At 36.3% G+C, this 72,089-nt stretch overlaps 2 long non-coding RNA genes across 5 annotated transcripts; both read right to left on the reverse strand.

Annotated features, from left to right (window-relative positions):
* Nucleotides 1-15,392: 15,392 nt before the first annotated feature.
* On the reverse strand, nt 15,393-16,573 carry LOC145135656 (uncharacterized). Its single transcript, XR_013719948.1, has 3 exons — nt 16,495-16,573; nt 15,725-15,763; nt 15,393-15,619 (listed from the first exon to the last, which is right to left on the reverse strand). It is a non-coding gene; the product is annotated as an uncharacterized LOC145135656 (long non-coding RNA).
* Nucleotides 16,574-36,541: 19,968 nt separating this feature from the next.
* LOC145136286 (uncharacterized) lies at nt 36,542-38,683 on the reverse strand. Of its 4 annotated transcripts, XR_013720362.1 has the most exons (6): nt 38,249-38,683; nt 38,040-38,085; nt 37,844-37,948; nt 37,677-37,757; nt 36,907-36,945; nt 36,542-36,801 (listed from the first exon to the last, which is right to left on the reverse strand). It is a non-coding gene; the product is annotated as an uncharacterized LOC145136286 (long non-coding RNA). The 4 variants fall into 4 exon arrangements; XR_013720364.1 differs by having other exon boundaries at nt 37,677-37,948; nt 38,259-38,683; XR_013720361.1 differs by having other exon boundaries at nt 37,677-37,948.
* Nucleotides 38,684-72,089: the final 33,406 nt, after the last annotated feature.

The raw sequence follows: 72,089 nt of genomic DNA on the forward strand, positions 1-72,089 counted from the left end.
GAGCCTTTCAGCAGCTGAGGGCAGGGTGAGGTCGGGAACCTAGGAAAGCCTAGGATATGCTTCAGTGGCTTTAGTTGCGTTGTTTAGCGATCAGTGGGTGCATCAGTTTGAGAGGGTGACTTAGAGGATTTAGGATGATTCCTGAGGAAAGTATGGATAGGTGTGGAAGGTAGTATTGGGCCCGTACTACTGAAAGAACAGAATCCATACTTGAATCGGGGAGAGTCTTGGAGAATCTAGGAAAGCTTGTGGGTTGAGGATTCTTGGGCATGTTCTGATCTTTTGCGTGGTGTTTTTCAATTTGGTGATGAGCACTCAGGGAGGATGTTCAGGTTCTGGTTCCGGCTCAGGTGTAGGTACTGAGCCGATTAGCAAGCAGATGCGGGAGTTCATCTCGTCGGAGATTACCCGCGATATTTTGGAGCAGACTCCGGTGATCTTTAGTATGGTCAAGGAAGGGATTATGGAGATTTTGGATGAGCGCTTGGGCGCGTTCTGTGCTGAGGTTTTGGCTATCGTTGGAGTTCGCACTCTTTCTTTTCGTGAGTATCGTGCTTGTGGAGCTCCTGCATTCTATAAAGAGAGGGACCCCATTGCCAGTAGGAGTTGGTTAGAGGATATGGCTAACGCGTTCAGGACGAGTTTCTACCCCGAGGAGGCGAAGGTTAGATTTTCTTCCTGACTTTTGAAGGACAGGGCACGGGATTGGTGGGAGGAGGTTGGTCGTGAGGTGGGTGATGATGTTGTCGATGTGATGGCATGGGATGATTTTTCAACCAGGTTCCGAGCTGAGTTTGCACCGGTGATTGAGGTGCAACAGTTGGTGCGAGAGTTTCAGGATCTTTGCCATACTACTGAGACTGTGGCAGAGATCACTGCCAAGTTCCAGGAGAGGGCCTTATTGGTTCCTCAATATCCAGCGGGCGAGGAGATGAAGAAGGTAAGGTATCATGATATGATGCGGGATAACATCAGGGAATTTGTGAGCATTTCAGGGCGCAAGACCCTAAATGATATGATTGCTAGAGCCCGAGAGCGAGAGATCGATTTGGAGCACCTGGGGAAGAGGGGGCAAGATCAAGTGGATGTAGTGGCGGGTCCTGAGAAGAGACCCAAGACTTCGAATCAATGTTTGAGAAGCCATCAGGGCCGGAGTCAGTGCAGCACGTGCGAGAAACTGCATGATGGGGTTTGTTATTCTAGGGGTTGGTGCTGCTACAAGTGTGGCAGGGTTGGTCATGTCAGCAGGGATTGCCCTCAGGAGGTAAGCCCGTTATGTTTTCAGTGGAACCAAGTGGGCCAAAAGAAGGCCGACTGTCCGATGTTGAGGGAAGGGGCAGTGAGTGCACCTACTCCGGTTACTTTGAGGATCACTGATGGTTGTGAGGGTAAGGATGGAGCCCCAGCAGAGAGGATTCGGGCTTTGCAGTGTCAGACAGGGGAGGCCAGGACTCCAACAAGTGATGTTGCAGGTATGTTATCTTTTGCTTTCTTTTCGGTTGTTATCAGTACTTATGTTGTTTGGAATCTTGCATCGATTTGGGTAAGCATTATCTTTGGTTTAATTCTCTATCATTGATTGAATTGTCTCGTTAAGAATTGTTATATGCCATTTGCATGCAATGAATCATTAGTGGGTCAGAAGGGGTCGCATCTTGTTGAGCAGGTTTCAATGTGTTCGGTTGTTATTTGGTTCTTTGTCGAGATCGGTTCAGGGGTATTGTGTGGAGGGTCTATGGTCAAGATTCGGCAGGTTAGTTCTCCAGTATCGTCCGAGTTCAGTGGTTTTAGCAATCGAGTTTGGTTGGCTTTTGGGGGTGCCAAGGGAAGTGGTCTATTGCTGAGGTTTTGGTCTGGGCATTATTTCAGAGGGCTTCAAGATTTGGGTGTTGTATAATTGAAAGCGTCTAGGTTATCAGTTTTGATGGGATTTCGGGGAGTGTTCATCTGGTCTTCTGCGTGGTGCAGTCTTTGGATTGGTTAGTAATGGAAAATTAGCATTAGTAAGTGCAGGTTATCAGCGGTGCAATCATAAGGGGGTAAGATGGATTGGGAATCTTTCAAACCTTGAGTACTGGGAGAGCTTAGTAGAATCAAAGTGGGGGAGAACTGTTAAGATTTCTGGGAGCGGAATCAGGTGTGAAACTAGGATGAGTTTCACATCACCGTAGGGGGGAAGGGCGGCTCAAGTGACCGTCTGGATTGAGGACTGTGTGAGTTGGGAGTTCATTTGATAGAAAGGTGCAAACTTTATGGGGGTTTTGGTCCCATGCATTTATTAAGTCAAGTATTAAGTCCCTTTGAGTTCTAGAGTCTCATTTAGCCATGTATGCACATAAAGTTGGCAACTTTATGTGGTTAACCACATTGGGGAAGTTAGATCTGAGTTTGGATCAAAGTCTTAATGGGTTAAGAGCTTATATTGGAATGTTGGCCACGACTGGTGAGTACGTTGGGCATACAAGTTTGTACGTTGCGCGTACAAGCCTTTCATGTTGTACGCTGAGCATACAGGCTGAGTACGCCCCACGTACTCAGCAGACTTGAACTTCTTCTTTTTGGGCTTCGGTTTTGGGCTTGGTTGTCTTGGGCCATGTTGGGCCATCTGGATTTTGTGGTTGGACTTGTGTGACCCTACTGGACTTTCTTGGGTGAAGGCCCATGAAAGGAGTTGGGCCCAATTTGGAAAATTGGGCCATAATTGGGCCTTAGATGCTTATTTTGAATTTTGGGCTTTTGGTCATGTGGTTTGGGCCTTGGCTTTGGGCCAATATGGAGGAAGTGTAAAAAGGTATTTTACCCTAATTTGGACTCATAGGGTGAGTCAGGAGCTAGTTATTAATGGGTTGTCATTTTGGCATTTGTTAGCGTGTGGATTTCAGCGGACCAGCCGTCTGAGATTTATTCGTAGGTTCAGTTATCGAGGTGAGTCTCCTCACTGTACTGTGGATCGAAGGCACCAATGCCGTCCCATTTGGTTTATGCATTATAGGAAGACCAGGGGGTCGCCCTTGGCATTTTGCATGAAAGACCAGGAGGTGGATCCTGGGAATCTGTATGCAAGACCAGAGTCTAAACTCTGGCATTTAGTTAGATAAGTAGTTGTAGAATGCATGCTTGTTTTCTTTGTGATGCTTGCATTGAATACCAGGAGGTGGCTCCTTCCACTTGTCTGTAAGACCCAGGGTTTTGGCCCCCCGACATGGAAAGGAAAGACCATTATATGGCTCGTGGCATAATGGCAAGACTATGTATGACAACCCGTTATTTCAAATCAATGTAATAATCTAGGTCAACTATTGTAAGTTATTTTGAAATAATAAAAAAATAGAAATTAATTGAGATGAAAAGCAGCGTCAAAAATAAAGTATTAAATAAACTTATTTGGGATGAATAAAGTGGTTGAGATCTTAACAAGGATTCCGAAACTATAAAGAACGCCCAAATCCGAGTTATAACGAAGAAGTTATGACCTATCGAAGATCCGCGACAAAACCGGCAAAACACTGTTCAACGTAAAAGGTGAGTTTTCAATAAAATGCATTTTAGCCTTAACTATCTAAACGAAAGTTGTAGTATACGTTAAACCGTGAATGCCCATAAAAAGAACGTCCAAATCTGACTTCGTATGAAGAAGTTATGATTTTTCTAAGATTCGGTATAGCAGTATACAACTAACAACTCGAAATAAAGATCGAGTGATTTTTAGCCGACACAATCTAAAGGAGAATCTAAGGTCTCATCAATATTAGCACCTGCGCATGTGAGACGCATGTTCTTCTCTGCTCCCTTCGGTCCGAACCGTCGCACCTATATAAAGGGTGCGAGATTTCCTGGTTCCTACATCATTTTTAACCCACTTTCTCATATTTTTCACACTTTTTACCTCCACAAACCTCCTTACAACCCCCCGAAGCCCCGGTATCATATCCAACACCCGAAGAACATCCCTAGGCACCAGAAGTCCGCAAGAAAAGACTCTTTCGGTTTCTAAACCCGACCCTCGCAAAGCCCGGTTTTCAACAGTAAAGCCTTTTTCTAGCAACGAAGTGCTACCCAATTCACTACTTATCAAGTGAGTTCATACCCCTACATTTTTATGATTTTTATATATTTTAGGGGAGGGGGGAATACAAGTAAAATACAAGGAAATCTTGTATAAATAACAAAATTATTCAAATAATTTACAATTGTTATTTTTATCAAAATAAACATACTATTTTTATTAGTTTGGGATTTATTACAAAAACAAGCATATAAATTATAATAGGTATAATTTATGATTCATGCACACTTATTAATACACTTTATGGAACTTATGTATTGCTTTATATATTCAGAATAACTTACGAAATTAAATATTTAAATTATATTAAATATAATTTATTAGAGATTTACGGTTTATCTATTACAAAGATATTATTCTTTATTCTACACGTAACCGTCAATATAGCATTTGTGAGACACGCTTCAAGTACTTATTTAAGTATAAAACAAAAGTCCTGAAAATTATAACCAGAGTCTCCTTGAGGGAGAGCGTGCCACTTGTGTATAGATTTATACGGGACTGACAATCCCGCACCAGAGCTGCTTGCAACAGCTAGGTCGGCAGACCTGTGGTGACAATTGTCGTACCATATTTCGACGCCTGAAGAACGTCGTGTTTCAGGCGAGGCTTAGGTCATCAAGCATGGTTATGATAACTCACAAATTGGTATTGAATAACGCGATTAGTGTATGAATAACAAAACAACTTCATATAGTTTATTAAATAACGAAACTATAACATAATATTTTACATATGGTAAACCTAGGCCTCTATAGAGAATTCATAATAGTATAAGATACAAAATACTATTTTATTACAGGGAAAAGATTCATCTTATAGTTTTATGTGAATTAAAACTATATAATACTAGTTCAGAACACAAATACATATACAACAGAAAATATAGGATTTTCTGGGTGACTATTCTTATTTTTTTAAGAAACAAATGACAGAGTTATTTTACAAAAATACTTATGAACTCACCAACTTAATTGTTGACACTCTTTTCAAAACTACTTGTATTTTTAGGAAATCGTTAAACAGGTACCCCACAAGTTTTGAGGAAGATAGAGTTCCATATAATTATGTCTTTTAATTATACTTTTTGGTGTCAAATATTCAATGATCTGAACACAAATGTAAAGTTATGTTTTATCAATGTAATGAATATTGTACTTTGATTACTATTGTACTTTGTTGTGATACTACATATGAAGTCATCCATCCCTGAATGTTTACGCCGTTCAGGTTTGGGGGTATGACACAATGGTTGGCACATAGCTCCTCCTATTGTATGTATGATATGTATGGCTCGTATGTTATGTATGCTATATGGTATTTGGGGAACTCACTAAGCTTTGTGCTTACATTTTATGGTTTATGGTTTCAGGTACTTCCGGTTCGAAAGGGAAGGGCTCGGCTTGATCGCAGCGCATACACCCGTGTTTTCTGCAATTCGTGATTTTGGGAATGAACTCTGATAACTGTTTTTATTTTGAAATACTTCTAAATGTTTGAATAAAGGATAAATGAGGATTTTGATTATATTAAAATGAAATTTTTACCCTAGTTTTTGGTATGTTACATCATCCTTGGTAAAATACTCAAGGATGAAAGTAATTTTTAATGGTGTTAGAAACTCATATATCTTATTCTAGACAAAACATTTGCGAGAACAAGTTTTAGTTTGATCCTATGAATAGTAGCATGAGCTCGAAATGCATTATCAAACTATCATTTCTGTGTTTCAATCTCATTCATCAGACATATTGGGCATGAATGCTTTCTAAGTCCTTTTTCTTATTTTGGGAATGATAGTTTTTCAGAACAAGTCTCAGAATAAGCCTTCCTATTGTCTTTGGCGTTTGGGGGCCAATTAGGTAATTCAACACTAATAACCTTTTACACGTGGGCAACGATTTTCCCTTTCTTTGCATTCTATTCATGATAGTGACTTTGGGAGTATTGGGATTTTGAGTTTCTATGATTGGCTATGTTAGTGCCAAAGGGTCTCTACATCCATTCAACCCCTTAATAGACATTTCTAAGTTGTTTATATCAAAATCAGAGTTAACTGATTATATGTACATTGTCAGCTAAGTTGATAACCATAGTCAACTTCTAACTAAATGAAATTCCATTTCACTTCAATATGTTCATTTGATAACTGTTCTTAGAAATTTTAGAATGTAGTGGTTAGAGAAACCCTAGGAAGAGCTTTAACTAAGACATGGTCTTTCTTTTCATAAGAACTATTCCAAAATATGAATTCGATCATCCTTCCAGCTAATCCTTTTGAGAGGTCTTTATCGCATTAGATTTTAGTGGACTATTTTGTAAACATCGTTCAATTAATTTCATTATTGTTTGTTTTATTAATCCTTTAAATAATTTTCTCAGCCCTAATTATTATTCACTAAGGCTAGGATCCATATTTGGCTTTTTCAGTTGGTAGAGGGATGCCATCAACACACCACCAAATTATTTAGGTAGGCAATGAACCCTGCCAATTTAAATCACTATGAAAGTCCTATATATTTTGAGATTCATTGAAACATTCAGTGGCATACTAATCTCGGATTTTCACATCCTCTATTTGAGTCAGGGATACCTTGGTATCACAAATAAGATGGTGATCCAAACATGCAAAAACGCATGAACCTTGATTATGTTATGGTCCTCAAACTGACATGTCGGTTAACAACACACGCTCGGCCAACAAACCATAACCACAAGTGCCACACCATCTTCTTCTTATGTCTTAAATTTATGTATCTATTAACCACACATGCTCCATAAAAGATAATAAGGAATAATATGCATTATTCATGTATTAGAAACTATTCACATTTTATGTGTCGATTAACCACACATGCTCCATAACTAAGAACGGGAATTTAGTTTTTAGTACTTTTATATGTTATACTTTTAACGAGACATTGTCCTATCAAACCTTTTCAGTTAACGAAAATCCACCACACAAAGAAGCAGTGGAAAATGAATCTCGTTCAACGGTCATTTTATAGGTCGTTTTTTATACCTATCTTATAGCATGACTTCATGAATGCGGCCTAGTCTTGATTTGACTAACGATCATTAATTAAACAGGTGAGGACACATGTTGTAATATTCTTTTAAATAGAGTAATCAATATTATATATAAATTATTTTTTCTTTTATATATTCTTTTATAAACTAATATAATTATATGAAGGGTACACTTTAAATAATCTAAAATTATATGATATAAACAAATTATCTATAATTAAATTTTAATCAATCAATTATAAATAGTTATCTAAAATTTCAAATTACTTAGGCATATTTATCCTTTTAGTTTAATTATCAAATTTTAACAGATTAAAATAATATTTAAAACTAAAGATAAACCCTACAATTCGAAATTATAGGCAAAAATCTGAACCCTAAAAACTGCACTAGGCACGCCACCCTTGCGATTAACACGTCTATTTTTAATTTTCATAGTTTTTCAATTTAGTGCTCATAACTAAAACCTAATGGCTCTGATACCACTAATGAAATTTCTATGCATCTTTACACTAGATTTAGGCAACGGAAGCATTCAAATATAATTTTAAGTGTACATGCACCCTAGGTCTAGGTTTTACTATTATAGAAACATACTTTCAAAACATGAATATAAACTAATCAAAAGGAATAACATTACTAACCTTTAAAGTAAAATTGTATTTACTTTATTCCTCTTGAATATCTCAAACTCTTGATTGCTTATTGGAATGACTAGCACCCAAAGTAGAATGTCTCTAATGGCTCACACCCGAAAGTCTAAAACCCGAGAATATTTAAGAGAGCAGAGAGAGGATAGTGAGATCCGAAATTTTCAACCATAGGAAAGTCTCAATCGATTTTTTTATAAAGGTCAGAGGGTTCCTAATATAGTTGATGTAGCTTGCAAACAACGTAGATTTGATTCAATTAAATAATCAGATTTAATCTAGATTCAAATCATTTCCTTATCTGTTACCAAGATTAATTATGGAAGGATCCAAGAGCTCCTAAAATCATGCACCCCCTTAAGGGTTTATAGAATGCTCCTCTTGCTCAACTATTGAACAATCAACATTTAGTCCCTACTTCTTTAATCAATTCTTGATTAATTTGAATTAACTCCAATTAATTCAAAATTAATTTTAATTAATTCCAAATTAATTTTAATTAATTCTTAATCATTTCTAATTAGTTTCTTATTAATTTATTAACATGTAATATATTAATAAACTATTTTCCTCATTCTCTTAAGTCCTTTCTTGCTATTTTAGCTCTTGAGGGCAACCCAGAAAAGGCCTTTGTTATTATTCGCAAAGTTATACCAATTTAGTTATGACATTGGACACCTATTTCCAACACATACAACCATTGTTCCTTCCCATTGAAAATAGAAAAAATATTTTGTGCCTCACCAATAACAAGATGCGCTTCAGTCATCTCTGTCCTCAACATTTCACAACAATCACAAGATCCTGTAACAAGCATATACGATCAAGACAAACTGACAACTATTTATGAGAAAATGTATATATAAAAAAAATTATACCACAAAAGGATGAACCAACAATATTCTAAATCACGAACAAGTTATTTGTTTTCAGTGGTCTCAAAGATTTGTCAACCAACTCATGCAATAACTCACCAGATTTTCCATGGAAGATGTGCGCTTGCGTTTACCAATAACACTACATGACAACTTGATGGAAGCTGGCACTACGCCTTGATTAGGTGAATGAACCAAACCATGTTCAATACTACCTTCAAGACCAGTTAATAGATGGGGAAACTGTCCTCCAGAGGAACATTGTCATCTGAAATAATTTGGTCCAAGGAAAACCCCCCTACCCGAGCCCAAAAAGTTTTAAAGGAAATCCGACCGGATCAATAGGAGTTAACGGTAAAGTGTTAGTGGATATGGTCCTTTCCACAACAATATCATGAGACATGACCTCACCATATACCTAAGCAGCAAGACTAAAGGTGCATTTATTTCCTCTTTAAGGATAAATGCAGCAGCATTAAAAGAAAGCATTTAATGATCATACAAGAGGATTAAAAATAAAATACCAAATCATGAAAGGAATACCACATTTAAAGTTATTTGCCTGGGAGAACTAACTGATAAGACATTCATCTCACCACGAGCTTTCCAAATAGGACTCATACCACAAATGGAAACAACAACCTCGGGGAAGTAGAAGGTCTTGATGCACTAACGACTAAAACGGTAACGAAACATTTTATAAACCATGAGCTAATGGAAGTTCATCATCCACGCTTGATGGAGACCCAAGAGCGGAGGGTAGACAAACACTAGCTAAATCTACCCTAAAAAAACTTCGTTATCCACCCACTATTCGTACCAGGAAGATGAAAAACTAGTGGAAAATGACAAGTACTAAAAGGGTACCAATCACCATATTTCTTCAGGTGCTACAAGTATCGAAACAAAGATACATCCAAAGGAATGCACGAAGAGACACAAAAAACTTCAAAAGCAATAATCTCCTATGCAACGTTAGGGCATAACTACATCAAATGAATGTCATAAGAAAAAAGCAATACAAGAAATAATGAGCTTGGAGGAAGCCTTACACCAAAGTCAAGTTGCCTTAAATAAAATCCTACCTTACCCACCGGAGGCTTGAGAATCAAAACAGAAGAAAGGGGAAATCAAAAAACATATACATCGGACAAACGATACTCAAAAAGATATCGGTCCAAGATAACTGTCAGCTTCGGAATGAACTAGTGACATGCCAAATACTCCAAGTATGACCCCAGTCAAACTGGTCAAAAGTCAACGGTCAACGGTTAGCAAAGTCAACGTCCACCACGACGTGGAGACCTCTTCGCCACGTGGTGGACATATCAGGACAAAATATAAGACATGCAGGGCATCGCCACATCGTGGACCCTCCTTAACTATGTCGCGGGAATGTACGAATGCAACAATCGCGAGTCTGGACTCCACCACGTCGGGGTCACTCCTTGGCCACGTCGTGGTCTCTAGCAGACACAACAATTCTATATTAAGAGCTTAATCCTTACATATCAAAGCTCATACTTCCAGATCTGATTCTTCTTAGTGACTTAATGGATAAAGTTTCCAACTTTATCCATTAGGACCTCACCACAAGACAAAATCTAAAACCCTAAGTCCATAAATCCCTTAATATTACCTCAACTTGTTCGTAGAGCAAAGGGGACCAAGACTTAACACTTTTTCCATCACCTAGGGCCAAAAGGTTGTCACCAAACATGCCTAAGGTTCTGGAGTTGCCCAAAACTCCAAGAATACTTCTTGAAGGGGACTTCATGGCATGAAAGAAAAAGAAGAGGATGATAAACATGGAAGTTTTATACCTTCCTAATCTCCACAAGATGTAGGAGATGCAAGATCTAATGTAGATACACTCTTCTAACTAGCAAGCACACCTTCTTCATCTTTCCACAGTGAAAACCAAGGATTTTAACCTCAAAAACACCAACAATACATAAAGAATCATCAAAAGGGGCTAGGTTTTCGTTTAGTAAGGTTAGGGGCTGAGAAGGATGCCCTAATCTTGAAGTTAAAGGCTTTAAATACGGAAGAAACCCTAAAAATCGTGGGCTTGGACTACAACAGCCACCACATCGTGGCAACCCTCTTTCCACATCGTGGTGTTCACCAAAAGTTTACTTTTAATGAAATCCTTTCCACATCATGGTCACACATGACGCACATCGTGGAACAAGGTTTTTCTCCAAAAATTCCATCTTTGATCCCATTAAATCTTTAGTTGATCCATTCTGGGAAACGGATGTTACAGTTCTAAATCAATAATATTTGACATATAATATGAGGGACTAGATAAGCATTAATTATTCAATATAATCAAACAATGGATGTGACCAAGTGGCAGTTATCAAAATTTAATGCAACTTTAACCCATCCATGCACGATGCTTCGATTACCACATAAACTTTAGTCCAAATGACAAAAATTGACGCATAATTATTATTTTTTACTGGTAGTTATCAACATTTAATGTAACTGTAACCCATACACGGGTCAGCTGCACCATAAATAATGGTCCGTGTAACCACTAGAGACAATCCATAGCTTCATTTTTTTGGCCATAATTTTATACTCGAGTACATTGCAACACACACCAAGTAATAACTCGAGCAAAACATATCCCTGAAAATATTCAAGGAACAAATATGCGTAATAAACAAATCAGCATGAGTACAAATAGACAACTTGGTTTAGGCAGATCTTGCAAGAGACCGGATAAAAGGCTCATCCCAACTCTTCTTTAATGGTATATAAAAGCAAGCATTCTCAATGAAATAGGGTAATCAATCTTTACATACAGAAACAACTAAGCAAAATTCACATCTGATGTCTAACTTAGGTATCAGAGAGTAATATCTAGGTCCCATCCTTGATAATGCTTCCTAACTAGTTTCTATCTATTTTGCAATGAAACTTCTGGTATTGGCCCTATCGGATGAGATCATTAGCGCACCAACAACTACCTAGGAAGCTACGTATCATCACTTGGTATTACATAAGTTTAGTTTTTGTGGAGAAAAAGATTTCATTAATGACTGGGAATAATTCATTCAATATTTTTATGACTGGTTTTCCTATCTAGTTATTACCTAAGAACTTTTGAAAACCTATGAGAAGTTTGGAACAATGATCAATTCTTACATTGCTTCTATACTAAATTAACTTGGCAAGTCATTTAGGTTTGTTATCTTTTTAAATGGTAATGATGTAAACATATTGGTATCAAACCGATTAATGATTTGGATTAGTAGGATGAGGTTGATCGCTAACGTGGCAAGATTTGATTATGGTATAAAATAGGTTAACAAGACCGGGACACAACGTTTTAATGTGTCACTTGTTTTTCATGAACCAGATCGAGGAAAGACCTATACTTCAATAGTAAATAGAGAACCAATGAGACCCCAGGTGCATACAGTTGACTCTTCACTTGTTGTTGTTATTGACGCTAGTCGTCTTAATCGCCAAGATTTTTCTATGTCACTTTTAGGTAATGTGAAGGAATTTTATTCCCTTATCAACTTGAATATAATTTTCCATAATGAAGGTTTCAATGATGTGGGAATTAGATATATGGGAGGATTTTGGGTTGCTTTAGATTTCCAATATGTATGTGCTCTTGATTGGTGTTTTTTCCACAAACGGATCAATTCATGTTTTATGGACATTGTACCATGGTGGCATGAATTTTACTCTATGGAACGTTGTAACAACCGAAAAAATTGTTACTTATTTAACAATAAATTAAGGGAAATTATTATTAATAGATACAATATTGGGGAACTAGAAAGTATGATGTTATCTGAGAAAAGTCAACAGACAAAAATCATGATGTGAAACATAGGAATGCAACATGTGGCCTATAGCACGATGTGAATATAGAATAAAAGTGACGCAAAGATAAGACCGAGTCACTGGTACATGTGTCTTATGGAGGAGACACATGGCACAATCGAAGGATGTGTGGCAAGGAATCGGCCTGTATGTGTAGGTCTTGACACAAACAAGGATATTGTCATGACACGAAAGCAGGTTCTGAACCCTTATAAATATAGTTTGAGGTCGTCTTTCGGTGAACGTTTTTCACGATGATAATTCCAAGCGCTTAGCAACAATGTGTAGTTTACGAAAGTATGTGTTATCGTCGACATGCAAGGATGAGATCATAGATTGTGATGAGGTAGTTTTCTCACCTGTTATTATGTGTTTATGCTATGTAATGTTATTTAAAACCCATGTCAGTTAGTAGAGGTCTGTGATATGGTGTTAATATCGACTTGAAGGATTAGTTTGACCGGTGATTTCCCTTGTGGAATTATTGCTTGGTTGATGAGATTTATAGATCCTGTGTTACGAGATAGTAAGAAGTGAGTGATTAAGCTAACGAATTGAGAGGTTAAGTTGTGTGGCATTTGTAACTGGAGACGCGATGAGCCTGGTAAAAAATGGTTACCAAGATTAGTTTGTGGTCAATCAAAGGATCACTGGAAAAATTATAAAGTGAGTTTTTTTTTAGTTCTAATGAACTTGGTATATTACCTGATAGGTCTACACAAGCGGTTTGCTAGAAAGTAGCACATGGCGTGAGGCCAAGCCAATAGTTAGTCTTCACTAACTAGCCAGGTGAATACATGTGGATTTTCTGGGTATATAGCTAAGTAGTTTATATTGTGTGAAAATGTGTGAATAAGTTACTAGGTGTACTTATTCTTGGTTATATAATAATGTTTTGATATTAAAGGGATTTCAAAATATAAATCCCTAATTTCCATGATTTACCAAAAGGGATACTTTGGAAAGAATAATCATGATGATTGTTTAAATGGTTTTAAAAAGAGCAATGCTAATAGTTAATAAATTTGATAAATAGTGTAATGTATGGTTGAATAGTGAGAGCTTTGGTTAAGCTATACAGCCATGTATTTTAATATTAGATATGTTTGGACAAATAGCCTTATTTGTGTGTGTGTATATATATATATATATATATATATATATATATATATATATATATATATATGTATATATAGATAGATATATATATTATCATTTTAAAGGAAATTTGCTTGACATAAATCTTATCTATGAAATTTTGTTAAAAGCTTACTGAAAGCCATCTGTAATAAATAGTGTAAAATGCCTAATTGTGTTAAAAGCTATAAGTATGTATGTGTTTGGAAAAAAAACTTATGAAAAGCTGTATATAAATGTATGATAACAGCTTTATGGAAAAGCTATATATAAAAAGGCGTAAGATGCCTTCTGTGTAATTCAGAATATATTGTACTCCAAGGATGAGTACTAAGAGTATAGTTAAGCTCTATAGTTATTATGAGTTTCCCAGGAAGTTATTGGAAAACTGATTTGTAGATGCATATGTGTCTGTATTGGAAGCTTGATGAAAACTATGTGTGAAAAAAGGCACCTAATGCCTTATATGTGGCTGAGAATATAGTGTACCCCGCATGCGAGGTACTAGGAAGCTGATGATGAATGTTTTTTGGGTCTGTGACAGGGAAATATGTCACAAATGCTACAACACATGATAATAAAATGTATCACCGGTGTTGGAGCCCATGACATGAAAATGTGTCACAAATGTTGGATCCCATAATTGGCAAATGTTTCATAAATGTTGGAGCCCATGATAGGAAAATATCTCACTCATAGGCAACTTTCGGGATGGATTTTGTGACATCCCCAATTTCACTGTTAGAATAGACCTTTTTATTTATGCTTATTTAAAAACAAAGTATTCTTTATATAGCAGAATGTTTCACGTAAAAAGTATTTCCGAAGAAATTTTTTTCATTGATTAACTTAGGATGTCATAACTGATACAAGAAACATAAGCATAAACGTAAATATTATTGGCCTTATAACATCTACTGGCCTTCATTTCCTTTAATCTCTGATCAAGTCCAAACATCATATACTTCATATCGTTACCTGTGAAACAAAGAAACTGAGTGGGTCAGGCTGGAAAACCTGGTAAGTACATAGGATTTTTGAACCCACAATATTATAACAATTTGTTAGAATTATATAATTCACATCGAACAATTAACCCGATTACCAATTCCCGTTATTCTCACTCCCTGATCCTAGACCGATGATCTCAAGGGATGTATCCTAAAGGATCTCTAAGTGAACAATACTGCCTCGGGTATTCTTTAGCAATATATGCTAAGAAGATGAACATGGGGTGAACAGAATACCCACATGAATAATTTATTCATACCTATAGGACGTAGTCCTGATCGTATGTGGCTGCTTAATATCTATAGGCCGGGGACATGCCCATATATAATTTAGTAACACCTACAGGTTGTGTACCTGTCCGATACAATTCATCAATGCCTACATGTCGTAGACCTGTCACTATAAATAAAATGACATTTAGTGGCACAAAAAAAGTGTCACTAAAAATCAAAAGAGTGTCACTAAAATATCCCCAAGCAATCATCGGCACAAAAAAAAGTGCCACTAAAAGCGCTGCCACTAAAGACCTTTAGTGGCACTTTTGGTTGTGTCGCTGCAGCCTAATTGGGTTTTAGTGGCACTTTTCAAGTATGCCACTAAATTACTTGTTGGTTTTAGTGGCACTATTTTTATGCCACTATTTAACTGAAAAAATAATTATTATTTTCATGTTTTAATGGCATTTTTTTAACACAAAAAATTTATATTAATAAATTAGATTCTATTTTTTAATTTAAATGGAATATAATATAATAATATGAATTAAGATAATAAACAAAAACAAACTATCATTACACCAATTCAAACTTGTCTAAAAACACTATTTTCAACACATTTAAATCACAACTATATTCAAAAACAATATGTCTAAATGTTGTCCAGGTACTTAAAACATAATACTATTGAACTAAAAACTTGTTGGAAAGAAACACGAAACTTGAATGACCTCGAACTTTGTATAGTTGCTTCTCTCATTCATCCAACTTACAAACAATTGCCTATCATACATAATACACCATATACAAACATGTAAAATATCACCAATAAGCATGACATATAAAAAAAAGCGTACACACCTAGTTAACCGAGTTAAAGGTAATTACCATTTTTATGGTTGCTTTTAGATGAGGCTCTTCGATTTCCTAAAGGAGAGTTATTAGAAAGCATAAAATTATCAAGAACCAAAACAAATTCATAATAGTAATAATGCCACTAATATAAAAAGAAGCGTCACACTTAGTTGTCGATTTTTATGAAATACACTACTATAAGGAATAAATACAAGCATATTCCATAAAGAATGTCCATAACGTCAAAATAACCGATTTTTATGAAGTACACTACTATAAATGAGCATAAATATAATCATATTCCATAAAGTATGTTCAAAATGTGAAAAGACCATTTTTTATGAAGTACAACACTATAAATGAGCATAAATACAAGCATATTGTAGAAAGTGTTCAAAATGTCAAAATAACCGATTTTTATGAAGTACAATACTATCAATGAGCATAAATACAAGCATATTCTAGAATGTATGTTCAAAATGTCAAAGGAACGGATTTTATGAAGTGCACTACTATAAATGAGCATAAATACAAGCATATTCTAAAATGTATGTTCAAAAAGTTTTAAAAAAAATATTTTTATAAAGTACATTGTTATAAATGAGTATAGATTCAAATGTTTTCCAAAAACCATCTTTAAATCTCATAAATTCTAATTTATATAAAGTGCATTGCTATAAATGAACATAATTTCAAACATTTTCCAAAAACAGTTGCTGGTTATACTTTACAAAAGGTATCAGAAAGGCATTTATAAAGTTAAAAGTACAATGCTATAGTAACATTATAAGTTAAGAAATTACATTCTTCTTTAGTAGGCTGTTGATCCGTAATCTATTGATATTGGTTGGGATCTTGGTTAGTGAAATAACTAACTTCATTTCCTAGTCATTATTGCATAGAGTTAAAAAACCAAAAAAACGGAGCAAATTTAGTATAACAATATGTTAACTAAAAAAACATAAGTTACCTCAACAAATTGTGGTCTTGTGGTCTATGGAAGTGTAAAAAAAAAAAAAAACCAACACAAGCAGCAACATGGTACCAAGGCACATGGGCAAATTCGATTTTACTGGCCAAAAGGGGGTAAATAGCATAAACATGAGAAATCAAGAAGTAATTCTGAAAATTAGAAATATGATTTAAGTGATCAAAGGAACTACCACAAAAAAATAAGAAATCAGGGCATTCCATTTCCAATGATTGTTGCTATGAAATAATGAAATCAGATGCAAAGTATTAGAACAAAATTTGTAAACCCTAAAATCTAATAATTTGAGAAGAAGTAGAGTATTAGAACTAAAATTGTAAACCCGAGAACACAAATTTCAATGAAAAAACTGAAAATCAGATAACAAATAATAATTGATACCATGTATTACTTTTCTCGGCGATGCTCGAACCTAGAAGGGGATGAAGGCATAGTTCCAGACACAAACTCTTCAGGAATTTCATCACGTAATTGATACCGTGTATAACTTTTTGAATCTGATTATCATTCACGTAAAACAGTTATGTAAACGTGATTAGGGAAAGTGGAAGGAGGATACCTTCAAACTCTTTAGCGAGGGGAAACTGAATCGACGATGGCTGGGTAGAACATGGAGGCAAGAAGTGGTGGCAAGTTGCAGAGGTTGACCGGCGACGGTTTGAAGGTTATACCGAGGATACATAGTGATGGCGACGGCGATGGCTATGGAGATTAGGGATTTAGGGCATGGGTGGGAGACGATGGAAATTGGGAGCGTAGGAGATAGTTAAGCGTGTAAAGTTAACATTTTAGTCGAGGGTTTTAGATAGGAGGGAAACAAATCGGGTTTCTGTAAATTTTGGGGAAAATAGTTTCCCGCTGGCAAAAAAAAGGAGGGCTTTTAATTCACATTTTCCAATTTTTTTCATATTTTATACAAATTTAAATTAAATATAACATATTATTCATAAAAAAATTATAATACTTTTATGCCACTAATAATTATGAAAACAGTATCACAAAATTAATAATGCCACTAAAAATAGGTTATTAGTGTCATAAGATATAAAGTGTCACTATATCTTTAAAACTTATAGTGTCACAAAACAAAAGTGCCACTAAAAGTAGGTTATAGTGGCACAAAAGCAAAATGCCACTAAAACTTTGAGCCACTAAATGTAATTTTATTTGTAGTGTGTCCGCAAACAATTTCATTAACATCTGCAGGTTGTAAACAAGTCCATGTATGATCGATTAACACCTACCGGTTGTAAACCTACCCATGTATGGCTTATAAACAGCTACAACTTATATACATGTGCATGTTTAACTTATAAACATCTACAGGTTGTGTACCAGCCCACGTTTGACCTGACTTGTCTAGAATAGTCTGTGGTCACCATCAATACCCTACTAGTTGACTACATTGCTAGTCCAGTAGTACTATAAAAGTCTCGGATTCTCATCATTATTTTCATCTCTCTTTACCCTTCACTACCCCATATATTATAAGTATAAAAATACATATATGGTTAAATAAAATCAGATCATATAATTTCATCTAACACAGAAGGTCTTAATCACAGATAATAGGCACACATAGCACTTAATTATCTAAATACTTCATATATATGTGTAAGATGAAAGTAACAATGCACTCACTTGATAAAATTCGATGCCTTGGAATTTGGGCAGAACTTCACCTTAATACTTTAGTTTTTCCTCTGATGTGACCTAAGTTCAATTATCACAAGGACCTAGTTTAATATTCACCCTGAATAATGATAGTCTAGATTCATCACTAATCCCAATGTCTACATCAAGATCTATCAAGTAACGAAAAACTAGGTAGGACCATATTGGAGGTAGTGTCCGTTTTGTATACAGAGTATACTTTTTGGAAATACCACTTTAAACACCTCACTAAATCCAGCCTAGTCATAATCCCTGCAAGTAGATCAATCAGTGACTTAGAATCACTGATAATTATTATTTATAGGTTCATAATAACGACTATGAACATAAATATAAGTTACACTTGAAATAAATTAAGTGTAGCTTAACTTACAGAGATTTCAGTGAAAACCGGGAAATTGCACGAACAGAACTCTGAAACCGAAAGCTCCTATTTCTCGGATTCGCAGATCCTCCAGAGCCTAGCCTAAGAACCTTACGATTCTAAGAAATTTTGTATTTTTAAGAGAGATTGTCCATAGAGAAATTCTAGTGAATGTTGTGAGGATTATGGCTGATCTGAGCTTCAATTTATAGGAAATCAGAGGGTGCGCTCTGCGCCCTTTGATGATGTGCCTCCATTCTTCTTTCGCCACGAGTCACCACCTGATTCTTCCACATCTCACCCTTCTAGAATGTAACACATCTCACATTCCCATGGAGCCACGTGTCTCGTCCGTATCTTGCCACATCGCCTGGGACCATGCCGCGTGGCACACTCCAGTGCTGCCACGTCCCCAACGCATGTATTTCCTCGCAGATCTTCAGACGACAAAACTTTCGCATACAAGCTCCTTTTTTGACATTCTTTATATCCCCAGAATCCTCTCGACGAGCTCTATAACTTTCATTAAAGTCTCAACCGCTAATTCATTCTCTAACAAAAATTCATATTTAGACTGTTTAAGTCTGTGTGAAATTCATATCTCCTTCACGAACTATGTTCTCTACTATCTTTATATTGAAGGGCTTATATTCATGATATCTTCAGTTCTCATTTAGATTGTTTCGGCTAAGAATCAACCGATTTGAATTTCGATTTCTGTGTCAATACTGCTACGCTGAAACTTCGAAAAATCATTACTTCCTCATACGAAGTCAAATTTGGACGTTATTTATATGCATGATCTTGGTTTTACGATTACTACGACTTTCGTTTAGATTGCTTAGGCTAATAAGCAAACTATCTAAAATTCACTTTTTATGACGCGCACAGTCGTGTCGGTTTAATCCCGAAACTTCGAAGAAGAATAACTTCAAAGAAGAAGTCAAATTTCAGAGTTATTTATATGTATGGAATCCTTGTCTTGTATATTATAACTTTGGTTAAGATTATTTATCCTAATTAACCTTCTATCAAAATGTCATTTTATCGCTTATTATATCTTAACTGTCTAGCCCGAATTTACGGACCTTACAGATTTCTGGCAAACAGTAGTAGCTAATAACCATAGGTTTTCCTCTGTAGGGTTAAAATGCAGTGATGTCATACTAAACTAGATTTATGCTAGTAATGTGTGAGCAAGTTTGTACTAGAATAATGATGTCATATTAAAGAAATGAGAGATTTGGAATTTATACTAAATGTGTTACTAAGTCAAAACCCATGTAACTCAAGAGTATTTGGACTTACATAGTTTGTGTTATGTACTCAGGTATGGAAGTGAAGATAGAGTACGCTACCAGAAGGATCACAATTAAACCAGATGAGGTCGTATAATCCTTTTCACTTTTACTATAGCTGATGATATTGTTTTCTAACACCCAATGTCGTAAGCTCTGATAATAATTTGAAAGTTTTTGTAAAAGCATAATTTTATTGATAATAAATGTTTTTTAAAAATTATGGTGTTACCAACGTATTATGTGGCTTGATATTGAAGGTGTGCCAGTTAAGGCTTGGTCATCTCTAAATTTCAAGAAGATTGTAAATAGATGGGTTGATTTATTATATGTTAAGGATGACACAAGTTTTAATATTTATAGCACTTGTGTATGTGTCAAAACGGTATATTTTCTCTTATTTCATAATCTTTGAATATTATAACTGAAAGCAAGGTGTTTATGGTACGTATGAAAGAGGTCACAGGGTGGATTCCAAGGTGATTTCAATTAAACAACTCATGAAAATAAAGACTATGGAGAAGTGAATTCGAAGGTGATTTCAATTCGGTACATGTGGAAATTTGGAAGGATGACAAGGAATCTAATGGGGTAGAAAAGACGGTTCTACAAAATGATAATGCTTGTCAAAAACATGATGATTATGTAGTTTTTCTCTGCATTAAGAGGAGTCTAAGTCAGCTTATCAATTTGGTTTGTATCTTCTTATTTATGCAAATAGAGAGGAAGATAGGAACAATAAGCAAGATTTAGGAGCACATTCCTTTCCATTGTGTTTTACACCACCTACAGAGGATTGGTTATGCCACCAAAAGGCTGCCACAAAAGTATTCCAAGCTACTCAGTAGAACCAAGGTTGTTGCTAGCAGCAGTTATCACTATATAAATACACATTGCAGCACCGCCTTCAGCAAAATCATATGGGGTTGCTGAGATTTTGAAGGTGATATCATCTAGTGTAAAAGGGGAGAACAAATTTAAGGTTGAAGAAATTAGTGAGGGGGTACAAGATACAATTGTCGAGAAGGATAAACAAGACGAATTAGCGAAATCTAGTCTACAACGTGTAGACTTGTGTAGAAAAACTAAAACACCTGATGGGTTTCAATGTTAAAAAAATTTGATGCATTCAATGATCTTGGAAAAGATTTAGGATATTTAATGAAAGCTTGTACTATGGTTTTAAAAGATATACTTTTTGGGTATAAGTGGGGGTAAAGATTGTCCATGAAATTTAATTCTTTGAATGTTCAAGGTCTTGGGAGAGATCCGAAGAAAAAAAATGCATGAGCTATGTACTAGAAGTTGTGTTGATTTTATTTATTTATAAGAATCTAATATGACACGTACATAGTTTTTTTACAGTTAGCAGTATATGGGATAATTTTTCTTTTGATTTCGCTTGCTCGTAAGCTAGAGGTTTATTTGGTGGCATTCTTTATGTGTGGGTGATTTTAATGAGGTTGAAACAACCCAAATACTAGTAAATTTTTCATTTTTTAGAACACTCAAAAGTGATAAAACCAATTGTTTTCAAAATCAATAATGTAAAAAGTATTCTCAAACAATCAGAGTGAATCAAAGAAATGTGCATAACAATCTTGAAGGGATGTTATGCGATCATATTGGGCCCTTCCATTTGAAACCAGAAGTACATGGAACATTTAAACCACTAATCGGGGAGTGTTCATCTGGTCTTCTGCGTGGTGCAGTCTTTGGATTGGTTAGTAATGGAAAACTAGCATTAGTAAGTGCAGGTTATCAGCGGTGCAATCATAAGGGGGTAAGATGGATTGGGAATCTTTCAAACCTTGAGTACTGGGAGAGCTTAGTAGAATCAAAGTGGGGGAGAACTGTTAAGATTTCTGGGAGCGGAATCAGGTGTGAAACTAGGATGAGTTTCACATCACCGTAGGGGGGAAGGGCGGCTCAAGTGACCGTCTGGATTGAGGACTGTGTGAGTTGGGAGTTCATTTGATAGAAAGGTGCAAACTTTATGGGGGTTTTGGTCCCATGCATTTATTAAGTCAAGTATTAAGTCCCTTTGAGTTCTAGAGTCTCATTTAGCCATGTATGCACATAAAGTTGGCAACTTTATGTGGTTAACCACCTTGGGGAAGTTAGATCTGAGTTTGGATCAAAGTCTTAATGGGTTAAGAGCTTATTTTGGAATGTTGGCCACGACTGGTGAGTACGTTGGGCATACAAGTTTGTACGTTGCACGTACAAGCATTTCATGTTGTACGCTGAGCATACAGGCTGAGTACGCCCCACGTACTCAGTAGACTTGAACTTCTTCTTTTTGGGCTTCGGTTTTGGGCTTGGTTGTCTTGGGCCATGTTGGGCCATCTAGATTTTGTGGTTGGACTTGTGTGACCCTACTGGACTTTCTTGGGTGAAGGCCCATGAAAGGAGTTGGGCCCAATTTGGAAAATTGGGCCATAATTGGGCCTTAGATGCTTATTTTGAATTTTGGGCTTTTGGTCATGTGGTTTGGGCCTTGGCTTTGGGCCAATATGGAGGAAGGGTAAAAAGGTATTTTACCCTAATTTGGACTCATAGGGTGAGTCAGGAGCTAGTTATTAATGGGTTGTTATTTTGGCATTTGTTAGCGTGTGGATTTCAGCGGACCAGCCGTCTGAGATTTATTCGTAGGTTCAGTTATCGAGGTGAGTCTCCTCACTGTACTGTGGATCGAAGGCACCAATGCCGGCCCATTTGGTTTATGCATTATAGGAAGACCAGGGGGTCGCCCTTGGTATTTTGCATGAAAGACCAGGAGGTGGATCCTGGGAAACTGTATGCAATACCAGAGTCTAAACTCTGGAATTTAGTTAGATAAGTAGTTGTAGAATGCATGCTAGTTTTCTTTGTGATGCTTGCATTGAATACCAGGAGGTGGCTCCTTCCACTTGTCTGTAAGACCCAGGGTTTTGGCCCCCCGACATGGAAAGGAAAGACCATGATATGGCTCGTGGCATAATGGCAAGACTATGTATGACAACCCGTTATTTCAAATCAATGTAATAATCTAGGTCAACTATTGTAAGTTATTTTGAAATAATAACAAAAATAGAAATTAATTGAGATGAAAAGCAGCGTCAAAAATAAAGTATTAAATAAACTTATTTGGGATGAATAAAGTGGTTGAGATCTTAACAAGGATTCTGAAACTATAAAGAACGCCCAAATCCGAGTTATAACAAAGAAGTTATGACCTATCGAAGATCCGCGACAAAACCGGCAAAACACTGTTCAACGTAAAAGGTGAGTTTTCAATAAAATGCATTTTAGCCTTAACTATCTAAATGAAAGTTGTAGTATACGTTAAACCGTGAATGCCCATAAAAAGAACGTCCAAATCTGACTTCGTATGAAGAAGTTATGATTTTTCTAAGATTCGGTATAGCAGTATACAACTAACAACTCGAAATAAAGATCGAGTGATTTTTAGCCTACACAACCTAAACGAGAATCTAAGGTCTCATCAATAGTAGTACAACGCTAAAAAAGACAGACGAAAACGGACGTCGGATGAAGAAGTTATGAATTTTTAATGGATTTTCCTGTCCCGGTCTGTTAAAAAAAATAATTTTAAAAATAAAATCAAAATTAGCCGACGGAGTCTAAACGAAAGTTGTAGAGTATATTCTCACATATGCGCACATATAAATAACGTCGAAAACGGAGCTCGTATGCGAAATTTATGAATTTTTGAAGTTCGGGGCACAAAAACTGAGAAAATTCGCATGTGCATGGTCCGGGTTCGGCCACGTAGCACCTGCGCATGCGAGACGCATGTTCTTCTCTGCTCCCTTCGGTCCGAACCGTCGCACCAGAAGTCCGCAAGAAAAGATTCTTTCGGTTTCTAAACCCGACCCTCGCAAAGCCCGGTTTTCAACAGTAAAGCCTTTTTCTAGCAACGAAGTGCTACCCAATTCACTACTTATCAAGTGAGTTCATACCCCTACATTTTTATGATTTTTATATATTTTAGGGGGGGGGGAATACAAGTAAAATACAAAGAAATCTTGTATAAATAACAAAATTATTCAAATAATTTACAATTGTTATTTTTATCAAAATAAACATACTATTTTTACTAGTTTGGGATTTATTACAAAAACAAGCATATAAATTATAATAGGTATAATTTATGATTCATGCACACTTATTAATACACTTTATGGAACTTATGTATTGCTTTATATATTCAGAATAACTTACGAAATTAAATATTTAAATTATATTAAATATAATTTATTAGAGATTTACGGTTTATCTATTACAAAGATATTATTCTTTATTCTACATGTAACCGTCAATATAACATTTGTGAGACACGCTTCAAGTACTTATTTAAGTATAAAACAAAAGTCCTGAAAATTATAACCAGAGTCTCCTTGAGGGAGAGCGTGACACTTGTGTATAGATCTATACGGGACTGACAATCCCGCAACAGAGCTGCTTGCAACAGCTAGGTCGGCAGACCTGTGGTGACAATTGTCGTACCATATTTCGACGCCTGAAGAACGTCGTGTTTCAGGCAAGGCTTAGGTCATCAGGCATGGTTATGATAACTCACAAATTGGTATTGAATAACGCGATTAGTGTATGAATAACAAAACAACTTCATATAGTTTATTAAATAACGAAACTATAACATAATATTTTACATATGGTAAACCTAGGCCTCTATAGAGAATTCATAATAGTATAAGATACAAAATACTATTTTATTACAGGGAAAAGATTCATCTTATAGTTTTATGTGAATTAAAACTATATAATACTAGTTCAGAACACAAATACATATACAACAGAAAATATAGGATTTTCTGGGTGACTATTCTTATTTTTTTAAGAAACAAATGACAGAGTTATTTTACAAAAATACTTATGAACTCACCAACTTAATTGTTGACACTCTTTTCAAAACTACTTGTATTTTCAGGAAATCGTTAAACAGGTACCCCACAAGTTTTGAGGAAGACAGAGTTCCATATAATTATGTCTTTTACTTATACTTTTTGGTGTTAAATATTCAATGATCTGAACACGAATGTAAAGTTATGTTTTATCAATGTAATGAATATTGTACTTTGATTACTATTGTACTTTGTTGTGATACTACATATGAAGTCATCCATCCCTGAATGTTTACGCCGTTCAGGTTTGGGGGTATGACACAATGGTTGGCACATAGCTCCTCCTATTGTATGTATGATATGTATGGCTCGTATGTTATGTATGCTATATGGTATTTGGGGAACTCACTAAGCTTTGTGCTTACATTTTATGGTTTATGGTTTCAGGTACTTCCGGTTCGAAAGGGAAGGGCTCGGCTTGATCGCAGCGCATACACCCGTGTTTTCTGCAATTCGTGATTTTGGGAATGAACTCTGATAACTGTTTTTATTTTGAAATACTTCTAAATGTTTGAATAAAGGATAAATGAGGATTTTGATTATATTAAAATGAAATTTTTACCCTAGTTTTTGGTATGTTACATCATCCTTGGTAAAATACTCAAGGATGAAAGTAATTTTTAATGGTGTTAGAAACGCATATATCTTATTCTAGACAAACATTTGCGAGAACAAGTTTTAGTTTGATCCTATGAATAGTAGCATGAGCTCGAAATGCATTTTCAAACTATCATTTCTGTGTTTCAATCTTATTCATCAGACATATTGGGCATGAATGCTTTCTAAGTCCTTTTTCTTATTTTGGGAATGATAGTTTATCAGAACAAGTCTCAGAATAAGCCTTCCTATTGTCTTTGGCGTTTGGGGGCCAATTAGGTAATTCAACACTAATGACCTTTTACACGTGGGCAACGATTTTCCCTTTCTTTACATTCTATTCATGATAGTGACTTTGGGAGTATTGGGATTTTGAGTTTCTATGATTGGCTATGTTAGTGCCAAAGGGTCTCTACATCCATTCAACCCCTTAATAGACATTTCTAAGTTGTTTATATCAAAATCAGAGTTAACTGATTATATGTACCTTGTCAGCTAAGTTGATAACCATAGTCAACTTCTAACTAAATGAAATTCCATTTCACTTTAATATGTTCATTTGATAACTGTTCTTAGAAATTTTAGAATGTAGTGGTTAGAGAAACCCTAGGAAGAGCTTTAACTAAGACATGGTCTTTCTTTTCATAAGAACTATTCCAAAATATGAATTCGATCATCCTTCCAGCTAATCCTTTTGAGAGGTCTTTATCGCATTAGAGTTTAGTGGACTATTTTGTAAACATCGTTCAATTAATTTCATTATTGTTTGTTTTATTAATCCTTTAAATAATTTTCTCAGCCCTAATTATTATTCACTAAGGCTAGGATCCATATTTGGCTTTTTAGTTGGTAGAGGGATGCCATCAACACACCACCAAATTATTTAGGTAGGCAATGAACCCTGCCAATTTAAATCACTATGAAAGTCCTATATATTTTGAGATTCATTGAAACATTCAGTGGCATATTAATCTCGGATTTTCACATCCTCTATTTGAGTCAGGGATACGTTGGTATCACAAATAAGATGGTGATCCAAACATGCAAAAACGCATGAACCTTGATTATGTTATGGTCCTCAAACTGACATGTCGGTTAACAACACACGCTCGGCCAACAAACCATAACCACAAGTGCCACACCATCTTCTTCTTATGTCTTAAATTTATGTATCTATTAACCACACATGCTCCATAAAAGACAATAAGGAATAATATGCATTATTCATGTATTAGAAACTATTCACATTTTATGTGTCGATTAACCACACATGCTCCATAACTAAGAACGAGAATTTTGTTTTTAGTACTTTTATATGTTATACTTTTAACGAGACATTGTCCTATCAAACCTTTTCAGTTAACGAAAATCCACCACACAAAGAAGCAGTGGAAAATGAATCTCGTTCAACGGTCATTTTATAGGTCGTTTTTTATACCTATCTTATAGCATGACTTCATGAATGCGGCCTAGTCTTGATTTGACTAACGATCATTAATTAAACATGTGAGGACACATGTTGTAATATTCTTTTAAATAGAGTAATCAATATTATATATAAATTATTTTTTCTTTTATATATTCTTTTATAAACTAATATAATTATATGAAGGGTACACTTTAAATAATCTAAAATTATATGATATAAACAAATTATCTATAATTAAATTTTAATCAATCAATTATAAATAGTTATCTAAAATTTCAAATTACTTAGGCATATTTATCCTTTTAGTTTAATTATCAAATTTTAACAGATTAAAATAATATTTAAAACTAAAGATAAACCCTACAATTCGAAATTATAGGCAAAAATCTGAACCCTAAAAACTGCACTAGGCACGCCACCCTTGCGATTAACACGTCTATTTTTAATTTTCATAGTTTTTCAATTTAGTGCTCATAACTAAAACCTAATGGCTCTGATACCACTAATGGAATTTCTATGCATCTTTACACTAGATTTAGGCAACGGAAGCATTCAAATATAATTTTAAGTGTACATGCACCCTAGGTCTAGGTTTTACTATTATAGAAACATACTTTCAAAACATGAATATAAACTAATCAAAAGGAATAACATTACTAACCTTTAAAGTAAAATTGTATTTACTTTATTCCTCTTGAATATCTCAAACTCTTGATTGCTTATTGGAATGACTAGCACCCAAAGTAGAATGTCTCTAATGGCTCACACCCGAAAGTCTAAAACCCGAGAATATTTAAGAGAGCAGAGAGAGGATAGTGAGATCCGAAATTTTCAACCATAGGAAAATCTCAATCGGTTTTTTTATAAAGGTCCGAGGGTTTCTAATATAGTTGATGTAGCTTGCAAACAACGTAGATTTGATTCAATTAAATAATCAGATTTAATCTAGATTCAAATCATTTCCTTATCTGTTACCAAGATTAATTATGGAAAGATCCAAGAGCTCCTAAAATCATGCACCCCCTTAAGGGTTTATAGAATGCTCCTCTTGCTCAACTATTGAACAATCAACATTTAGTCCCTACACCTTTAATCAAGTCTTGATTAATTTGAATTAACTCCAATTAATTCAAAATTAATTTTAATTAATTCCAAATTAATTTTAATTAATTCTTAATCATTTCTAGTTAGTTTCTTATTAATTTATTAACATGTAATATATTAATAAACTATTTTCCTCATTCTCTAAAGTCCTTTCTTGCTATTTTAGCTCTTGAGGGCAACCCAGAAAAGGCCTTTGTTATTATTCCCAAAGTTATACCAATTTAGTTATGACATTGGACACCTATTTCCAACACATACAACCATTGTTCCTTCCCATTGAAAATAGAAAAAATATTTTGTGCCTCACCAATAACAAGATGCGCTTCAGTCATCTCTCCCCTCAACATTTCACAACAATCACAAGATCCTGTAACAAGCATATACGATCAAGACAAACTGACAACTATTTATGAGAAAATGTATATATAAAAAAAATTATACCACAAAAGGATGAACCAACAATATTCTAAATCACGAACAAGTTATTTGTTTTCAGTGGTCTCAAAGATTTGTCAACCAACTCATGCAATAACTCACCAGATTTTCCATGGAAGATGTGCGCTTGCGTTTACCAATAACACTACATGACAACTTGATGGAAGCTGGCACTACGCCTTGATTAGGTGAATGAACCAAACCATGTTTAATACTACCTTCAAGACCAGTTAATAGATGGGGAAACTGCCCTCCAGAGGAACATTGTCATCTGAAATAATTTGGTCCAAGGAAAACCCCCCTACCCGAGCCCAAAAAGTTTTAAAGGAAATCCGACCGGATCAATAGGAGTTAACGGTAAAGTGTTAGTGGATATGGTCCTTTCCACAACAATATCATGAGACCTGACCTCACCATATACCTAAGCATCAAGACTAAAGGTGCATTTATTTCCTCTTTAAGGATAAATGCAGCAGCATTAAAAGAAAGCATTTAATGATCATACAAGAGGATTAAAAATAAAATGCCAAATCATGAAAGGAATACCACATTTAAAGTTATTTTCCTGGGAGAACTAACTGATAAGACATTCTTCTCACCACGAGCTTTCCAAATAGGACTCATACCACAAATGGAAACAACAACCTCAGGGAAGTAGAAGGTCTTGATGCACTAACGACTAAAACGGTAACGAAACATTTTATAAACCATGAGCTAATGGAAGTTCATCATCCACGCTTGATAGAGACCCAAGAGCGGAGAGTAGACAAACACTAGCTAAATCTACCCTAAAAAAACTTCGTTATCCACCCACTATTCGTACCAGGAAGATGAAAAACTAGTGGAAAATGACAAGTACTAAAAGGGTACCAATCACCATATTTCTTCAGGTGCTACAAGTATCGAAACAAAGATACATCCAAAGGAATGCACGAAGAGACACAAAAAACTTCAAAAGCAATAATCTCCTATGCAACGTTAGGGCATAACTACATCAAATGAATGTCATAAGAGAAAAGCAATACAAGAAATAATGAGCTTGGAGGAAGCCTTACACCAAAGTCAAGTTGCCTTAAATAAAATCCTACCTTACCCACCGGAGGCTTGAGAATCAAAACAGAAGAAAGGGGAAATCAAAAAACATATACATCGGACAAACGATACTCAAAAAGATATCGGTCCAAGATAACCTGTCAGTTTCGGAATGAACTAGTGACATGCCAATGGCGATGACGAAAAAAAGGAGCATTAAATGTACAAGAGGTATAGGGTGAAGAATGTTCTTGTAACGTCCCAAAAATTGCAAAGAGATTTTTCAATTTTAAAATAAAATAACAAGTTAAGCATTTTCTTCAAAAACCATTGAGTAACATTTGTTTGATTAAAACAATACATTCTCAGAGTTAATTTTACAATACCGCGGAAACAAACATCTTCGATGTGTATATACAGTCCCGTCGATCACTTCTCAAGAATGACCTGCAAAATCTTTAATCCACAAATATAAGCATAAAGCTTAGTGAGTTACCCAATATACCACATATTCCATCATGCATACAATGCATCCACACAAAGTGTTCGGCTCTAGCACCGACCAACCAAAATACCTATCCACAGAAACATACGTAACAATCATACATGCAATAACGGGTCTGATCCAACCCTGGGTGAATGCTATGGGCCAAATCATAGTCTTACAATCACATCTTTCCATGGGCCAAATCATGGTATTTCCTTTCAATACCGAGGTCCAAATCCCGGGCTTACATACAAATGTAAGGGGCCAGATCCTGGTCTTCCATACAACTGCTAGGGGCTAGATCCTTGTCTTTGATATAATTAATAGGGGACAGATCCTGGTCTTCCATATAATACATAAATTCATATGAAGTCAGGGATCAGATAGACAATCGAACAGATGACTCACACCAGAGCCAACAATCAGAAAAGAACATCACAATCAGGCATTAGACCAAGAGTTCTCAGGCTATCCAACTTAAACTACATAGAACCCAATATATCATTACCACTTAACCATGTAACATAAACACATAACAGATTCTAGCATATACATACCCTTTAACAACTAGCATTCCCTAGTTACCCTGTCATTGACCACTTCTCAGTTAAGTCCTTCATTGGTCAGTCATACATAATACTGAAAACTGGCCTACCTCAGTTATCCTAACGAAACATAACTCCTAACAGTATCATACGATCAACAGGGTAGACCCTACCAGTCTAGCATACCAAAACACCAAGTGCCCTAAACTGTACATGCATAACAAAGATTTATCCTATTCAACTAGCATACTGGTACTCTAACAGTACCTTTATCCTACCATGCAAATGATATACAATGGGATACATAGCATAGTGAGAAACTAACTTGACTGAAGAACCGGAGAAGTACAGCAACACCCTCACACCTTACGCTCATCGCTCTCATGAGTCGACTTACACCAAAAGAGATAAATCCTTAATTTACAAACCAAATACTCCAAGTTTGACTACTTGGACCCCAGTCAAACTGGTCAAAAGTCAACGGTCAACGGTTAGCAAAGTCAACGTCCACCACGACGTAGAGACCTCTTCGCCACGTGGTGGACATGTCAGGACAAAATATAAGACATGCAGGGCATCGCCACATCGTGGACCCTCCTTAACTATGTCGTGGGAATGTACAAATGAAACAATCGCGAGTCTGGACTCCACCACGTCGGGGTTACTCCTTGGCCACGTCGTGGTCTCTGGCAGACACAACAATTCTATATTAAGAGCTTAATCCTTACATATCAAAGCTCATACTTCCAGATCTGATTCTTCTTAGTGACTTAATGGATAAAGTTTCCAACTTTATCCATTAGGACCTCACCACAAGACAAAATCTAAAACCCTAAGTCCATAAATCCCTTAATATTACCTCAACTTGTTCATAGAGCAAAGGGGACCAAGACTTAACACTTTTTCCATCACCTAGGGCCAAAAGATTGTCACCAAACATGCCTAAGGTTCTGGAGTTGCCCAAAACTCCAAGAATACTTCTTGAAGGGGACTTCATGGCATGAAAGAAAAAGAAGAGGATGATAAACATGGAAGTTTTATACCTTCCTAATCTCCACAAGATGTAGGAGATGCAAGATCTAATGTAGATACACTCTTCTAACTAGCAAGCACACCTTCTTCATCTTTCCACAGTGAAAACCAAGGATTTTAACCTCAAAAACACCAACAATACATAAAGAATCATCAAAAGGGGCTAGGGTTTCGTTTAGTAAGGTTAGGGGCTGAGAAGGATGCCCTAATCTTGAAGTTAAAGGCTTTAAATACGGAAGAAACCCTAAAAATCGTGGGCTTGGACTACAATAGCCACCACATCGTGGCAACCCTCTTTCCACATTGTGGTGTTCACCAGAAGTTTACTTTTAATGAAATCCTTTCCACATCATGGTCACACATGACGCACATCGTGGAACAAGGTTTTTCTCCAAAAATTCCATCTTTGATCCCATTAAATCTTTAGTTGATCCATTCTGGGAAACTGATGTTACAGTTCTAAATCAATAATATTTGACATATAATATGAGGGACTAGATAAGCATTAATTATTCAATATAATCAAACAATGGATGTGACCAAGTGGCGGTTATCAAATTTTAATGCAACTTTAACCCATCCATGCACGATGCTTCGATTACCACATAAAATTTAGTCCAAACGACAAAAATTGACGCATAATTATTATTTTTTACTGGCAGTTATCAACATTTAATGTAACTGTAACCCATACACGGGTCAGCTGCACCATAAATAATGGTCCGTGTAACCACTAGAGACAATCCATAGCTTCATTTTTTTGGCCATAATTTTATACCCGAGTACATTGCAACACACACCAAGTAATAACTCGAGCAAAACATATCCCTGAAAATATTCAAGGAACAAATATGCGTAATAAACAAATCAGCATGAGTACAAATAGACAACTTGGTTTAGGCAGATCTTGCAAGAGACCGGATAAAAGGCTCATCCCAACTCTTCTTTAATGGTATATAAAAGCAAGACATTCTCAATGAAATAGGGTAATCAATCTTTACATACAGAAACAACTAAGCAAAATTCACATCTGATGTCTAACTTAGGTATCATAGAGTAATATCTAGGTCCCATCCTTTATAATGCTTCCTAACTAGTTTCTATCTATTTTGCAATGAAACTTCTGGTATTGGCCCTATCGGATGAGATCATTAGCGCACCAACAACTACCTAGGAAGCTACGTATCATCACTTGGTATTACATAAGTTTAGTTTTTGTGGAGAAAAAGATTTCATTAATGACTGGGAATAATTCATTCAATATTTTTATGACTGGTTTTCCTATCTAGTTATTACCTAAGAACTTTTGAAAACCTATGAGAAGTTTAGAACAATGATCAATTCTTACATTGCTTCTATACTAAATTAACTTGGCAAGTCATTTAGGTTTGTTATCTTTTTAAATGGTAATGATGTAAACATATTGGTATCAAACCTATTCATGATTTGGATTAGTAGGATGAGGTTGATCGCTAACGTGGCAAGATTTGATTATGGTACAAAATAGGTTAACAAGACCGGGACACAACGTTTTAATGTGTCACTTGTTTTTCATGAACCAGATCGAGGAAAGACCTATACTTCAATAGTAAATAGAGAACCAATGAGACCCCAGGTGCATACAGTTGACTCTTCACTTGTTGTTGTTATTGACGCTAGTCGTCTTAATCGCCAAGATTTTTCTATGTCACTTTTAGGTAATGTGAAGGAATTTTATTCCCTTATCAACTTGAATATAATTTTCCATAATGAAGGGTTCAATGATGTGGGAATTAGATATATGGGAGGATTTTGGGTTGCTTTAGATTTCCAATATGTATGTGCTCTTCATTGGTGTTTTTTCCACAAACGGATCAATTCATGTTTTATGGACATTGTACCATGGTGGCATGAATATTACTCTATGGAACGTTGTAACAACCGAAAAAATTGTTACTTATTTAACAATAAATTAAGGGAAATTATTATTAATAGATACAATATTGGGGAACTAGAAAGTATGATGTTATCTAAGAAAAGTCAACAGACAAAAATCACGGTGTGAAACATAGGAATGCAACATGTGGCCTATAGCACGACGTGAATATAGAATAAAAGTGACGCAAAGATAAGACCGAGTCACTGGTACATGTGTCTTATGGAGGAGACACATGGCACAATCGAAGGATGTGTGGCAAGGAATCGGCCTGTATGTGTAGGTCTTGACACAAACAAGGATATTGTCATGACACGAAAGCAGGTTCTGAACCCTTATAAATATAGTTTGAGGTCGTCTTTCGGTGAACGTTTTTCACGATGATAATTCCAAGCGCTTAGCAACAATGTGTAGTTTACGAAAGTATGTGTTATCGTCGACATGCAAGGATGAGATCATAGATTGTGATGAGGTAGTTTTCTCACCTGTTATTATGTGTTTATGCTATGTAATGTTATTTAAAACCCATGTCAGTTAGTAGAGGTCTGTGATATGGTGTTAATATCGACTTGAAGGATTAGTTTGACCGGTGATTTCCCTTGTGGAATTATTGCTTGGTTGATGAGATTTATAGATCCTGTGTTACGAGATAGTAAGAAGTGAGTGATTAAGCTAACGAATTGAGAGGTTAAGTTGTGTGGCATTTGTAACTGGAGACGCGATGAGCCTGGTAAAAAATGGTTACCAAGATTAGTTTGTGGTCAATCAAAGGATCACTGGAAAAATTATAAAGTGAGTTTTTTTTAGTTCTAATGAACTTGGTATATTACCTGATAGGTCTACACAAGCGGTTTGCTAGAAAGTAGCACATGGCGTGAGGCCAAGCCAATAGTTAGTCTTCACTAACTAGCCAGGTGAATACATGTGGATTTTCTGGGTATATAGCTAAGTAGTTTATATTGTGTGAAAATGTGTGAATAAGTTACTAGGTGTACTTATTCTTGGTTATATAATAATGTTTTGATATTAAAGGGATTTCAAAATATAAATCCCTAATTTCCATGATTTACCAAAAGGGATACTTTGGAAAGAATAATCATGATGATTGTTTAAATGGTTTTAAAAAGAGCAATGCTAATAGTTAATAAATTTGATAAATAGTGTAATGTATGGTTGAATAGTGAGAGCTTTGGTTAAGCTATACAGCCATGTATTTTAATATTAGATATGTTTGGACAAATAGCCTTATCTGTGTGTGTGTATATATATATATATATATATATATATATATATATATATATATATATATATATATATATGTATATATAGATAGATATATATATTATCATTTTAAAGGAAATTTGCTTGACATAAATCTTATCTATGAAATTTTGTTAAAAGCTTACTGAAAGCCATCTGTAATAAATAGTGTAAAATGCCTAATTGTGTTAAAAGCTATAAGTATGTATGTGTTTGGAAAAAAAACTTATGAAAAGCTGTATATAAATGTATGATAACAGCTTTATGGAAAAGCTATATATAAAAAGGCGTAAGATGCCTTCTGTGTAATTCAGAATATATTGTACTCCAAGGATGAGTACTAAGAGTATAGTTAAGCTCTATAGTTATTATGAGTTTCCCAGGAAGTTATTGGAAAACTGATTTGTAGATGCATATGTGTCTGTATTGGAAGCTTGATGAAAACTATGTGTGAAAAAAGGCACCTAATGCCTTATATGTGGCTGAGAATATAGTGTACCCCGCATGCGAGGTACTAGGAAGCTGATGATGAATGTTTTTTGGGTCTGTGACAGGGAAATATGTCACAAATGCTACAACACATGATAATAAAATGTATCACCGGTGTTGGAGCCCATGACATGAAAATGTGTCACAAATGTTGGATCCCATAATTGGCAAATGTTTCATAAATGTTGGAGCCCATGATAGGAAAATATCTCACTCATAGGCAACTTTCGGGATGGATTTTGTGACATCCCCAATTTCACTGTTAGAATAGACCTTTTTATTTATGCTTATTTAAAAACAAAGTATTCTTTATATAGCAGAATGTTTCACGTAAAAAGTATTTCCGAAGAAATTTTTTTCATTGATTAACTTAGGATGTCATAACTGATACAAGAAACATAAGCATAAACGTAAATATTATTGGCCTTATAACATCTACTGGCCTTCATTTCCTTTAATCTCTGATCAAGTCCAAACATCATATACTTCATATCGTTACCTGTGATACAAAGAAACTGAGTGGGTCAGGCTGGAAAACCTGGTGAGTACATAGGATTTTTGAACCCACAATATTATAATAATTTGTTAGAATTATATAATTCACATCAAACAATTAACCCGATTACCAATTCCCGTTATTCTCACTCCCTGATCCTAGACCGATGATCTCAAGGGATCTATCCTAAACGATCTCTAAGTGAACAATACTGCCTCGGGTATTCTTTAGCAATATATGCTAATAAGATGAACATGTGGTGAACAGAATACCCACATGAATAATTTATTCATACCTATAGGACGTAGTCCTGATCGTATGTGGCTCCTTAATATCTATAGGTCGGGGACATGCCCATATATAATTTAGTAACACCTACAGGTTGTGTACCTGTCCGATACAGTTCATCAATGCCTACATGTCGTAGACCTATCACTATAAATAAAATGACATTTAGTGGCACAAAAAAAGTGTCAGTAAAAATAGAAAGAGTGTCACTAAAAGATCCCCAAGCAATCATCGGCACAAAAAAAAGTGCCACTAAAAGCGCTGCCACTAAAGACCTTTAGTTGCACTTTTGGTTGTGTCGTTGTAGCCTAATTGGGTTTTAATGGCACTTTTCAATTATGCCACTAAATTACTTGTTGGTTTTAGTGGCACTATTTTTATGCTACTATTTAACTGAAAAAATAATTATTATTTTCATGTTTTAATGGCATTTTTTTAACACAAAAAATTTATATTAATAAAGTAGATTCTATTTTTTAATTTAAATGGAATATAATATAATAATATGAATTAAGATAATAAACAAAAACAAACTATCATTACACCAATTCAAACTTGTCTAAAAACACTATTTTCAACACATTTAAATCACAACTATATTCAAAAACAATATGTCTAAATGTTGTCCAGGTACTTAAAACATAATACTATTGAACTAAAAACTTGTTGGAAAGAAACACGAAACTTGAATGACCTCGAACTTTGTATAGTTGCTTCTCTCATTCATCCAACTTACAAACAATTGCCTATCATACATAATACACCATATAAAAACATGTAAAATATCACCAATAAGCATGACATATAAAAAAAAGCGTACACACCTAGTTAACCGAGTTAAAGGAAATTACCATTTTTATGGTTGCTTTTAGATGAGGCTCTTCGATTTCCTAAAGGAGAGTTATTAGAAAGCATAAAATTATCAAGAACCAAAACAAATTCATAATAATAATAATGTCACTAATATAAAAAGAAGCGTCACACTTAGTTGTCGATTTTTATGAAATACACTACTATAAGGAATAAATACAAGCATATTCCATAAAGAATGTCCATAACGTCAAAATAACCGATTTTTATGAAGTACACTACTATAAATGAGCATAAATATAATCATATTCCATAAAGTATGTTCAAAATGTCAAAAGACCATTTTTTATGAAGTACAACACTATAAATGAGCATAAATACAAGCATATTGTAGAAAGTGTTCAAAATGTCAAAATAACCGATTTTTATGAAGTACAATACTATCAATGAGCATAAATACAAGCATATTCTAGAATGTATGTTCAAAATGTCAAAGGAACGGATTTTATGAAGTGCACTACTATAAATGAGCATAAATACAAGCATATTCTAAAATGTATGTTCAAAAAGTTTTAAAAAAAATATTTTTATAAAGTACATTGTTATAAATGAGTATAGATTCAAATGTTTTCCAAAAACCATCTTTAAATCGCATAAATTCTAATTTATATAAAGTGCATTGCTATCAATGAACATAATTTCAAACATTTTCCAAAAACAGTTGTTGGTTATACCATACAAAAGGTATCAGAAAGGCATTTATAAAGTTAAAAGTACAATGCTATAGTAACATTATAAGTTAAGAAATTACATTCTTCTTTAGTAGGCTGTTGATCCGTAATCTATTGATATTGGTTGGGATCTTGGTTAGTGAAATAACTAACTTCATTGCCTAGTCATTATTGCATAGAGTTAAAAAACCAAAAAAAAGGAGCAAATTTAGTATAACAATATGTTAACTAAAAAAACATAAGTTACCTCAACAAATTGTGGTCTTGTGGTCTATGGAAGTGTAAAAAAAAAAAAAAAACAACCAACACAAGCAGCAACATGGTACCAAGGCACATGGGCAATTCGATTTTACTGGCCAAAAGGGGGTAAATAGCATAAACATGAGAAATCAAGAAGTAATTCTAAAAATTAGAAATATGATTTAAGTGATCAAAGGAACTACCTCAAAAAAATAAGAAATCAGGGCATTCCATTTCTAATGATTGTTGCTATGAAATAATGAAATCAGATGCAAAGTATTAGAACAAAATTTGTAAACCCTAAAATCTAATAATTTGAGAAGCAGTAGAGTATTAGAACTAAAATTGTAAACCCGAGAACACAAATTTCAATGAAAAAACTGAAAATCAGATAACAAATAATAATTGATACCATGTATTACTTTTCTCGGCGATGCTCGAACCTGGAAGGGGATGAAGGCATAGTTCCAGACACAAACTCTTCAGGAATTTCATCACATAATTGATACCGTGTATAACTTTTTGAATCTGATTATCATTGACGTAAAACAGTTATGTAAACGTGATTAGGGAAAGTGGAAGGAGGATACCTTCAGACTCTTTAGCGAGGGGAAATTGAATCGACGATGGCTGGGTAGAACATGAAGGCAAGAAGCGGTGGCAAGTTGCAGAGGTTGCCGGCGACGGTTTGAAGGTTATACCGAGGATACATAGTGATGGCGACGGCGATGGCTATGGAGATTAGGGATTTAGGGCATGGGTGGGGGACGATGGAAATTGGGAGCGTAGGAGATAGTTAAGCGTGTAAAGTTAAAATTTTAGTCGAGGGTTTTAGATAGGAGGGAAACAAATCGGGTTTTTGTAAATTTTGGGGAAAATAGTTTCCCGCTGGCAAAAAAAAGGAGGGCTTTTAATTCACATTTTCCAATTTTTTTCATATTTTATACAAATTTAAATTAAATATAACATATTATTCATAAAAAAATTATAATACTTTTATGCCACTAATAATTATGAAAACAGTATCACAAAATTAATAATGCCACTAAAAATAGGTTATTAGTGTCATAAGATATAAAGTGCCACTATATCTTTAAAACTTATAGTGTCACAAAACAAAAGTGCCACTAAAAGTAGGTTATAGTGGCACAAAAGCAAAATGCCACTAAAACTTTGAGCCACTAAATGTAATTTTATTTGTAGTGTGTCCGCAAACAATTTCATTAACATCTGCAGGTTGTAAACAAGTCCATGTATGATCGATTAACACCTACCGGTTGTAAACCTGCCCGTGTATGGCTTATAAACAGCTACAACTTATATACATGTCCATGTTTAACTTATAAACATCTACAGGTTGTGTACCAGCCCACGTTTGACCTGACTTGTCTAGAATAGTATGTGGTCACCATCAATACCCTACTAGTTGACTACATTGCTAGTCCAGTAGTACTATAAAAGTCTCGGATTCTCATCATTATTTTCATCTCTCTTTACCCTTCACTACCCCATATATTATAAGTATAAAAATACATATATATGGTTAAATAAAATCAGATCATATAATTTCATCTAACACAGAAGGTCTTAATCACAGCTAATAGGCACACATAGCACTTAATTATCTAAATACTTCATATATATGTGTAACATGAAAGTAACAATGCACTCACTTGATAAAATTGGTTGCCTTGGAATTTGGGCAAAACTTCACCTTAATACTTTAGTTTTTCCTCTGATGTGACCTAAGTTCAATTATCACAAGGACTTAGTTTAATATTCACCCTGAATAATGATAGTCTAGATTCATCACTAATCCCAATGTCTACATCAAGATCTATCAAGTAACGAAAAACTAGGTAGGACCATATTGGAGGTAGGGTCCGTTTTGTATACAGAGTATACTTTTTGGAAATACCACTTTAAACACCTCACTAAATCCAGCCTAGTCATAATCCCTGCAAGTAGATCAATCAGTGACTTAGAATCACTGATAATTATTATTTATAGGTTCATAATAACGACTATGAACATAAATATAAGTTACACTTGAAATAAATTAAGTGTAGCTTAACTTACAGAGATTTCAGTGAAAACCGGGAAATTGCACGAACAGAACTCTGAAACCGAAAGCTCCTATTTCTCGGATTCGCAGATCCTCCAGAGCCTAGCCTAAGAACCTTACAATTCTAAGAAATTTTGTATTTTTAAGAGAGATTGTCCATAGAGAAATTCTAGTGAATGTTGTGAGGATTATGGCTGATCTGAGCTTCAATTTATAGGAAATCAGAGGGTGCGCTCTGCGCCCTTTGATGATGTGCCTCCATTCTTCTTTCGCCACGAGTCACCACCTGATTCTTCCACATCTCACCCTTCTAGAATGTAACACATCTCACATTCCCATGGAGCCACGTGTCTCGTCCGTATCTTGCCACATCGCCTTGTCTCTTGGAGTGGGACCATGCCACGTGGCACACTCCAGTGCTGCCACGTCCCCAACGCATGTATTTCCTCGCAGATATTTAGACGACAAAACTTTCGCATACAAGCTCCTTTTTTGACATTCTTTATATCCCCAAAATCCTCTCGACGAGCTCTATAACTTTCATTAAAGTCTCAACCGCTAATTCATTCTCTAACAAAAATTCATATTTAGACTATTTAAGTCTGTGTGAAATTCATATCTCCTTCACGAACTATGTTCTCTACTATCTTTATATTGAAGGGCTTATATTCATGATATCTTCAGTTCTCATTTAGATTGTTTCGGCTAAGAATCAACCGATTTGAATTTCGATTTCTGTGTCAATACTGCTACGCTGAAACTTCGAAAAATCATTACTTCCTCATACGAAGTCAAATTTGGACGTTATTTATATGCATGATCTTGGTTTTACGATTACTACGACTTTCGTTTAGATTGCTTAGGCTAATAAGCAAACTATCTAAAATTCACTTTTTATGACGCGCACAGTCGTGTCGGTTTAATCGCGAAACTTCGAAGAAGAATAACTTCTTCATACGAAGTCAAATTTCTGAGTTATTTATATGTATGAAATCCTTGTCTTGTATACTATAACTTTGGTTAAGATTATTTATCCTAATTAACCTTCTATCAAAATGTCATTTTATCGCTTATTATATCTTAACTGTCTAGCCCGAATTTACGGGCCTTACAGATTTCTGGCAAACAGTAGTAGCTAATAACAATAGGTTTTCCTCTGTAGGGTTAAAATGCAGTGATGTCATACTAAACTAGATTTATGCTAGTAATGTGTGAGCAAGTTTGTACTAGAATAATGATGTCATAGTAAAGAAATGAGAGATTTGGAATTTATACTAAATGTGTTACTAAGTCAAAACCCATGTAACTCAAGAGTATTTGGACTTACATAGTTTGTGGTATGTACTCAGGTATGGAAGTGAAGATAGAGTACGCTACCAGAAGGATCACAATTAAACCAGATGAGGTCGTAGAATCCTTTTCACTTTTACTATAGCTGATGATATTGTTTTCTAACACCCAATGTCGTAAGCTCTGATAATAATTTGAAAGTTTTTGTAAAAGCATAATTTTATTGATAATAAATGTTTTTTAAAAATTATGGTGTTACCAACGTATTATGTGGCTTGATATTGAAGGTGTGCCAGTTAAGGCTTGGTCATCTCTAAATTTCAAGAAGATTGTAAATAGATGGGTTGATTTATTATATGTTAAGGATGACACAAGTTTTAATATTTATAGCACTTATGTATGTGTCAAAACGGTACATTTTCTCTTATTTCATAATCTTTGAATATTATAACTGAAAGCAAGGTGTTTATGGTACGTATGAAAGAGGTCACAAGGTAGATTCCAGCATTCTTAATGATGAGTGCCAACAAGTGATAGACAATAATAAAAATTAAACAACTCATGAAAATAAAGACTATGGAGAAGTGAATTCGAAGGTGATTTCAATTCGGTACATGTGGAAATTTAGAAGGATGACAAGGAATCTAATGGGGTAGAAAAAACGGTTCTACAAAATGATAATGCTTGTCAAAAACATGATGATTATGTAGTTTTTCTCTGCATTAAGAGGAGTCTAAATCAGCTTATCAATTTGGTTTGTATCTTCTTATTTATGCAAATAGAGAGGAAGATAGGAACAATAAGCAAGATTTAGGAGCACATTCCTTTCCATTGTGTTTTACACCACCTACAGAGGATTTGTTATGCCACCAAAAGGCTGCCACAAAAGTATTCCAAGCTACTCAGTAGAACCAAGGTTGTTGCTAGCAGCAGTTATCACCATATAAATACACATTGCAGCACCGCCTTCAGCAAAATCATATGGGGTTGCTGAGATTTTGAAGGTGATATCATCTAGTGTAAAAGGGGAGAACAAATTTAAGGTTGAAGAAATTAGTGAGGGGGTACAAGATACAATTATCGAGAAGGATAAACAAGATGAATTAACGAAATCTAGTCTACAACGTGTAGACTTGTGTAGAAAAACTAAAACACCTGATGGGTTTCAATGTTAAAAAAATTTGATGCATTCAATGATCTTGGAAAAGATTTAGGATATTTAATGAAAGCTTGTACTATGGTTTTAAAAGATATACTTTTTAGGTATAAGTGGGGGTAAAGATTGTCCATGAAATGTAATTCTTTGAATGTTCAAGGTCTTGGGAGAGATCCGAAGAAAAAAAAGTGCATGAGCTATGTAATAGAAGTTGTGTTGATTTTATTTCTTTATAAGAATCTAAGATGACACGTACATAGTTTTTTTACAGTTAGCAGTATATGGGATAATTTTTCTTTTGATTTCGCTTGCTCGTAAGCTAGAGGTTTATTTGGTGGCATTTTTATGTGTGGGTGATTTTAATGAGGTTGAAACGACCCAAATACTAGTAAATTTTTCATTTTTTAGAACACTCAAAAGTGATAAAACCAATTGTTTTCAAAATCAATAATGTAAAAAGTATTCTCAAACAATCAGAGTGGATCAAAGAAATGTGCATAACAATCTTGAAGGGATGTTATGCGATCATATTGGCCCTTCCATTTGAAACCAGAAGTACATGGAACATTTAAACCACTAAACTATAAGCATAAATCTTAGTGAGTACCCTAAAATACCACATACCATACATAACATAACGGGTCTATCTCCACCCCAAATGAATGTTCTGGGCCAAATCATGGTCTTACTATCACTTTCTCCTATAGGCCAAATCATGGTATTTACTTGTACAAGTGCCAAGGGCCAAATCCTGGTCTTCCATACAACTGTAAGGGGCCAAACCCTGGTCTTCCATGAAAAATGTCAGGGGCCAAACCCTGATCTTTCATACAAATGTTAGGGGCCAAGCCATGGTCTTCCATGCAATGGTCACAAAGACAACTAGCATACGACATAGTATAGTGAGAAGACTCACCTCACAATCATAGTCGACAACTAACAAGCTCACACAGCTAAAAAGCGGGTGCTACACACCTCCTACGGAATCATACAAGGTAAACCCTTAGTCTACCTTCCAAAACTATCAATTTAACTAAAATTCAAACCCGGTCAAAAGTCAATGAAAGTTGACCTCCACGTCGTGGTCATCTATTAGCCACATCGTGGCATCCTCACGACAAAACAGTCGTGCCCATGCCAAGTTCCACTTTCTAGTAACTGAACAATGACCAAGTTATTGGATTAAGTTCTCAATCCGTTAAGCCCTAAACTCACGCTTTCCAGAAGGTTTCTTGGGACCCTAATGGTACGCAAAAATCCAAACTTTATGGACATGCATGTCCAATGCATGTCTTTCTCTTATCTAGGTCGAAAATGGTAGAAATGGGTTCAAAACCCCATGCAAGGATTTCAACACTCGCTCAACTTCAAGATCCATGAGGTATAATGCTCTTGGGACTCCAGAGAGCCATAAATTTGCTAACTTTATTCCATTTAACCACCAACCAAAACCAAGGACAAAACTAAGCTAAAATGACCTAGATCTATAAAGAAGAAACCAACAAGATGAAAGCTTGATCTATGCACCAACGATAGGGATGGTTTTCTTGCTTGATCTATGCACCAAACTTCTTCCTTCTTGCTTAAAAATCACCACAACTTGCAAAATGAGCTCCAAAAGCTTCAAGCAGGATGGGGTTTGAACAAGGATTCTTTTGCAGGTGATGTGTAACGCTCGCAGATTCGGGCTAGTCAATTTAGAGACAATAAGCGTCAAAAATTACTTTTTAATAGAAGATTAACCAAGTTATAGTATACGTCACAAGGGTTCTGTACATATAAAGAACGCCGAAATCTGAGTTATAACGAAGAAGTTATGACCTGTCGAAGTTTTACGGCAAAACTGGCACGACACCAGGAATCGTAAAAAGTGAATATTTGATAAACTACTTTTTAGCCTTAGAGGTTTAAATGAAAGTTGTATTATACGTTAAACCGAGAACATACATAAAAACAACGCCCAAATCTGACTTCGTATGAGGAAGTTATGAATTTTTTAAGATTTGGCATAACAGTGTGCAGCCTGGAATTCGAATTTTAGATCGGTTAATTTTTAGCAAAAATAATCTAAATGAGAAATGAAGATATCGTTAATAGGAGTTCAAAGATAAAAAGATAGTCGAAAATGGAGCTCGTATGCGAAAGATATGGACGAAACTTAGTCCCTACTCTTCCAGTGCGGCGAATTCGATACCGTTTTGTAAATCTGAGATAGAATGAGAATTAGCTGACGGGATGTAAATGAAAGTTGTAGTACTCGTAAATACCAACACGTGGATATAAAGAACGTTGATAATAGAGCCCGTATGTTAAAGATATGGACGAAACTTAGTCCCTACTCTTCAAGCGCGATAAATTCGATATAGTTTTGCAAATCGGAGATAGAATGAGAATTAGCCGACGGGGCTAAATGAAAGGTGTAGTACTCGTAAATACCAATGTGTGGATATAAAGAACGTAGAAAACGGAGCTCGTACGTGGAAGACACGGACGAAACTTAGGGTCTACTCTACGATAAAACCCCTATAAATAAAGGGTGAATCCTTCATATTTTCTTCACACCATAAGCCTTTCTTTCTCTCTCTAACTTCTCTCTAGACTCCCAAAACCCCTCAAAATCCCTAGTAACCTCAAGATGCTAGAGAAACTCTGCTTCAGCGAAGCCCGGTTTTTAGCAAAACCCGCTGTAAGTGAGATACACCTACCCTACTTTAAATATAGCTTATATTTAAATATAATATCGTTATTATGAACCTATAAATAAGATCTATCAGTGATTCAAAGTCGTTATACTGATTAATCTACTTACAGGAATGATATCTAGGCTGTGATTTAGTGAGGTGCTTAAAGTGGGATTTCCAAATAGTAAACTTCGTATACCAAACGGACCCTACCTCTGATATGATCCTACCTGGTTGTTCCTTACTTGATAGATCATGAAAGTAGACTCTGAGTTAATGATGAATCTAGACTAATAATTAGTCGCAATAAATATTAGACTAAAATTTAGCGATAATAATGCTAGGTTTCGTCGAAGGAAATTAGAATCGTTAGAAGCGAAGCGCTGTCCGTGTTTGGAATCATCACTTTAACAAGTGAGTGCATAGTTACTTTCATCTTACACATAGATATGAAGTATTTTATATAAATTACGTGCTATGTGTGCATATAACCTGTATACTTGCTATCTATGCTGGATGAACGATTTTATACATGTTTTAAATAATTTAAACTATATATGTATTTTATATTTACGAATATGTTGGGTAAAACATGGGTAGATGAATGATGATATGAGTGAACATTGGTAGCTATAGACTTAGTTCCTAATAAATAACATCGGCGGCTATGGACTTAGTGTCTGTTAGATAAACGATGGTAGCTATGGACTTAGTACCTATTAGATAAACGTTGGTAGCTATGGACTTAGTACCCAATGAATGCAACTACGGAATTAGTGCTTTACGAACGCGCATTGGCAGCTATGGATTTAGTGCTTGCTGTATAAACCTTGGCGACTATGTACTTGGTGCCTATTGTGTAAACCCTGGCAACGATGGACTTCAGAATGAATGAACGAGGAATAGCTGATGCTTAGGGTAGATCCTTAAGAGTAAAGGAGATAATAGGGATAGGTAAATGGGTTGATTGTTCGATATTCAAACATAATAATTATATTATTATGGGTTGAAAACCCTATGTACTCACCAAGTTTCCCAACCTGACCCACTCAAGCTTATTTGTATCACAAGTGTCGATATGAAGCTACTTTACACTGAGAGATTTAAAAGAGATGTAGATCACTAGTGTAAATGAATGTAAGTTCTGTTTATGCTTATGTTTCTGTATTGACGACGACATCCCAAATGTTTTAAATGAATAAAATACATTTCTTCGGAAATACTTTGATAAAGTATTTATCATGTATTTTCTGGGAACAAATTCTGCAACATTTTTATTAAAAGGGAACTCTGGTTTTTATAAAGCATAAACAAAATCGGTCTTTTCTGGCCGTGAAAATAGGGATGTCACATGATGGAGGATGAGGGTGAAGGAAACCTTAGCCATAACTTCCTTTAAATAGGACCTTGATCCCGAAAATTAGGGTTTAACCTCCAACCGTCGCCACGTCGTGGCCACTACGTGCCTACGTTGTGGCGACCTAAATAAGATACGTGTTTCATGCAAAGATGCCACGTCGTGGTGATTCCATCACCATGTCGTGTCCAGTAAAAAACCCCAAAAGTTACCAATTTAAATCCATACCCGAATCCAGGCGTTGCAGAGGTCACGTATGAAACCGATAGATTAAGGTTGATTTTTCATAGTTATGCAGTTGATTTTTAATCAGCTCATTTTAGATTCTAATCTTATTAATTTTTCTCATGTAGGATACTCGTGTACCTAGAAAGAAAATCTACCAAAAAGATGAGTAAAACTAGATAGATTTCTTGTTTCATATGGAATTATAGAGTTGCACCCTCATTTATCTGAATTGGCTTTTTTTTATATCATCATCCTGTTTTAACTCATGATTCTATTTTTGACTATGGTCTTTCTCCTTTTCAAAACTTTTATTCTTGGTTTTTGGATGATGAGTTTGGTAAGATGGTCGATAACTCTTATAGAGAGGATGGTTTTTTAGATACAAATGCAATAGTTAGGTTAAAAAAAGAAAATACAATATTTGAGAAAGTGCATTCGTGATTGGAACACTAGTAAAAGATTAGAACTCTTTACTTCAAAAAGTGAATTTGAAAATACTTTGACAGATTTGGAAAGACAAATAGATCATGATGCAGGATCTTTGGTGGTTGTGGCATCCCACAATTCAATGTTGAAAGCTATTATGGATATTGATCCTATAGAGGCGATGGATTTGGCTCAAACGAAAAAGGTTAGGTGGGCCATTGAAGGAGATGAAAATACTAAGTATTTTCATGGTATTGTGAATAAAATAAGTAGGCAACAAGCTATTACATGGGTTTTTTTATTGATGGCAAGTGGGTCTCAATGCCAGATCAGGTAAAATGTGAATTGTTTCACACTTTTCCACTTGGTTCTCCAAATCGAGGTAGTTACTCTGGAGAAAATAAAGTGTGCATAATTGGACTATGGTTTAAATAAATTGTCAAGGGTTAGATGGTTTTACTTTTGTTTGTTTTTAATTTTTGGTATCTCATTGAAGATGATGTTGTTAAACCTATCTTAGAGTTCTTCAACTCTAATCAGTTTCCAAAAGGTTGTAATTCTTCGTTTATTGCATTTATTCCCAAGATTCATAATACTAAATTTTTCAGTGACTTCAAACCAATTATTCTAATAGGTTTCCAATATAAAATTGTTGGTAAAATATTAGCAAATCGGTTGGATTTTATGGTGGGTGATATTGTTAGCATGGAGCAATCAACTTTTATTACAGGTCGTCCGATTTTAGATGCCCCCCTAATTATAAATGAGATTGTTTATTGGTGTAAATTTCATCATAACAAGGGAATGATTTTAAAATGGACTTTGAAAAGGTATATGATTATGTTATATGGGATATTTTGGATTATGTTCTTCATAGAATAGGTTTTGGTATCAAGTGGAAAGGTTGGATTTAATCGTGTTTACGTTCTTCCAGAGGGTCGATTTTGGTTAATGGGTCTCCAATGGAAAATTTCTAATTTTATAAAGGTTTTTTTTATAGGGAGATCCTCTGTCTCCTTTTTTTGCTTGTATGGAAACCTTGCATGTAACTTTCACGAAAGCTTTACAAAGGTCTTTTGCAAGAGCCTAGATGTGGATAATGTTAATATTTCTCGTTTATTCTACACAGACAATGCCTTTTCCTTGGAGAATGGTTGCAAAATAATGTTACTAACATTGTTCGAGTCCTTTAGTGCTTCCACATTACTTCGGTTTTGAAAATTAACTTACATAAAAGTAATTTAATTGGTATTAGTGTTCCTTTTGCGATTATTGAGAAAATGAATGATAGAGTGGATTATGCATCTTTAAAAACTCATTTTTAATATTCGGGCTTATGACCGAGGCAATATGGCGTGTATTGATTCTTGGAAGGAGGTTGAGAAAAACGTTACTTCTAGGTTGTCTTCTTGGAAGGTAAAAACACTTTTAGTTAAGGGTAATTTAAGGGGGTCATTTAACACTTTTAAAAGTTGTTTTGAGCTCTCTTCCCACTTACTTTATGTCTTTATTTAAATCTCCTGTGAAAGCTCTTTCTCATTTGGAGTCTTTATGGAATAACTTTTTATAAGGGATGATTTGGAAAACAAAAAAAAATAACTTGGATTGGTTGGAAAAACGTAATGGTAGACAAGAAATATGGTGGTTTGAGAGTTAATAGTGATGGGTTTTGAGCATAACTACAAATCCTATGTGTTCATGCAACCCTATTGCTTTGGATCTAGGTTTTTCACTAGTTGAACATACAAACTTGAATACCAAAGCAAAACCCTAGAAACTAGTATATAATTCGAAAATTACACAAAAAAGGGTTAATATGGTTACCTTACTTGTTATGTAGTAATAACAACAACACCTTGGAAGATCTTTGACTCTTGAAAGCAAGTGCCACAAATGTGACACCTCTAATGGCTTACAAACACTCATTGCAAGAGGATGAGAGGAGAGAGGAGGGATTACTCTTAGAAATTCGGCTCTTCTAGGTTTAGAAGCACATTGGGCCGAAAATCCAAGGGGTTAGATCCCTTTTATACATGAGGTGACTTAGTCCCAAAGCTAGGGTTTGCAGGTGGAAACCCTAATTCTCTGCTTAAGGCCTAAGCAGCCCATGGACTCCTCATTAGAAGGCCTTGGATGAAAACTTATAGGGCCACCCTATAATTTTCGTCCACTCCTATCCAAGGATTCCAAGAGCCCAGTTTCACAACCATCAATGATTTGCAAAACAACCCCTGTACTTTTAACTAATTCCTTTAATCCCAAAATTAATTCCAAATTAATTTATGATTAAATATTAATTAAACAACATGATTTCCAATTAATATATTATTTTCATAACATATTAATAAATCATTTATATGAATTTATTATTCCAAACAATAAATCCAACTTCTCTCCAAAAGTCATCCTGTCAAGTTGCAAGAGTGAAGGCAACCCAAAAAGACTTGTGCTTCTATCAACCCAAGTATATACCAATTATAGTTATGGACTTAGACACCTAATCCAACAGTCTCCCACTTGGATAAGCCTAAAACTATAATTGCAAGTACAAATTCAAATTTGACTAGCACATTGTAGCTTTCAAAAGCCGTTGTCGAACTCTGACCTAGTCAGATATGTGTCCTTAGATAAGTGATCAAATATTCCTCTGTTCTACAAGATATTGTATGGACATGAGACATGGATTATAATCATTCTCTCTGTCCAAGATTTGTTTCCCGATTTATGACGATTGATATCAGACTACTAAATGAACACATCAATTCAGTCCATGTTTGGTCAAGCGCTTTAGATGTCATCATCAAATCATCGAGGGGCCCACAGATATCGCTTTTCCAGTTAGGGCAAAAGGAACGAATAAACTTCGACTCATATGGTTGAACTATTCACTCATCAAATCACGCACAACAATATGTTTTATAACATCAAGTTACCAATGCGTTTACGTATTATCAATGCACAACTAACTCGTAAAAAACAACTCATATGTCTCCGTTTCAAGAATATAAGATATTATCATCTCAAAATTACTCGTGATAAAATACATGAAGTAATTCTCTGAGTGTGGGTTAATCCAATACTTAAATCCCCATTTCAAAAGTACTCATGAATACTGCAGCAAACCATTGCTATGTCTAACCCCTTGGACAATCTACAGTCTGATTCATGACAGTCTTAATTCACTACTTACTTCCAAAAGTATGATCGAGTGTGGATGTTTTGAATACTCCAATTATTCGGGAAGTAAAACATGCAAAATGAAACACAATAATAACCTAATTAACTATGGTCTCAAAACTTGTAACACCGTAAAATTTAAAACCAATTTTTCATTTCAAAACACAAATAAACATATGTCACCTTTCCTCAAAATCACTAGTAACAAATTATCAACACATTTTTATTTAAAATTGTTTATCACAAATCCAGGATCCTTCAAACATAACTCTTTCTCTCGTGTGTTCAATCGAGCCGGCGCCTTCCCGATATCATGAAAAGTACCTGAAACACATATCACATAACACGGTAAGCAGGAAGCTTAGTGAGTTCCCCAAAATACCACACACATCTCAGTAGCCTCTCATAGCTATACTCAGATAAGACCCTCCGGTTAATGTGTCTCAGTGGGACCCTCCACTCCCAAACTCGCGTGGACCCTCCGGTCCTAACTCAATAAGCTCATAATAATAGTACTCAACATAATCACAAAGACATAATGCAGAATATCACAATACACAGATAAGCACATAAGACATCTCAATCATACAAGGATACCACTCATGGTAATTATAGTGAGAAGACTCACCTCGAAAGCTAACAAGTAATAATCTCGCACACGGAAATCTCGAACTAGCCTCCGCCTATCACATAGGATAAATATCTCTAATGAATACTCTATTCATACTCAATACTAAAAGGTTTCCCTCTCTTTCTCTTTCTAACTCTTGGACTGGGTAAAAGACCATTTTACCCCTCTATGGTCTCCATTACTCATGTATGACCAAACCCTAAAGTCAACATAAGTCAAACTCGAGTCAACAGTCCATGTTTGACCCGACTCACTGAGTACATCTATGTGACTCGTTGTGTCCCCTTGTTTCTTCTGTCATATCGTGAAAGTCCACCTTGACTCGTCGAGTTGTCTCGCCAACTCGCCGAGTCACCCATGTCCAGACTCATCGGGGAAAAACCCCAGCCGACTCGTCGAGTCAGCTCATAGACTCGGCGAGTCCCTTCAATCTGATTTCTCATTCAGACGATTCAAAGCAGCTCTACTACTCCAAACACTAGATCTAGCATCCCAAGACTCCATTGTCACGTAAAGCTTCAATATTTACATTCATGCATGGTAGTTTTCCTCCAACATACCAAAACATGCTCTCACAATGTGTTAAGCACAATATCCTTCATATGGGTGAATAAAGTTGGGACCTTTGGACTCTAGGGACCTCACAAGGTCCAGATCTGAGGTCTAAACCTCAAGACAACTCTGTAAGCTCGAAATCCCAAATAAAGGTGGCATAAACCCTAACCTTCCAAAATCAAGAGATCTAACCATAAGAATGATAAAGGCATGAACTTTTCACCTTTTACAGAAGCTCTTGGATGACAAGCAACAGATCTAACAGCCTCTTCTCGTTCCTTGCTTGAATTCCTTCTCTTCCCCTCCAAAGATGCACCAAAATACTCAATATAAGCTCAACATTCTCTCTTTTAGCTAAAAAAAGGCGACTAGGGTTTCTCTCAGTGAAGTTGGGCAACTCATGAGCCGCAAATGAGGCTATAAGTTCCCTTATATAGGCCCCAAACCTGGGGATTTAGGGTTTCACTACACAGCACCTACTCGGCGAGACGGCTCTCTGACTTGTCGAGTCCGCTCATTAAACCCACGCAGTCAACTCGACTCTACTCGACGAGTTGGACTCACAACTCGTCGAGTCACTCAATAAACCCCAAAATAAACATACCATAAATATACCTAGGATTTCGGATGTTACAATTCTCCCCCACTTGAATTAGATTTCGCCCTCGAAATCGCTCCTTAGCAACACATAGTTTAAACCCAATAACCCACGAAACACCATCGAAAGGATCTCATACCACACAACTATCTTCCTCCAAGCACACCTGAACCCAAACAGGAGCTCCCAATCCCGAATAAGCACAGACTCCTCTGCCGCTATGATACCCAGACTGACTCACTGAAAGGATCTCATACCACACAACTATCTTCCTCCAAGGGCACCTGAACCCAAACAGGAGCTCCCACTCCCGAATAAGTACAGACTCCTCTGCTGCTACGATACCCGATCTGACTCTCCAGAACCTGGAAAACTCTAGTGGTCTGTCTCCCTGCCAGACCGCCCTCGCACGACATCACTATGCTTATCGCTCCTAGAATAACAGACCCAGATAACTCACTGCCCCTCTGATTCTCTTGCTGCGACTGATAGAATCGAGCCACTGGCCAATAATTGGCTACCAATCACTGATACCAGATATACTAATCGATCCAGTCCATACTCCAAAGGAACGAAAGGGTTCACATTCCACCAGGGACTCATCCACTGTACTGCTATCAGAACCCATTGGAACAATGAACTCTCAACACCCTATCCTCAGACACAAGAAAATGATCATGCTCGCTCGGAAGTATCCTCTGATATCTATAATCATATGCCCTAGCTTCCTTTCAAATATTCCATTCAACACTTGAGCACCAGGTCAACTCCTGACCCAACAGTTGAACCTTCAAAGGTTACCCAAAGCATACCCAAAACATCTCACTGACTTCCTTCTCACAATAACTATCTCAGCCCACTCTGTCTCACGAGTTACGAAGTTCGCTTTACCCCAAGCGAATACTAAAATCCCAACTGAAATCGACTCATCCTCGACCTCTGTTGTCTACTACTCATTAGTTCCATGCATCTCTTGGTCCTTCCCATACCAACGAACTGGCCCACTCAGGTCTAAGACGTCAGATGACAAACAATGCCCCTCCAAAATGAGACCCATCTCTGAATCCGGAATCTCATTTCGCCTACTCAATACACCGTTAGAGTCAAACTCAAACTCGAGAGTCTGATCCGACACATAATTAGAACCACTCGTCCCAATGAAGCACTCAACCCATGACCCATGACCCGCTATCCACGCGTACATCACTTCTCCAATTCCTTCCAATTGCGATAACCATGCCTTAACTCAATCTGTAACGATTCCCGACCAATATGGAGACCCTAGTCTCGCCCCTGGTCCGACCACCAAGTCCCCAAAAACTCAAATAATAAGGCTACCCAAGCCTAAAAACTCTTCTGAGTCATGCTCTGACTAGCGAATAAGACGTCTCCCCTTAGTATCATAACATTCCCTCTCACTAACCCAAGAAGGCTACGGCTCCCCGCAGGCCTACTTCACTCTCTCACTGACTCATGAATATTACGGCTCCCCGTAGTATCACAACACTTCCTCGATGACTGGTGAATACTACGGCTCCCCGCAGTATCACAACACTTCCTCATTGATTGGTGAATACCACGACTTCCCGCAGTATCACAATACTCTCTCGCTAACTCACCATGGCTCACTTCATGGTTTTCCCTGATAATCCAAAGTGATTACTCCCACTCGGATCCACTCACCCTCTTATCACCCCATAATCTCACTCTCGAGTCATCGCCCCACTGAGTTCACTATCGAATACTCCACGGTCCAACATGGATAGGTACACACACCCACCCGGGTTAAGCATCACCACTCCGGACGACAACCGTCGTGACCCAACACTTTTCTCGCTCTAATTTACACTCTGACAATAGCTGAAGGGCTCCCGCTGGAACCATGGTCACTTGATGCTCCCCTTGCCATCTCATAACTCAAGTCTCAAAATGATCCGAAATTCATGGCATCATACTCGGATAACTTAGTACACCATCACAGAACCTCACGATGGCTTGCCTCAACCACTGACCTCTTACTCACGACACCATACTCAGATACCGCAATGCATCCCCTTCAGAATCTCACAACAGATCTTCCTCTCACACAACTCGTAACTTCAAAATATTCCAACTCTCAATTTGAAATACGGAGGAATCGTCAATGACTCAGAACATTTTAACGACAATCCGAGACTCCCTCCTCTATTGCTCAAAACCCATGCAAAAATACTCATATCGAACCTGAAGTTGGTTGCCCAATCAACTTCTGCCCTTTCCAAAGTGCATATAACAACCCACACGTTGAGCCCGAAGTTCTCAACCACCGAAACTATCCTTTCGAGCCAACCACCTCGAATTTACCATTACAACCTTGAAGAATTTCTAACCACCACAAGGTCTTTGACCAACGGTCACCTGCCGTGGAAACACTCGTCCTTCCCTGAACACGTATAACATGCATTATCTCGCTCTGCACCTCGCCTCGACCACCAATAAACCCTGGTCTCATTTATTCGTACCGCAGGTCTCTATATCCAGTTCTCTAACCGCCCTTGAACAAATCTCTGATCCTTTCAATAAAATACTCGGATCTCCCCACTCAGGGTTCGAACCATCACCATAGGCATACCAACAATCTACTCCATAGACTGTTTCACTATGTATATCACACTTGACTCTTGGAAACGAACCACGCAATCATTCAATGATCTTCCCGATGGAAGTCAAGCAACTCCAAATATCCCGCATCTCAGACAAAACCTCAGAATCCTCCCAACGTGACTGCCTTTAGTCATCTTGAATGCCTCAGACCGACACACCGCCGGATAACCCGACTGTTCCGAAACAGTCCCGACTCTCAATCTGGAAATAATGCACTATCACACACCTCGTCTCTGATTCCTCGACCAGCCTCCCATCGTAGGAAATTAAAAAATCAAGAGACCTCACTCTCACAGTCGATACACAACGTAGACAACGAGGGCCACCGCCCCAATGTACTCCTCTTGATCACCTGGAACTGCTGCTAAAAACATGCCTCACACACAAAGGCACCTTTCTAGTCTCTCCTATCTTAGTCTCACTAATGACTCTCTCATGGTATAAGAAATACCTCGTAGCAACATACTGCCCAAATACTCTGACGGAAAGGTTGTAACCCTGTGCTACCCCACGGGGCTTGCCTCCAAACTCTAAAACTGGAACTCACTATCTCTTTTGCTTCTCCCACAAAACGAGGACAATGCAACTTTTGTCACAAAAGGTGATGCCTCATCTATCGGTCGAGTGCTCAACTCAGACCGCGATCCTCTAATAAGCATCAGCTCTACTCATCCCTGAGTCTTGAAATTTTAACTAGCACCTCCAAAAATCTCTCGGAAACTAACCCGATTTCCCTCTCAAGGTATGCTTCATTGAAACTCATTCGAATTGGCCCTCTGGCCCCACACTCTATCATATCTGCTCTCAGACTGATCAATCACAACAGAATAACTGATAAACTCTGAAGCACTAATCGCCACGAACCATAGTACTTGAACCATGCTATCACCTCTCGATCTGCCACGAATCATGGTACCCGAACCATGTTATCACCTCTCAATCTGCCACGAATCATGGTACTCGAACCATGTAATCAACTCTCAATCTGCTACGAATCATGGTAACCGAACCATGTTATCTCTCTTCTAAATCTGCTACTTAGAACCTCTGAAATTCTCCCTGTATCGAGTACGGGTCCTCTGCTTTCAGTAGTACAGGCCCATACTACCTGCCACATCTACCGATACTATCCACATGGATCGTCCCAGATTTCCTAAGTAGTAGCTCAACCATTCTCGATCACCAATCCCGATATACTCGGTCACTACCCAGCGAATACTCTCCTCTATCAGCATACTCTTCTGACTATAGACACTCCCTAGGCTCTCCCTAGGTTCTCACACTTCTCTGCCATCAGCTGCTGAAGAACTCCTTATGATGCCAGCCATCTACCTCCTGAATATCGTCATATTCACTTAGTAGCTGACTCCCATCATGAAGAGTTCCGCAAAGCACCAAGCAAGCATCATTCGGGCGTCGAATAATCTCCACCAACACGTAAAACCACTCTAGGTTACAACTCTATTTGCTCTACTTGCTGTCAAAAGACATCACTGAACTCAAGCTACCTCACCTCTCATGGTATCTAATTATTCTTCTCAGCAGACTCCTCAATGCTCATCTAGGTATCTCTCCTAGATTATCTCTCGACTCAGAATTCCCTCTGTAAGTGATTCCTGGTATATACTCTTACTCAGCACATACTCAAGGCACATAACAGATAACGACAATTCCTAGGCTAAGGCATCACAAATCAGGCAATTCTAGCTCTAATATATGAAATACCTAGCCTATCTTCTAGTATGCATCACTAATATCTCAATAATAACTCATAACACAAATAAATAAGTAAGGATATCTTGGGAAATCACCGTTCGGGCTCTGGCTGATTGTACACACTGTTTCTTCTCGTTTTTCTCTTAGAACTCTTACTCGTGTCAGAAAATCTTTTCTTTTGAAAACTTTTCTCAAATCCTCAGTTTGAGTCCAGACACACCCGATTGTGCATCTGTATCTCTCAAACCAAGGCTCTGATACCAACTTGTAACACCGTAAAATTTAAAACCAATTTTTCATTTCAAAACACAAATAAACGTATATCACATTTCCTCAAATCACTAGTAACAAATTATCAACACATTTTTATTTAAAATTGTTTATCACAAATCCAGGATCCTTCATACATAACTCTTTCTCTCGTGTGTACAATCGAACCGGCGCCTTCCCGATATCTTGAAAAGTACCTGAAACACATATCACATAACACGGTAAGCACGAAACTTAGTGAGTTCCCTAAAATACCACACACATCTCAGTAGCCTCTAATGGCTATACTCAGATAAGACCCTCTGGTCAATGTGTCTCAGTGGGACCCTCCAGTCCCACACTCGGGTGGACCCTCCGGTCCTAACTCAATAAGCTCATAATAATAGTACTCAGCATAATCAGAAAGACATAATGCAGAATATCACAATACACAGATAAGCACATAAGACATCTCAATCACACAAGGAGACCACTCATGGAAAGTATAGTGAGAAGACTCACCTCGAAAGCTAACAAGTAATAATCTCGCACACGAAAATCTCGAACTAGCCTCTGCCTATCACATAGGAGAAATATCTCTAATGAATACTCTATTCATACTCAATACCAAAAGGTTTCCCTCTCTTTCTCTTTCTAACTCTTAGATTGGGTAAAAGACCATTTTACCCCTCCATGGTCTCCATTACTCGTGTATGACCAAACCCTAAAGTCACAGAAGTCAAACTCGAGTCAACAGTCCATGTTTGACCCGACTCACCGAGTGCATCTATGTGACTCGTCGAGTCCCCTTGTTTCTGCTGTCATATCGTGAAAGTCCACCTTGACTCATCGAGTTGTCTCGCCAACTCGCCGAGTCACCCATGTCCAGACTCATCGGGGAAAAACCCCAGCCGACTCGCCGAGTCAGCTCATAGACTCGGCGAGTCCCTGCAATCTGATTTCTCATTCAGATGATTCAAAGTAGCTCTACTACTCCAAACACTAGATCTAGCATCCCAAGACTCCATTGTCACGTAAAGCTTCAATCTTTACGTTCATGCACAGTAGTTTTGCTCCAACATACCAAAACATGCTCTAACAATGTGTTAAGCACAATATCCTTCATGTGGGTGAATAAAGTTGGGACCTTTGGACTCTAGGGACCTCACAAGGTCCAGATCTGAGGTCTAAACCTCAAGACAACTCAGTAAGCTCGAAATCCCAAATAAATGTGGCATAAACCCTAACCTTCCAAAATCAAGAGATCTAACCATAAGAATGATAAAGGCATGAACTTTTCACCTTTTACAGAAGCTCTTGGATGATAAGCAACAGATCTAACAGCCTCTTCTCGTTCCTTGCTTGAATTCCTTTTCTTCCCCTCCAAAGATGCACCAAATTACTCAATATAAGCTCAACATTCTCTCTTTTAGCTCAAAAAGGCAACTAGGGTTTCTCTCAGTGAAGTTGGTCAACTCATAAGCCGCAAATGAGGCTATAAGTTCCCTTATATTGGCCCCAAACCCGAGGATTTATGGTTTCACTACACAACACCTACTCGGCGAGTCGGCTCTCCGACTCGTCGAGTCCGCTCATTAAACCCACGCAGTCAACTCGACTCTACTCGACGATTTGGACTCACAACTCGTCGAGTCACTCGATAAACCCCAAAATAAACATACCATAAATATACCTAAGATTCTGGATGCTACAAAACTATTGAATATAAATAAAACTCCTTTTATTTAATCACCATATTGATTAGACTTTATTAATTGTATAAATTTTTGATTAATCAACTAAATACTTGAATTAAACATCACTCATGCCATGTTCCAAACATGCATACTACGTCTCTCTATGGTCCTTCCTTTGTGAATAGATCAATTGGACATAATTCCAATGATGTTAATTTCACAATTCCAAATCCTTATTACAAGTGTAAGAATTCCAAATTCTTGTTACCACCAAATGTGTTAGAGTCTAACCATGCATGCAACATCCTTTTGTGATGACATGGCCTAAAAGTCACCGAGACTTTGCCAACCAAGTCACAAAATGCTCCATTGAAACTTTGTTACTTAAAACAATTTCATGGTGATGAAGTATCAAATTCAAGGTAACTCCTTGAACACCTTCCTTGCATTATGGTTTCTAAATCACATGTAGATAATAACCAACTCCTACTATGGAAACATTTCCATATTCCCATATGACTATCACTTCTGAACAAGAGTTACCTCCACTCAGAACATGTCAATATGGTCCTTCCAAATATTACTATACTTCCAAATGTCCACAAGAAACCAATCTTCAGCGAACCTCAGATTGTTCTTGACAATTGTTTAACAACTTTAGTCATATCTTGTTCTAGTCCTTTTTCTCTCTCAATGCCCTAGGCATTTGAAAAATCAGGCCAAGCGAATATTATAGCATATGTAATCAATCCTCTATCTGAAGCATATGGGATTCGACACATAATGTCTTACATAAAGACACGATACTTGATCAGTCTCTTGCTATAATATTTCCATATATCGAATTTTCCTATGTTGAATCACTTCAACACGATATTCATATATGTTCACGACTAAGTTCCATTAAAATCGTTCAATCTAAACTTTTAGATTTGAAATGAAGTATAAGTGTCATCTCCCCTAAATCCTTTTATAGCGAAACAATTCCCAAACCTTGCAAATTTGAAATCTTTGTTTCCTATAACTAGTATTGCCAACCTGCAATACTTAATATAAAAATTATGCTCCCACTTAGCATAACAATTATATCCTTGCTAGCTTAACAATTTATGCTCACACAAGCTTTTACATGTACCCAGAAATCCACTGGACTTCCAGAAATCAATACTATTGACTTTCTTACTAAAGTTCAGATTTCTGATACGTGATGCTTCGATAAGTCTTCAACCACATTTCTCAAGCTCATACACCTTTTATTAGAAATCATATGTGTGTGTTTAAACCCTTTCAGAACTTATATCATTGAGTCTTGAATGTTCAAACAATTACTTGCCATTTCTCTCAATTCAAACTATGAAAAGAGGATGACGTAATCATATACGAATTTGAGAACGCAACTATCACACCTACTAACCATGATATCAATAAGATTCAAAATCTACTAGCAAAAGTATTTCCTCATAATCTTTTTCAATAATTAGGGAGAAACCTTTTGCCACTTAGATTTTATGGTGTATGTGTTCTTATCCATGTGAATTTTTCATTTCCAACCTACAATCATAAGATAAGGTTGAGGACAAACCAGAATCAAATTTTGTTTTTCCTTTCATGGACTGAACTTTTCTTATTCTTAATTTTTTGCCATCTGGTAGCACAAGGGCCTACCAGCGCTTCCAAGTTTTTAAGCAGCTCACTCATATTGATCAATGTACTATCACTGACCAACGTGCTCTGCCATTTATAGTCAAATGAGAACCACAGAACTCACATGCATTTCCAACTCAACTAGAAGGTGCATAGAAACAAGAATGTGTCAACACGATAGGTTATCAACCTCAGGTCGTGTGCTAGTGATAACTAAAAGGTTTATTCTTGATTGACTCTTGAAACTCTTCAAGTCCAATAAGACTCCCACTGGATTCTTGACATATAAGTTTCTCTCTCAAGGAATAATCCTTGACAAGCAAAAACAAATATTCAAAAGTTAGTGTGGATTCTCGACAATAAAAACACTTCATGTAATTGGTCTTAGTTTATCCTTTGTTTTAACCAAAACAACACTACTGCCAATTTAAAATGTGCTAGAGTAAGAAAACATTTCCACTCCATATTTCATGAGGTGTTATAAACCTACTTAGTTTGAAATAAGCTTCTAGATACGATTTGAAGTTACTAGAGTATGACTCTAAAACTTTATTTGATACGAAGTATGACTTATCTCTCGATAAAACCATTTCAATAATATCTGAATCCTCTTCTTAGTCATATAAATGCACTAAGATATCCTTAGAGGATCAATTGTGACATGGTTGCATAATCATTAAGATGGTCATAAAACACGATACCAAAGTACTCTCTTTTCCTTTCAGATTAGAGAAACCTTTATTTTTCTACCTAACAGATTCTTCATATTCGTTATACCACTCTTTGAAACTTTTCAAAGCGTCAGAATTGTGCTTAATCTTATAAACACAATCATGTTTACTGACCATCAGTAAATCACAACGAATGTACTTATAGCCCTTTGTGGTGGATCTAAATAGTCCACATCAATGTGTACTAGATCCTTTAGTTCTTCACTTTGATTCACATAAACATGTGATCAACGAATTAGTCTTAATTTTCCAAAGATCAAGATTCTCATACATCACACAATTCGAATTGTATGATTCCAAGTTTCTATCCAATTGAAACTTCGGTGATGAGAATTCCTTTTCACTTGGTCAATTATGACATTACCACAAATGGTATAACAAAGAATCAAATCCATATTTAACATTGCTAATAATAGAAATATCATCCCCAATTTTCATAAATGCCATTGCAACGAAATATAAAGTAACAAAAATTCACTTTATTGATAAAATGCGGAAAAATTTGTCCTTACAATGCAAATATAAAAACTATGTTTATAGACATTTCCTAAGCAATCTATTAATATATCATAACTCCTAAGCAGCATCTCAAAAATCTGATCCTTGAACAATGCGATCGAAATCCATCTCTCACAATCAGATTCAGCTCACTCTTCTTAAGCTTCCTTCTTTCTCTTAGGTCCTGCAAAACATCAAAATGTGAATATTACATCATGTAATAAGAATCTATGAATAGGAACTTAATAAAATAGAGTTAGATAGTGGATGTACCTGAAGTAGAGTCATACAACTTGACTTTACTATCTCTGCGATCTTTCAGGTAGACAGGGCATCTTCGCATCCAATGTCACTTCAAGTGGAAATAGAAACATATGGACTCCTCAGGAACAGCACATGGGACTATCTCAGAACTGGCCTTTCTCTTTACCATATGGTCAAACGGTTTGACCTTGGCCGATCCCTTTCCATTGGGAAGAGAAACCTTTTTTGGACTACCAATGTTGCTATTGTCCATGGAGTTTTGGGAGACAGATCCTTCAAACACATTTGCTTGACCAGTGCTCTTCAGCATTTTTGCTTCGGCAGCAATTAGCAAATATGTCATATCAATTAGGGTCATGTCGTGGTCCCTCTCATAGAAGTCTTCAATGAACTGACTACATGAGTTAGGAAGCGAAACTAGAACCAAGTCAATGGCCAGCTCCCTTGGGAAAACGACACCCAACATTCCCAATCTGTCAATGTGTGACTTCATGTTTAGAACATGTCCACACACAAAATTTCCATCCAGGTGTTTGCATGCCAACAGGGCTTGAGTAACCTTGAACTTTTCAAGTTGAAGAATACGTAGGTCAGGGAGAATCATTGGAGGAGGTGGAGGAAGAGTTGGAGAAGCATGATTTCCAATTCCACCATTTGAAGAAGGGAACATTCTTTCACCTTGATCAACTTGTGGAAGATCATCTTTAGATTGAAAAGGAAAACTATTTCCAGAAGGATTAGGAAGACCATAGTTGTCAGAACTTGACATCTATAAAGGGAGAAAATTCAAGTTAGTTGATTTATTTAATCTTTAATCGTTAACCCAAAATTTAAATTAAAGCTAGGATCCATATTTTCGATTCGAATTCTGAAGAGGGATGTCGTAATCAAATTCGAATCTATTTTAGGTAGGTAAGCATTTACCAGTTTCAATCTAATGAAACTCCTAGAATTTTTGAGATTCATTGAACTATTCAATGGCATGTTTAATCTTAATTATGCTTTCACTTTGTGACTGGGATGCCGAGGATCACAAACGAGATCTGAATAACCATACAAATTAGCTTGGTACTTCTCGATGTCATTTATCACCCAATCGATGTGTCAGTTAACCACACACGCTCCATCGATCAATGATAATTTACGAGACACCCATTGCCAACAATATTAGTCTCATATTAGTGTGTCGGTTAACCACACACACTCCACTAACGACCAATAAGGTGCAATGTGCAATTTCATGGGTTAGCATCAAATTCACATTTTTCCTAAAGTAACTAAGAATAGGATTTTAGAAAATGGTTTACTTACTTTATAATTCATTATACTTTTAATGAGAGTTAAGTGTCCTATCAAACCCGTTCGGCTAACGACCCTCCACTAGTCAAGAGAGCGGTGGGTAAGAGTGGATACCCAATGTCGGTCATTTTACATGCCGCTTCCTTAAACTCCCCCTTATAGACCAACTTCGTGAATGAGACCTACTAACGGTAAGACTGACTCGTCTTATATATATGTGAAATGTTAAAACTTTAATCTTACATATAATATAAGGGTGTATTTTAAACTCTTAAAATACTATGGGTTTAATCTTTTAATAAATTAAACTTTTAATTTGATTAAATTTAAACCATTTATGGATTTATTAATTATCTTTTAATTAAACACTTAATTAAATTATTAATAACATCCATAAGGATGTTCTTAAAACCTTTTAAAAATACTAGGGTTCTAGAATTTAAGATTTCAAAATTAAACTATTTAATTAAATTTTAAATTCTGAAACCAAGGGGGTATTTTTTAAACTTTTCAAAAATACTAGGTTAAATCCTTTTTAATAATTAAATTAATAGATTAATTTTGTCTTTATCAAAAATTTTAAGCTAATCATGGATTCATGATAAGGATATAAGATTACTGATTTAATTTACCAATTTTAAACCATTAAAATGAAATTAAGGTAATTATCCTAATCAAATCCATGAAAGATATGTCAAAGCCGAAAATCTGGGATCTGACTGGCCAACTCGTCGAGTTTGGGCAATGCACTCGTCGAGTCGGACCAACTCGTCGAGTTCTATGAACAGAATGACGATTATGTTCCATTCTCCTTTGAACGATTCACAATTGCATCAAGTTCAACTGAAAAACATCCTAGGCTCTGATACCACTGATGGTTTTTGAGCATAACTACTAATCATATGTGTTCAAGCAACCCTATTGATTTGGATCTAGGTTTTTCACTAGTTTAACATACAAACTTGAACTCCAAAGCAAAACCTTGGAAACTAGTATATAATTCGAAAATTACACAAAATAGGGTTTAGATGGTTACCTTACTTGTTATGTAGTAATAACAAGAACACCTTTGAATATTTTTGACTCTTAAAAGCAAGTGCCTCAAATGTGACACCTCTAATGGCTTACAAACACTCATTGCAAGAGGATGTGAGGAGAGAGGAGGGATTACACTTAGAAATTTGGCTCTTCTAGGTTTAGAAGCACATAAGGCTGCAAATCCAAGGGGTTAGATCCCTTTAATACATGAGATGACTTAGTCCCAAAGCTAGGGTTTGCAGGTGGAAACCCTAATTCTCTGCTTAAGGCCTAAGCCGCCCATGGACTCCTCATTAGAAGGCCTTGGACAAAAACTTATAGGGCCACCCTATAATTTTCGTCCACTCCTATCCAAGGATTCCAAGAGTCCAGTTTCACAACCATCAATGATTTGCAAAATAACCCATGTACTTTTAACTAATTCCTTTAATCCCAAAATTAATTCCAAATTAATTTCTGATTAAATATTAATTAAACAACATGATTTCCAATTAATATATTATTTTCATAACATATTAATAAATCATTTATATGAATTTATTATTCCAAACAATAAATCCAACTTCTCTCCAAAAGTCATCCTGTCAAGTTGCAAGAGTGAAGGCAACCCAAAAGGACTTGTGCTTCTATCAATTCAAGTATATATACCAATTATAGTTTTGGGCTTAGACACCTAATCCAACAAATAGTTTATTTGCTCTTAATCGGTCCCTTTTGGTTAAATAGGTGTGGCAGTTTCAAAATTATCCTAACTCTCTTTGGGTTAGGATGATTAAATCTATTCATTGTCATAATGGTTCGATTCATTCCCAACTTCGATCATGTATTAATTCTAGTATGATGTATAATTTAAAAGAAATGATGCATTTACGTGACCAAAGGGTTGATTTGATGGATTTTTGTGTTAAAAATGTTGGAGATGGTTCTCTAACTTCTTTTTGGGATGATGTGTGGCATGGTGAGGTTCCTTTGAATACTAGATTCTGTAGAGTTTTTTCTCTTGATCTTGACAAACGAGCTACAGTTCAGGAAAAGTTGGGTCCTTACGATTGGTTGTATAATTTGCATAGGAATCTGAGGGGGGGGGGCTTGCCTTCCCACATAAAGATACCATCAAGTAAAAACCCTTTGTTCATAAACCATAATCCAAAATCAGAGTTGTAATGAAAAGCATCGCGGAATCTCAAAACATGGAAGTGTTGATCATGTGTGTGTACAGTCACGCTTTTGCCTTCCCACGATCTATTAAAGTACCTAAAACATTTAATCCACAAATATAAGCACAAATATTAGTGAGTTCCCCAAAATATCACATACATCACAACTATTTATTCATAACAACAACGGGTCAATAACTTCTTCGAGTTTGCATCAATCCACAAGAACGGGTCTGTATCAACTCCGACTCCATATCAACCCACAACAGCAGGTCCGTATCAACCCACAAAAAATAATGCAAATATACAATCACCAAGAAAAACGCATAACAACTATGACATAAGTAATACAGTAAGAAAACCATGATCTAAGCAGTAGAGGCTCGCCAACAATCTCAGCAACAAAAAAAGCTAACACGAGCCACCTAATACCAAACCGCGACCAGATCCATAATCAATTACTTAAATCCATCAAGACTTGACCCAAAAGTCAAACTTTTCAAAAATCAATGGTCAACGGTCAAAGTCGTAAGTCAACATTTTGTTGAACAGGCGCTATGTGCCCCTACCTAGGCATCCCACGTCCATAAAAAGACAAAAATAATCAAGTCTCAGCTCAAACACGGATGCGACCAAACATTTCCTAAAAACCACGCCACGCTCATAACGAGCGTGTCACGTCCTACCCAGACTAGCCCACAAAATATGACTTAATCCCTTAAGTCTAATCCCCAAAATTCCAGATCTAGTCCTTAACAATGTACTAATGGACAAATTTTCTAACTTTATCCATTAATACATTCCAAACAAGAAAGATCTAAACTTTAATACGTGAAAATGATTTAAAGGACCATACAACTTGCATGACTTAAAGGACAAGAACAAGTTGCCAACTTTCCAAGTCCAAAGGGTACAAAGAGCATTCCTAGGTGCTCAAAAGATGTTGGAGGCATCTCAACTCCAAGATCATAAAAAAATAGACCAAAAAACAGATAACATGACCAATAATAAGATCTAGCAAACCAAAGAGCAAGTTATGGACTTTATACTAACAAAAGTCCATAAATGAAGTGACTTTGTTGGATCCAAAATTGTAACAAATTTTCTTGCAACCAAATAAACTTTATTGATCTTCAAGCTTCACCAAATCACCACAAAAAGCACCAAAAGTGGTTCAAGGAGAGAGGACAAGCTCACAATAATCAAAGGAGGCTAGGGTTCACTCAAGTAACATTCTAGGGTTTATGGAGACTGAGGAATGACAAATCATTAGAGATTATGCACTTTAACACGATCAACCCACTGGGTTAGAAGTGCGTCATGCTTATTAAGAAGCGCTCCGTGCTTTTTCATTAATTTCAGATTTTCATATTTTTTAGCAAATGCGATAAATGGCTTCATGCTTCGCCCCATCCTTCTACTTCCTTATGGACTATAAAACCCTTAATTAAAGAGTTGGAAAAACATAATCGGAACTCGGATGTTAAAAAATACTTTAAATGTATAATACCACTTTATAGGTATTAATACACTATTTACGATAACACTTCATAAATATTATTTTACGATATCCCTCGATCGTTTATCTATAAACATTATCGATGTCGACTATCATAAGTCTTTTTATCACTTCGAAAAGTTTCTTATCAGTTATAACACAGAAATTTTAGAATCTGGAATACTTAAAATTTCTTCTTCCAGACCAAGGTCGGCAACAGACCTTAAACTCTCTCAAGTAATAGCAATATAAGTAAGCAACCTAAGGCATGCTATATTCATTTATCATTTAGCACATATTAGAATATAAGGCATATCTCCTCTTAATATTCTAGTGCTTGTGTCCATTTAGGTGTTTAACCTAAAATATACCAGATACACATCGTATCATCATTACTTAGCAATTCATGTTTAAGTCTAGAATTTCTCAAAATTCCTAGTTCACTTAAACTAATTCTCTAAAAATTTTGAAGTAACTTAATATTTTAAAACACTAGGATTTATCACTACCCAATACCCCGCTTAAATCTTTCCTATGGTTTGTATCCATATATTCCTAATGAATCCGTTCATATATTGAACGTTGGACAGTTTAAGTCTAAATATCAACCCGTGGAATTTAGTTCACTTAAACCACCGCTCTGATACCATGATTTAAAGACCCTAACTTTCGTATTTCTGAAGACATTGTCACTCCAAAACATGCTACTTGAATATTCATAAAAACAATATTTTACATTGATAATTTGTTTACATAAGACTCGATACAAACCGACTAAGTTTGTAGTATATTACATAACTACCCAGGATATTGTAATTTTATACATACATAAACCGAAGTACGAAAGTAATAGTAAAAACTATTCTACATCTTCCAACAGTATATAACCATACTGGTTACTTATCTCCTGCAATTGTTAAACACTGAGAGGGGTAAGCGGTGACGCTTAGTGAGTTCAACAATAGATACAATATAATGTTATGCCATATATATACTTCAATATGGCAGAAGTAAAGAGGAACAAGAAACAACAAAGGCATATGTGAATCATGTGACAAACTTTCCATATCAATCAATGATTTGATACGAAGATATACGATCAATAAAGCTTCGGCCCAAATGGCACGGAAGACATACACTTTCTTATTTAAACATTTCGGTAGATTTCAGGCTTATAGCTCTGTCTAACCATCTGCCAATGCCATAGAATAGAAGTTATTCTCTTACGGAGACATGCTCTACATGGCCAGAGGCTATGTACCAGTACCACCGTGAATCTAAGTCCTTTCACTGATCACATGGTCAAAGGTATAGCTTTGCTATCATAAATAGCCGAAATAAAAATAACACTGGAAAATAACCCGGAATGATATCACTGAATAGCACATAGCACATATAACACATAACATACAATTGTTCATATATATTGAACTCACCATGAAATAACCAGGGGTTAAAATAGTAATTTGGGCAGCACTTCGTTACTATAATTAGCTTTCTTCGTTGAACACCGGGAGTTTTCTTGAAAACCGGGCCCTGCGAGGTTGGGCTTCAAAATCGAAAAGATAAATTTCTCGGGCTTCTCGGGCACTTCGGGGCGTGTTGTAGGTGTTGGGAATGATCCCGGGGCTTCGGGGGAAGTTGGAATGGTAAAAATATGGATTTTGGGGTGAAAATGAGCAGATTTCAAAAATATATCCTGGAGGGTTCGCACCCTCCTATTTATAGGGCGAATTTCGGATTTGGATTCGGAAGGGGGAAGACACGCGTTGCATGCGAGGAGTGCCAGGTCTTCAGAGCTCGGACGCAACACGCGTCGGATGCGAGAGCTCGCCAACGAGGCCACACGCGTCGGATTCTCATTGGACTGCTTCGGACTCGTCATCGGGTCGGAACACGGGGCGCCTCGCAGGGGAGAGCGACGTGGCTCGCATCGGACACCTCCACGACTTGAACACGCGGTATGCTTCGGTTGGGCCTGCCTTCGGTCGTATCACAATCCGACATGGGGCACGCATGCAAGAATCCAGGTGACGTGTACAGGTACTGTTCATGCGATTTTTCTCGGTTTTCAAGGATTTCTTGATTTTTGTGCCAAAAACTTATAAAATCCATAAGTTTCGCATACGAGCTCTGTTTTTGACGTTCTTTATATGCATGCGTAGATAAAATTATGCTCTACAACTTTCGTTTAGACCTCGTCGGCTAATTTAGACTTTATTTTTAATATTATTATTTTTAACAGACCGGGACAGGAAAATCCACTAAAAATTCATAACTTCTTCATCTGACGTCCGTTTTTCGTCTGTCTTTTTACCGTTGTACTACTATTGACGAGACCTTCGATTCTCGTTTAGGTTGTGTCGGCTAAATATCGCTCGATCTTTATTTCGAGTTTTTAGTTGTCTACTGCTATTCCGAAACTTAGAAATTCATGTTGAAGTCTAGAATTTCTCAAAATTCCTAGTTCACTTAAACTAATTCTCTAAAAATTTTGAAGTAACTTAATATTTTAAAACACTAGGATTTATCACTACCCAATACCCCGCTTAAATCTTTCCTATGGTTTGTATCCATATATTCCTAATGAATCCGTTCATATATTGAACGTTAGACAGTTTAAGTCTAAATACCAACCCGTGGAATTTAGTTCACTTAAACCACCGCTCTGATACCATGATTTAAAGACCCTAACTTTCGTATTTCTGAAGACATTGTCACTCCAAAACATGCTACTTGAATATTCATAAAAACAATATTTTACATTGATAATTTGTTTACATAAGACTGGATACAAACCGACTAAGTTTGTAGTATATTACATAACTACCCAGGATATTATAATTTTATACATACGTAAACTGAAGTACGAAAGTAATAGTAAAAACTATTCTACATCTTTCGACAGTATATAACCATACTGGTTACTTATCTCCTGCAATTGTTAAACACTGAGAGGGGTAAGCGGTGACGCTTAGTGAGTTCAACAATAGATACAATATAACGTTATGCCATATATATACTTCAATATGGTAGAAGCAAAGAGGAACAAGAAACAACAAAGGCATATGTGAATCATGTGACAAGCTTTCCATATCAATCAATGATTTGATACGAAGATATACGATCAATAAAGCTTCGGCCCAAATGGCACGGAAGACATACACTTTCTTATTTAAACATTTCGGTAGATTTCAGGCTTATAGCCCTGTCTAACCATCTGCCAATGCCATAGAATAGAAGTCATTCTCTTACGGAGACATGCTCTACATGGCCATAGGCTACGTACCAGTACCATCGTGAATCTAAGTCCTTTCACTGATCACATGGTCAAAGGTATAGCTTTGTTATCATAAATAGCCGAAATAAAAATAACACGGGAAAATAACCCGGAATGATATCACTGAAAAGCACATAGCACATATAACACATAACATACAATTGTTCATATATATTGAACTCACCATGAAATAATCAGAGGTTAAAATAGTAATTTGGGCAGCACTTCGTTACTATAATTAGGGAGTTTTCTTGAAAACCGGGAGTTTTCTTGAAAATCGGGCCCTGCAAGGGTTGGGCTTCAAAACCGAAAAGATAAATTTATCGGGCTTCTCGGGCACTTCGGGGCGTGTTTCGGGTGTTGGGAATGATCCCCGGGCTTCGGGGGAAGTTGGAATGGTAAAAATATGGATTTTGGGGTGAAAATGAGCAGATTTCAAAAATATATCCGGGAGGGTTCGCACCCTCCTATTTATAGGGCGAATTTCGGATCTGGAGTGAGAAGGGGGAAGACACACGTCGCATGCGAGGAGTGCCAGGTCGTCGGAGCTCGGACGCTACACGTATCAGATGCGAGAGCTCGCCACCGAGGCCACACGCGTCGAATTCTCATTGGACCGCTTCGGACTCGTCATCAGGTCGGAACACGGGGCGCCTCGCAGGGGAGAGCGACGTGGCTCGCATCGGACACCTCCACGACTTGAACACACGGCATGCTTCGGTTGGGCCTCCCTTCGGTCGTATCACAATCCGACACGGGGCACGCATGCAAGAATCCGGGTGACGTGTACGGGTACTGTTCATGCGATTTTTCTCGGTTTTCAAGCATTTCTCGATTTTTGTGCCAAAAACTTCTAAAATCCATAAGTTTCGCATACGAGCTCCGTTTTTGACGTTCTTTATATGCATGCGTAGATAAAATTATGCTCTACAACTTTCGTTTGGACTTCGTCGGCTAATTTTGACTTTATTTTTAATATTATTATTTGTAACAGGCCGGGACAGGAAAATTCGTTAAAAATTCATAACTTCTTCATCTGACGTCCGTTTTTCGTCTTTCTTTTTACCGTTGTACTACTATTGACGAGTCCTTCGATTCTCGTTTAGGTTGTGTCGGCTAAATATCGCTCGATCTTTATTTCGAGTGTTTAGCTGTCTCCTACTATTCTGAAACTTAGAAAAATCATAACTTCCTCATACGAAGTCAGATTTGGGCGTTCTTTTTATGAAAATTCTCAGTTTAACAAATACTACGACTTTCATTTAGATCACCAAGGCTAAAAAGTAGTTTATCAAAAACTCACTTTTTACGTCATTCGGCGCCTTGCCGGTTTGTCGCGGATCTTCGATTGGTCGTAACTTCTTCGTTATGACTCGGATTTCGATGAGGTTTTTGCCTAAATGTTTCTAAGGAGATTCTTTACAACTTTAAATAATAAAATTTTACTTATTTCAAATTTTATATTTTCGTTAAATTTCAATATTTGTCTAATGTTTGGAATCTCATAAGACTTCCAAAACATTCTGCATGATTCTAAACATAGTTTTACTTCATTTCTAGTAAAAATAACCGTTAGAACTCAATACTCATAATTATATAATATTTCATAATATTATTCACTTTTAAAATTACATAACACGATAACTGAATGTGTATGTTACAAATACCTCCTCCTTTTGAGAATTTCGTCCCGGAAATCATAACGATAAAAATGACTGGGAATATTTCGCTCTTATCTCATTCTTATTTTCCTAATTATAATTTAGGCCTCGATGGTGATTCCACTTGACGTGCACCAACTCCAAGACATATGCACAAAACATATCTTCTACCGTTTGAATTGTTCTCTCCGTCTGACCATCTGTTTGGGAATAATAAGTTGCGATGAGGGCAACTCGAGATCCCAATTCACGTTGGATACTCGCCCAAAAGTGAGAAGTAAAACGAATATCACGATCAGAAATAATCTTTAGTGGCACACCATGTCTCGCCACGACTTCGTCTAAGTAAACTTGTGCGTATTTCTCCATTGGAGCCGTTTCACGTATGGCGAGAAAATATGCACTCTTAGTCAGTCGGTCGACAATTATCCAAATGTTATTATTCTATATAGCAGTCTTTGGCAATTGGAGCAGCATTAGGTATAAGATCAATTTGGAATTCTACTTGCCTATCCGGGGGTAGTTCAGGCAATTCGTCGGGGAAAACATCAGGGTATTATTAATGACGGGAACATCAATTACAGTTTTCTTCCAATCTTTTGAGATATCAACTGTATAAGCTGGATAAGTAGAATATCCCTTCGATATAAATTTACGAGTTTTTTTAAGAAAGAAATTATTATTTTCACCATAGACATAAATAGAATCTTCCCT

Source organism: Lactuca virosa, chromosome 9 (genome assembly GCF_052849685.1).
Source record: "Lactuca virosa cultivar CGN04683 chromosome 9, Lactuca_virosa_CGN04683_v6, whole genome shotgun sequence".
NCBI lineage: Eukaryota > Viridiplantae > Streptophyta > Magnoliopsida > Asterales > Asteraceae > Lactuca > Lactuca virosa.